The following is a 72,089-nucleotide window of genomic DNA, read 5'->3' on the forward strand; positions in this document are numbered from 1 at the left end:
CCCAGAATGAAGCCCCCCCCCACCTGCCAAAAATGCCTTTCAGAGTGATTCAATCAAAAATTGTCATCTAGAGAATGTTCTTCTATTGTCTTGAGGAGTCCACATGCCAAATTTCAGAACGTTCTGACTGCCTGATTCTGAGAACTTGCCAAAACGGACAGTTTTTCCTTATAAACTGTATTTAGTTTTCTGAACGCCGGGGCCTCTACCCCGAGCTCCATGATTTCGATGTGATGAGTTGCACGGCCACTAAAAATTCTATTAATGACTTTGCCACGATTCCTTAAAAACTGTTTGCCTTAAATTTGAACCTTATTTCGACGTTTCTGCATTGGTTAAGGAAGAAGTTCCTGACAAATCAGAGAAGACTGAGCTTGTCTACCCCGTGAATGCAATCTCCTTCCACAAAGGGTTCGGCACTTTCGCTACAGGGGGCAGTGATGGCTATGTGAATATTTGGGACGGAGGAAACAAGAAGAGATTAGTGCAGTATCACCGCTTCGCAACTGGAGTCACCTCTCTATCATTCAAGTTAGTATGACGAATCTCTGATTCGCCGAATCCTAAATATCCTCTGATGCTTATAAAATTCATAATTGATATGTATTTAATTTGATATAAAGCAGTATAATTATTAGCCAATCAGAATGCTGTAAAATTATATCTAAAGTGCTGGAAAAAGAAAATAAATAATATAGGAGAGAGACTAGAAACTGGATAATAATATAGTTGCGTTCCAAGAATCTGTTTCCCTAGTCGATTAGATTTGGGGATTTGTTGGCTAGAACCGTATCCGCTGGCTGAAACAAAAAACTCGGTCTACCGACATTATAGTTAGTTTCCTTATCTGGGTAATTTGAGGACCCGAATGAGGTTTACTATTCCGTGTATGGAACATTCATCTTATATATGGAAGAGTCTATTGTAGGGGCTGCCCTTTTCACGAAGACATGCTGGATAATTTCTGTGACTTAATTAACTTTACGATTGATCAAAATTGGAAGAACTTAATCAATTTATTCAAATTTGGTCTTCCAAAATTTTAACATATTATACATAGTTAGCTATTTGCAATAGTACTATTTCTGGTGCTATTGTATTTAGTAGACTTTGACTATCGATTTTCACACAGTTAGCAGTAAAAATACCTGCTCTAGGTTTGTTCACAGGCTTAGGAGTTTTTGTTTGAAAGGTGACGGTTCCGTCGCGGAGGGTGATATGTGGCATGATGATATTAATATTAAATTTCTTCTGGATTTAATTCCATATCATTTTCCATCTATTAAATCAGAGGCTTTATCGGCAAAAAATTTCCAGTTGGAAAATATCCTAGAACAGTTCGAAGAATTATAAAATGAATGAGCAACAGGAGAAACTTCGTAATAGATTTTTTAAAGGCTAGAAAAGCGTAGCTTGATTACTTTAACAAAAGACGAAATCTTTGTGACGCTCGGAATTTTCTGAGAATTAACTTTCAGATAAAGCTCAAGAATGTTGAATATATGGTAATATTATTACTCCAGTTGTTATCACATGGTTTAATAATCTAGTTATTAGTTGTTACATAGTTTAATAGTCTAGTTATTAGTTATGACATAGTTTGATAGTCTAGTTATCAGTGTTTTGTTTCTCGTTTCAGTGAGGACGGATCTGCCCTAGCCATAGCCTGTTCGTACATGAACGAGAGCGGAGACATTGAGAACCCGCCCGAGAACTCAGTCTACATTCGGAATGTTGCAGAGAATGAAGTTAAACCCAAGTGAACAGCTGAATACTTGTTAGTGATGCAAAAACATCGTTGTCGTTGTTTTGCTGTCATGACAGAAACGCCACGTTATGCAGAAGAATCGATGTGGAAATTATGTTTTGATTGCATCTTGGCGCATTTTAATCATGATTCAATCGGACGTTTTTTAAAAATGAAACAGTGTTTTTTGTTGATGAATATTTTATATGATATTGTTTCGATATTATCATTGTGCTTATCTTTTTTGAGTTTTAGTTTTGCTGTTAATGTTTGTTTTTTACCTGAGCTCTTCAACTTTGATAGACATGAAAACGGTGTTAGGTTATTTCAGCCTGTTCGTTTATCCACCTATATTGCACATCCGATTGTTTAACATCTGTTTGATTTAACCCTGTAATAATTTAACTCGTACATTGTTTCAAACCGATTTTCAAAATCCCTATAATTGAGGATAATTAGATCTGAATCAAATCTAATGAGTCCCATTAATGGAGACTAAAATCAGGGTCAAATGAGTTAAGTTACAAATCTGGCGGGATTTTACGTTTTTGCACTTCGTTTTTGTAACTATATCCGCTACTTTCTAACCGGTGGTTGCTTTGCAATTTCAGTTAGACTATTTGCTAATCTTAGTTTTTTTCATTATCGATTTGGACTGGATTTACTGCAGATCAAAAAATTTGAGATGGATACCAGTTCACTCCGATATCTGAACAAATCGAAGACGAAGATTTATGTCTAAGACCTGTTTTGCAAAATTTTAAACTTTAGTTGAGCTTAGTGTTTTGCACTCACAAGTAAAAATACCAGTTGTAGCAACAGATAAACTTCACTTCAAGGGAACTGTAGATACTGGACACAGTAACAATATACTGCTCAATAATTGTCCTTCATTACGCACTGTATGTCAATTTAAACGGCAAAATTATTGAGTTTCGACTGTTTTTTGGTAGGTTTTTCAAATTCTATTTATGCGACTATCCCGCGGTGCATGTCATTTCTCAACCATTCATTAGTTGAAGATGACGAAAGAAAACCGGCTGGTTTTTCAATTCAAAATTGACATCAGGATTTATTGTTTAACTTGTTGAATGTCCACCGAATATTCCAAATCCATGTCAGGAATTCAGTGTAGAATTGTAATAAAGTTTTTAAATGTATTGCCTATGACAACATATTTCTAATTTAGAGCTGTATTTGTTTGCATAATAAATTTGGAAATTTTAATTAAGCTCGACCCTGACAGCTGGCGTCCGAAGCCAATTTGATACGTACATATCCGCGTTCAAAATAGAACTTATACAGTCAATGTATTAACCTGTGGACCGCATTTCGATATACCAAAAGTTTTTAATTTTTGAGAGTTGGAAAGATTACTTGGAGCGTATCTTAGTTTTTGTTGATTCATATTTGAGATCAGTTCTAAAATTTTCCCCATATTCTGAACATTTAAGTTTATATTAAAAAACTGCTATCAAAGTACCATTCACATATATATTCTAGTTATTGCTCCTCGTTTTCTTTGTTCTATCCTTCCAAACGAAACAGAAAAAAACGTACGGCCGATTAATGATTCTTCGGGAAATTTTTCCAAATTGTAAGCCTTCAGATTGTTTTCCAAATTGTAAGCCATCAGATTCCGCTTGGTTCTGAACTTGCATCTTAATGGTTTGCATAAACACCATCCAGAATCAATTTTATCTGGTTGCTATTTCTACGTGACCCTAATTCTTTACGGAAAGTTGGAGAAATATGTTTGAAACTCCTTTAATGCTATTGCCAATGGGTCGTAGTTTTGTATTTGACTTTCAATTTTGTGTTACTTTTAATTTCAAATCCCTCTTAATGGTGTTCAGGCGGCGAGCTCTTGTGACCTCAGGGAATTAAGTCGAAGTATCATATCGTGATTGGGGAAATAGTTCTCAGGCGGTATCCCTGTGATGGGATGAGTAATGGGGCACACAGTTTTGCAGCATTCAGAAGTGAAATTTCCACAGCATAGCTATTAGCAATTTCAGTACGAATTTCTTTGCATTTCCGTATCAAAATAAAACTTGTCATTGTTGGTCGGTTTCAATTAACTCAATCTGTTTAATGCCGCACTCTTGAAGTTCAGTAGTTTTGTATTATTTAAGTGCGCTGAACCTTAGGTTTGCTAATTGATCATGTGGACGTCGATGTCCATAAAGAGGTCTCTGCCTTGAACGGTTTTACTTCTGCCTTGAACGGTTTTACTTAAGTATACAGCTTACTGATATTGGTATTACCCTTTTTGTTTCTCCAATTAAGATGTTCAGATGACCATATTAATCAAATATAATAAAACTGCAGGCAGAATAGAGCACTTTCAGACGCTTGGAAATTAGTTTGTTGTCATTTTTTCCATTGTTTTTTATTTCAATCCCAACGTCGTTCATTGGCCAATTTAGGCTCTTTTGGACAGTCTGCTTTTTGTTTAAGTTTTTTCATCGCATTCGATGGATAAATATACTTGTTAATTGCTGTCGAACCATTGTTGAAGCAATTATTGTAAACCTGTTTCATTTTTTATGCCAAACGTTTGCTTGATTGTTTTTGCGCTTTTGTTCCTGAACTTCTTCGCTTTCGAGTATTTTTTACACCCGACTTTTCTTGATTTTGCGCAGTCTCATCTGCTCTAATTCAAAAATAAGGTCTTATGCTATTTCTATTGTAAGCGGCGGAGTGTTGAAGCCGTTATAGATTGGTTAATATGAGGTTCTACTGCCAGGGTTTCTATGTATCCTTATATACTTCATCCTAAATCAAATTTTCTCCCCCGACAATTTTTTGAGGGCAATTCATCCAACGTTGGTGCGTTTATGTGATGTTTGGTCATCAAGAGGCGAATTTCAAATGTTTTTTTAGCCAATGGATGTTGTTTTTTGCCCACTGGCTTGCAACAGTGTTTAGTGTGTCGTCTTATAGCAGCAAATTGGGCAAACAGAAACTGCTCTCTAAATTCTTCGAAAAACATTTAATGTTTCATTGCAGCTTCAACAATTTTTTAATTAATGTTGACGGATTTCGAATTTTTGGTCATCCCTTCTCTTAATTTTTTGTTTGCATACCATTTTTGACGTTAGAGAAACCGTATCCTAAGTCATTTAAAAATTAAATGTATTAGAGTAGAAGCTTTAGAGTCGAATCAGACATGTGGTTTTTCTGTCGTTAATTTTATTCTTTTTCAATTATTTTCCTATCAAATCGATAACATTGCGCTGTTTGCCAGAGATGTTGAGTGGTTAGTTGTCATTTAGCGTTTCTTCTCGTCTTCAACTTACTGTGATTTTGACGCACTTTGTTAATTTCAGTCGAACATTTTTGTATCCAAACTGACCTAAATGGTAAGAACAATTCATTATGTTGCTTTTAAATAGAGTGAATTATGTTTGTCTGGGACTGTCCCACGATTAGCAACAGTTTGAGAAACAATTTTTTAAAAATAAATTTCAAAATCCTTAGTTATCTTAGATTTCTGATCATATATTGTTTCATGTTCAGTTTTCGAGTGCTTATTTGCTGACAACTTTTTAGCTAAAATAAGCTTGGTTTGGAAGCTGACTAATATTTGTGATAGCCTTTTAAAGAACTTTCAGGATAGCGTTGTTTGCTATCGTTTTTCTAGTTTTTAAAATGTTTTTAGCTGCGGGAGAACTGATGACAGTTTTATTCTCTACCCTTTGTGATTGGTCAGATTTTTAATCTTTTGGTAAAACTATATATAATAGACATCAGATTTGGATGGAGCGACTGCTATTGCTGAATTAAGAGTTTTTGCTGTTATTTTTTAAGGTCTCATTTTGATCCCTCTATGCAGAGATAGCTCAGATTTGTCTTATTATCTAGGCTATAAAGGCATTCTTAAATCGAGATTCTGCAATCAAGTTTGTTTTACGATATTTTTGTTCCTCTATTCAGTATCTGATTCAGAGGCTTTTGCGGACAGACGGAAAAAGGCCTCCTAATCAATTGTAGTTAATGTTGCAGGGCAGCGCATTTTTGTTGGAAAAATTGTTTAGTTTTAAGTTTTTGTTGAATCTATTTCTATTTCGTAGTTCTTTGGCGCTGGATAGTTGATGTTGTTCTTTTTGACTAACGTCACAATGGTCGAATATAGATTTTTTTTCGCTTTCCGAAGTTTGTTTTAAGTGTTATTGTCTACGATTATTCGCGAAAACCAGAATTTCTGTTGGTATGATGTAAAATATTAATACAATAGGGAAAAGATACTAAAAATCAGTTGCACCAAGACTTGCCTTTGATACGTTCTACTGGAGAGATATATAATCAGGATATAATTTAAATCAAATTCAAATAAAAAATTAAGATTTTTTTCGGAAAATCTTCCTATTTTTTAATCGTTTGAAGAGAAATTAGGTTAGATTACTTTTTATATGCCGTTGATGAGTTGAATTTAATGACATCAGTTACTCTTGTCAACCTGAATTCGACTCGTATGCGGATTTTCCTGTTTTGTTATTAAGATTTTGATGGTTTTTGAAGTTAAAATATTGTGAAGTCAAATTTTGATCCAGCCGAAACAGGAAAAGGAGCAAAAAAAAACAATAGCAGTATCAAATTTCACCACTGAATGTTTTAAGTAGAGCTACACAAAACGTTGATTGACTCAAAATTTGTTTGGTCGATCTTGAATTTTGAGTCGCTTTTACCGTTTTTCTGAGATTTTGAGCAATTTTTTTTAATATTTCCAAAGTCTTCGAAGAACATTTGATGATACATTGCAACTTCAGCAATTTTTTATTTAATGTCGACAGATGAGTTTTTGGTCCTCCCTTCTCAGTTTTGTGTTATTGTTTTGTTATCATGTTTCTTTTAGCAATTTTTGCCGTTAGAGAAACTGTATCGTACGTCATGTAGAAAACAAATGATTTAGAGTGGAAAATTTTGAGTCAAAAGAGGCATGTGGTCTTTCTATCGTTAATTTACTTTCCTTTTTCAATTATTTTCCAAATTGTTTCAGGATTATTTCGTTTTTCTAGTTTAATTTTTTGCTGCGGGAGAACTGAGGACAGGTTTTTTCTCTACCATTTGTGATTGGTCAGATTTTTAATCTTTTGGCAAAAGTAGATCTAATAGACATCAGATTTGCATGGAACCTATTGCTGACTGAAGAGTTTTCTGTTATTTGTCAATAACTGATTTTGTTCCCCCTGTGGAGAGATGGCTAAAATTTGTCTTGGTATCTAGGCTATAAAGGCATTCTTAAATCGAGATTCTGCAATCAAGTTTGTTTTACGATATTTTTGTTCCTTTATTCAGTATCTGATTCAGAGGCTTTTGCGGACAGACGGAAAAAGGCCTCCTAATCAATTGTAGTTAATGTTGCAGGGCAGCGCATTTTTGTTGGAAAAATTGTTTAGTTTTAAGTTTTTGTTGAATCTATTTCTATTTCGTAGTTCTTTGGCGCTGGATAGTTGATGTTGTTCTTTTTGATTAACGTCACAATGGTCAAATATAGGTTTTTTTGCTTTCCGAATATTTGTTAAAGTGTTGTTGTCTACGATTATTTTGGTCCTCCCTTCTCAGTTTTTTGTTAATGCTTTGTTATCATGTTTCTTTGAACAATTTTATCGTTGGAGAAACCGCATCGTACGTCATGTTGAAAATAAATGATTTGGAGTGGAAAATTTTGAGTAAAAAGAGGCATGTGGTCTTTCTATCGTTAATTTACTTTCCTTTTTCAATTATTTTCCAAATTGATAACATTGGACTGCACTTTAAGTTCTAATGGTTTTTGCTAGAGATGTTGAGCGGTTAGTAGTCATTTAGCGTTCCTCGTTTTCAACTTACTAAGATTTTGACGCGTATTGATGATTTCAGTCGATCATTTTTGTATCCAATCTGAAGAGGTAAGAACGATTCATTTTGATGCATATAGACAGGGTGAATTATGTTTGTCTCGTCCTGTCCCACGATTAGAAAAATTTTGAGAAACAATTTTTTAAATAGTTTTCAAAATCCATTCCTTGTCTTTCAAGGTCGTGTGTAGGTTTGAAAAGTGAAATTTTTCAAAACTCTAATTCAGAGCTTGTCTTGCTACGTAATTTTGTTACGTTTTCTCACTCTTTTCTTGTGTTTCATTTTTTGCGTTTCTAAGAGCATTTTGACATTTTAATGCCGCTCTTTACTTGTTGTATGCGAATCTCGTTTACAAATTTTAAGTTAATTTTATAGTTATTGATCGTAAATTATTTACGTGACTTTCAAAATGATTTAACAATAATATAAAGGTAATTTGTCTATACCCTTTCAAGGTCAATGAATGAGAATTATATAATGAATGCTTTTTAATATTGCATTGGGAGCAAAAGAGAATAAACAATTTAAACTTTCGCAATTTTTTTTTCGAAGCATCTGTGTTTTTAAAAAGTCAGAGTACATTATCAACTGTTCTTTTTTTTATCTTTTGCTATCTTTGTTCTACAGCATTCAGTCTTTCACTGCTATTTCGGCAATTTGCATGTTATGTCAATTTTATAGAGCTTTTTATATCCCTCCCTCTCCTCGTGATCAAAAGTTTTGTTTTTGGCACCATGTTTGCACAATGTTTTGATTTTTCGATCCTAATTACTGAGTGGGACCATCCATGAAAATATACATTATTATGAAGAAGTTCACATCAAACATGAGAGATAGTAATCTACCGGGGAGGAGAGTCACTTCCATTTTTTTGTATAGGTTTTGTAGGTCGACAAAAAAAGTGAAAGATGAGAAAGAGTGAAAAATGGCATTTCTATGTCTTTTTTGTCATAGAATCTAATAAGGTATAATAATTTTTGCTAACTTATCTTTGACTGTTGATTGCAGGCTGTACTGTCATCAGCTGCACGTGTTACATGATGGGATCGGAGTACACATGTTCCTCCCCCGAGAGGGACGTGCCCACATCATAGAAGTCTATATAAATAATTGTTGTTGCAAAATCTTCGTGATTTGTTCATACAGTCGTATGAATAAAGAAAATTTGTCCATGAGCAGTTCCTCGTACTCACAAAGTGCAGAAACGTATCTTAATATCTAAACATGAGCTAACTGAAGTCCTCGATCTATAACTGAATTCGGATTTTCAATTGTACACAGTTACAGAGCACTTGTCATTACATTATAGTTTCGACCCCACTTGTGGTGTGAGGAACTATATACTCAAATTGTTGTTCAGACAATTTTGGCCCATCGATATATTCATCCTAGAGAAATGTAAGCGGTATCATTAAAAAGCTTGTCCAGTGTAGAATTCAAAATAAAAGTTTTTTTTTCGAATTTCGTTTTTGTTTCGAGGAGCTATCGATGTTTAAAATTTTGTGTGAACATTTGATATTTGGCATGATTTTGTTCACTTTTAGGGGAAATTTCGTTCAAATTAAGTTTTTTTCTTTAAAACTAGTAATTCAAAATTACATTTCACGCCACAAAATGAATCTATTTTGTGTTCCTAATAGACGAAAGGCGATAAAAAGACTAGTTCTGGTCTCATAGGGAAGTTTACTGTAAAAAAATCGAATTCTAATTGAGAGCTCCTTTTTTAGAAAACGTATCATATTTTGTTTTTTAAGTCACCTAGAGACTAGTCACTTTTCATATCGAGGTTCCCTCATTGACAAACCTCATTTACAGACAAATGGTTTTCAAGGAATCGCTCATGGAAATTTTGACTTTTTTAGGTTTTACAAAATTTTTGGAGTCCTATGACATAGACTGGTTGACTAAAAGTGCAATAAGTTTCGTAATGAGCATTAGGTGAACCTATCTAGAACTTCAAATGGACAGCTAATGGCTGTTCAGACTTTGAAAATAAATTTTGGGAATTTTGTTTTAATATTAACCGATCCTAAATTTATTTTCGTGAACTGTAAGTCAATCTCCGTAATTACAGGACCACTTTCTGTCCTACCTCAACCAAAAATAATCTGGTTAGCAGTTTTATCTTTTAACTATTGGTCATTTGACTTCAATGCCACAAGATTTCGAAAAAAATTTCAAAATTTTAGATTTTTTTGTATTATTGGTTCCCTTTGAAATCTTATCTTAATAACTATAGAGCCCATTGGCTTAGAGAAGACGTTCAATGGATCATAGTTTTCAGAACAAAACGTATGGTTTAAATGGCTTCGACACTTTCTTCGCGCACTTTTCCAATGAATTTTCGGTTTTTGGCTCTATTTTTTGTGGTTTTCATAGCCATAAGACTTATTAAGATGTCTTATTGAATACCTTGACAAACATGCTAAATATGACAAACACCTAAATATGCTTGACAAACATCCTTGTCCTACCTTTAAGACAAAACTGAGCGTTTTTATTGAAGTCTCTGGAAAGCTATTGAATTTAATAGCTGTCAAGACTTTAGAAATATTTTTTCGTAATTTTTGTTTGAAGATTAACCGATCGTAAGCTTATTTTCAGGAGCTTTCCCTTTTTACTTCAACCAACATTTATCCAGTTAGCGGTTTTATCTTCTAACTATTGGGTTTATGACTTCGATGTACGAAATTTCATAATTTTTCAAATTTTGGGTATTTTTTCGTAGTTTTGGTTCCTTTTGAAATCTTATCACATCCTAATATTGATAGTTCCCATTGGCTTAGAGAAGACGTTCAATTGTTCGCATATAACGTTTCCAGAGAAAATCTTATGGCTTAATTGGTCTCGACACTTTCTTCTCGCATTTTTCCACTGACTTTTTGGATATTGCCTGTATTTGTTGTTGTTTTCATAGTCAGTAAATTGTTTTAAAGTATTATTAATGACTAATGCATGCGAAAAATCATTGTTGCCCCCATTGGGGCATAATTAAGCGTTTTTATTGGATTCCGTTGAAATCTATTGAATTTAATGGAGTTGATACAACGGGTTTTCTCAAAAATTTCGTGGTTTTAATGTTTTTGTTCCTATTTGTTGATTTTTTTGAAGTCATATTGTTAAAAACGAAGAATCCCTTGCTGTTAACCAAATTGAAAATAGAAAAGTTTTTACTGAAGTTTTTGTTTTTTAATGGCTTTTCGCTCGACACTTTTCGCTCATTTTTTTGAATTTGCTGTTTTTGCCTTTTTTTATTCTTTATGCAGCCGTAAAATGCTGAACGGTCACATAAGCTTGTAATTAAATATTGAATGAATGATGTTACCAGAAGCATTCAGTTTATAGCAAACGGTCAAAGTTGATGATATTATACATTTTCAAAGATTTTTCAAACTTTTCAGTTTTCGTTGTTCTTTTCGTCAACTTGTAACTTTTTCTCATCTTTGAGAGGTCCCATCCAATCCCTTGTAATACGAAAACTAACTTGTCTATTGTATATATATTGTAACTGATGTTATGTCTGACAGTATGCGTTTTCATAAAGATTTGTGAGTGGTCAATATTTGTGTTTCTCCTTCTTATTTTAGCACATTCGGGTAATAACAGATCCCAATGATTTTCAAGAGACCCAAATGATCTTATTTATTTTTCAGCAGTTTAAGCTGAATTAGTATAAATGCGAACTGAAATAAAACTACATATCATTCAGATAATAGCTAAAGATTTTAATGGGTCCAATAATTTGTGTTTTCGCAAACTGTTTGTAATTTCTTTATCGTTAGTCCGTTCACATGGCTTAGTCTAACCAAAGACAGGTCCCATTTGTTTCATAATAATTTTTTTACTAAATTCATCAAGAATTATTTCGTTATAAGCTAATGATTTTTAAGACTTTTGAACTAATTTGGTTTAAAACGGTTGATTGATTTTTGAATTTCGCCTCCTTATTTCTTCTCTTTGTCGACTTGTTACCTAGTCTCATTAAGGAAAATTTCCATCTGCTGTATAGTTAGGAAAAATTAAGTTTGTGTACTTAAGGTTTTATCTGATTGCATTTTGACGTTGCTACTAGGTGCTTTTAAATTTAGATATTGAGTTTTTGCCTTGAAATTTTTTGTGTTTGCTTTTTTGTTTGTTCTTTTTCTCGTAGTCTTTTTAATGGCCGAACTTGTGAGTGTTGTAATGAGGCGTGGCATTATGTAATTCAATTGGTTATTAGGTTTTGTAACGTGTTTTTTAAACTCAAACATCTATTTTTGTTATCTCTTCATTTGGTTGACAATTAAGTCAAAAATGTTCATGAGCTCGGGTCGGAGCATCATGCGCAAACGCACATTAACGAGCCTCCTTGGTATGTAAAAATTTAAAGCACATGCTGTTCGGCGGTGCAACTAATACGCACCCATTAAGCTGTGGGCGGAGGGGAGGGGGCAGAATCGGAAAATATCCCTGGATTCCTATGACATCATGTGACGTCATAGTGATCCGGTCGCATTTGTGTTCTTTCATAGCTGGAACTGAAGCCGCAGCAAATAACAATTAAATGTGGAAGCTATGTCGCCATTTAAGCAAACGCATTGTTTTTACCTTCTATACACATGCATATGCATACAAACAGTACTAGTTGTTTTATATTCATATCGCATAATTCTGGCTTGAATTGATTTGATAGAGCTTACATACAGAGAATCCTCCATTAACGAGAATTTTGCGACTTTGCTTTTAATATATTGAATATATAAACTAGTTACTGGCAATTATTTGCTGTTGAATCTAACTTGCATTAATACACCTGCTGATAATTTTAGTTGACGAAAAAAGGTTAGTCAATAACAGTTTTGATGTAATCTGGTCACAGTTGATCTATAATGATTTCATTTTCTCCTTTCAACTTATTTTTTTTTTAAATTTTGAGCCATTCTGAAAATTATACCCATTTTTTCACTGGCTTTAGTTCAAACAGCGGCGTTTCAAAGTCCGAAAAGGAGTAATTGTAATCCGAAGCAGTTTTTTTAACTTTGTTCCAGAATATCGTTAATTTTATCAAAGGATCAATTCGAAAGATTCTGAGAAGTTGAATTGGGAACCATATTTTGTTAATTAATTTAATGATTCAATCGGACTCTTAATAAAATATAGGACCCCCATTCTAGCGAATTTTTGCTCTTGTACATTTTATGTATAGGTTACGTGATTCTGCTTGAAGTTACTGAGAACTTCTGGCTTTTATCGAGAATCGGGTAGCGATTTGAGATAATAAGCTGGAACATCGAAATTACTTCTGCAGAGTCACTTGAGCATGTTTAAAACGCCGCATTTTGATGCTTTTAAAATTCTTGTAGTCAATGGTTAGTCAACTTCCAGCTTTGTTCGCAGTAACTTCCGGCACTGCATAATTTTGCCATTTTTCGAACTGCAAATGTTGCTTCCTAAAACTGGTCGCTGATTCAACTGTGACAATGTCGGGGGTGGGGGGGGGGGGGGGCGTTTTCCACGCGCCTTTTTGTTCTTTGGTTTTATTGTTCCGACCCCCACTTTAGTGGGGAGGGGGAACTATATACTCAACTGGGTTTTTTTTTGTTCGGTCAATTTTGGCCGACCGATATATTTATTCATCGTAGAGAATTGTGAGTGGTGTCATTAAAAAGCCCGTCCAGCGTAGAATACGGAATTAAAAAGATTTTTTCAATTTTCGTGTTTTTCAGGGAGTAATCGAGGTTTAAATTTTTGAACATTCGACTGTTTTTGTTCACATTTTCAGTAGTTTTTGCTAAAATTTGGCACAATTTCGCTAATATAATTCAAAATAAGTTAAAATTTTTAACGGCAGAGTGTTGTTGTCACCGTTAGAGATAGAAGAGCGTTGCCGAATTGTTTGATTGAAGTTTTTTGGGCTAAAATTTTTGATAAAATTTTCAAAAAATTCAAACTTTTTTCATCAAAAATGGCACAAAATATGCTTTTTGGTCCACTTTGTTAAAGTTTGCCAGACTTAGTGACCTAGAGACCTTAACACAGACTCCTCATCTCAAAAAGAGCGCTAGTTGCAATTAGGCGCTCTATAAAAGCCTTCTGGAATTGTAACTTTACCGCTTTTTGCAGATTTAACTCGATATTTATACAAAATGCATTTTTTTTCAATATTTGAAGAATTCCACTCAAAAATTGGTCTAAATCGCAGAAACTTGGAACACTTGGTCGGTTTGCTGGGCGTTCCACAAAATCAGGGAGAGGTTAGATAATATCATGGACTCTTAGAATCAGAGACTTTTTAGTTTTTATTTTGATAATGCCTTTTTTCAAAATATTTTGCTTTTGTTCTTTTAATGTTAATTACTGACAATATTTTTTATCCACGGCTCCGTTGATGACAGCTTCAATTTATGTAATTTTGAGGCCGAATGTAGATACAGTTTGTTTTCAGAGAACCAAAGGGTTTTTATGGCTTTGATGAAGAATTTTAGTAAAATTTAACTGAACTCTTGTCCTTTGCCTTCAATTGTTCTTCTTTTGGCAGTCTGACTTTTAAGGTCTTGGCGAACCTTTCCTTTTCGCTCGGTTGTTATCAAGAGGTGCGGGCGAACCTTTCCTTTTCATTCGGTTGTTACCTAATGTCTCTTATGTTATTGAATTTATTTGTTTTACGGAAATTTCTGTGATTTTTTGAACTTGTCAATTTTTTATACTATTTTAGTCAACATTTTGCTTATTCTCAGTAAGTACAGATCAACCTTTCCTCATTATAGAATAAAAACTAATTTTGTGCCCGATTGTTTTAACAGGGGGATTTCTTCCTTTTGGTACTACGAGTTTTTATACAAAATTTTCTGATTTTTGTGCATAATTGCCCATTTTTGCTGTTGTTTTTGTTTCTTTTGTAAATTGTCACATTATTTAACAGTCTAACTGACAAAAACTCAACAACATTATTTGAAACTGAACATAATTTTTGTTTTTATAACATATGGTTTGAAGGGCTGCGACACTGTTCTCTTTCAGAAATTGGTAGTTTTTTATTTCTGCCCTTTATTTGTTGTTAACTTTTGTTGTCGTATGCCAAATATTGTGTAATTAAAGTTCTCAGAGGCCAACTACAGATAAACAATTGAACTTAATTAACTGATATTGGCAAATAACTAATGGCTGTTTTGACTTTCGAATTAAGTTTCTAAAAAAATGAGTTAGTGTTCTTCAACTTATCCCTTTTTGTTCTGGTTTGCGTTTTTTCGTATTTTACAATGTTTTATCATTTTCGTAAATTAGCCTCATTATTTAGAGCTCTTCTTAGTGTATTGTTGAATCAAACAATAGATTTTCTGTTGTTTAAACTTTTTAAATGTCTTCAGGGCTTAGACAATTTGTTTCAGAAGATTTTTGTGAAGTTTAGGTACTTTTCAGTTTTTGCGGTTCTTTGTTGTCATTTTGTGGTAGTCGTTTTACAAAAAGACGTTATGATGATCAAAGGAGACGAAAATGAAGATGTTATGTTCTCGCGGTTAATATCTTATAAGTTTAATGGCTTCAAAACTGTGGTTTCGTAAAGTTGATTTTGAAACTTATTAGTTCAGCTTGTATTTAATGTTAACTTATGGTCTTATGATTTAGTCTCATTAATAACAGTCGCAATTAGTTTTCTGAGTAGTTGCAAGACAAACTGTCTACTCTTTTAGTCGAAAGCTTTTGTTGGCTATGAATATTGAAAATATTTGTTTTTAATAAAAAAAAGAGATAGATTTTTGAGTTCTTCCAATTTTATTTCTGTTAAATTGTAGCTAAGCATCTCTATGTACAATTTACATCATTTATCTTTTTAAATACACTTTGCTCTTCATAACGGTTTTATTGTCGTCAAATGGTTTTTCCTCTTGGAACAACCAGTTTTCATAAAAACATTTTTCGTGATTTTGGCAAATTTGCCCCTTTTTTGTAGGTTTTTGTTTTCTTTTCACAGTATCACAATAATGCGCGTCATTTGACTTACAAATGTTGTTACCTGCAAAAAATATAAACGAAGATTTTTATTGTTTTTTTTTTGATCAACTTGATATTTAATATATTGGGGGACATAGTTTTCGTGCATAATTTTTCGTGCAAGTTTTGCCTGTATTTGTCCTTTTTGTAGTCGTTTGACATATCCTGGATAATGAAAGGCCTCAATCGCTTTCTATTGAGGTATGAAAGACTCTCTCAATGATTTCATTTGATGAGTAATGTTTCTAATCAGTTCCAATTTAATACTTTTTTTTTTTTAAAAAAAAGCAATGTTTTAATAAACTTTTGCCGCTTTTGCTCATTTCTACTCGACTTGTTGCCAAGTCGCATTGAGGAAAAGTCCCATATTTTGTTCCAAAAGGTACCGGTTAATCCTCTTAGTATAAATTTTATCTGATGCCCTTTTGATTTGGTTATTAGTGGTTTTCAAAAAATGGACAAGGAGTTTTAGTCGTAATTAATATTTGTAGCTATTTGATTTTTATTGTCGTCTTTTCTGGTAGTCATATTATGGTAGCCACAGGTCTCATAGGCCCTCTAGAGTAGATTGTTTTATTTTTTTAGTAATTTGTCGAACGATATGTTGATATCTTAATTTTTTTAATCTCTTCCTCATTTGGTAGATAATTAAGTGAAAAATGTAGATGAGCGGGGTCGGAACTTAATGTGCGAACGCACATTACCGAGCCTCCTTGTTGTATTAAGAATCAATAATTGCGTCAATTTTAGAGGCAAATAAGTTTATTAAGAGTTATCGATCTCGATAACAAATTGTCTTTTTGCTTTCAAGGTTTATTGATGCGCTAAAATGCCTCTGCTGGGAAGAATTGAAGTTGGCGACATGGTCAAGTTTGAACGCGGTAGTTACTCTCACTGGGGTGTGTGTACTGACGACGATGAAATGGTGCATTTGGGTCCAGAGGGAAACGACCAAGAACTCAATTCCATAAGTCTCGCTTTCCAAGGAGAGAAGAAAGCAATCTTCAAAAAAGATAGAATCAGTTGGATTGCGAGAGATTGCAATTATTACGCTCATAATTACCTGGACGACAAATACAAGGTAAGTTTTGAAACATTCGTTGCATTGGGGGAGATGTGGCTCTGATGGGAAAGAACCCAAATTTGTCCCATTCACACAGGTGGAATTGAGCAAGCAATTGACTCTCTAAGAGAGGCTTTTTAAGACAGAGAAAATTAAGCTCATCTAATGGATCCAACAAACACCTCGAGTCATGGTCTAGGAGAATGTTAAAACAGTTTGTCCATATCTCTTCGGTCACTTTAAATATCTACTATATTTAAGGTCACTTAAAATGGATCTGTTCTGTTTCGACAAAAATGAACCCCCATTTTAAATTTGAATTTTGGCTGTGATAATTTGCTCGGTTGTGATAGTTTCATATCAAGTCCCATGGGCCGCTAAGGCATAGTCATGGCCCAACGCGCTAAATACACAGCTTTTTAATAGTCAAGTTGGGTTTTGATTCCGTGAATTTTTTGATAAATTGAAGTGGGTGTATTTTTTCGCTGGGTTTTTAGAAACAGGTCGTTTTTAATCTTAAAATTGTTGTTTCTTTCAACGTCGTTTTTCCTCTTCTTTTTTTGTTGCAGCCTCAGCCAGCTTCGGATATCCGGAATTTTGCATTGAAGCACTTCAAACGAGCAATAGAATGGAAATACCACCTGATATGGGACAACTGCGAGAAATTTGCAATACTATGTAGATACAGAGTCGATTACATGGGTAGTCAAGCGGAGTCGGGTCTCATAGCCGGAGCAATGGGAGCTGGATTGTTGGGATTGGGTCTGGCTGCTCTGGCTGGCTACGCGGCGAGCAGAGACACCAGTGAAGAAGAAAAGAGAAAAGAAGACCGTGTAAAGCATATCAAATATTAGATTCCGATAGACTTTAAATTATTTTTAGTTTTAAAGAAAATATATGTAAATTTGACACAAATTTGAAATTAGTGTTTTGATTGAAATTTAATTTGCTTCACGACAGTGTAAAAAATTTTCAGGCAGAGATTTGAATCAGATGAGCGAGTAGAGCAAATAGCTCTTATCAGTTTATTGCTGTTGGAAACAGTCAATTCGCAATCAAACATAATTAGTTCCAAAGAACAATTGAGTTTAATCAAAGTGTTCTCAGATCATTGTAGAGTTTTGACGTTGATTGAATCTAGTTTTATTTAGCCTGCTTTTCAAAAAGCTAACTAATGAGTGTCCTTTCTGAAGACGAAAGTTGGAGTGATTTCTCAAAATTTAAAGCCGTGCAAAATCGACTATTAAAAACTTGATGTTTTTCAGAGTTTTGAACAATCTTAACGTAAAGTAACTTTCTTGGGAACAGTTAACCGTTAATTTATAACTTTCACAGGGATCTTGATGTTATAGGAAATTCGAGGCTAGCTGAAGTTAAATAGGTAGTATTTTGAAGCTTCTGTTGGATGTGCCGAAAGGAAGCTTCTGTTGTCTTTTCTCTGATTGACGAAACATTTTCCTCGACGGACGGTTTGGTGCTCAAGTATGTACCGAGAAACATTGGCTGAGAATAAGAGTACTTCAAGTAAGATAACAACAGTTGCATAACCTCAATCAACTCACGCTGCGATAAAAATTGTTGCATAACTTACCGGTAAAATAACATGTTAACGCCCAATTAAAAACACGAAATCTGATTCGTCTTTAGACTACGTTACTATAAATTCACCCGTGATAAAAGCACCAAACCGTCCGTCAAGGAAAATTTCGTCAATCAGAGAAAAGACAACAGAAGCTTCCTTTCGGCACATCCAACAGAAGCTTCAAAATACTACCTATTTAACTTCAGCTAGCCTCGAATTTCCTATAACATCAAGATCCCTGTGAAAGTTATAAATTAACGGTTAACTGTTCCCAAGAAAGTTACTTTACGTTAAGATTGTTCAAAACTCTGAAAAACATCAAGTTTTTAATAGTCGATTTTGCACGGCTTTAAATTTTGAGAAATCACTCCAACTTTCGTCTTCAGAAAGGACACTCATTAGTTAGCTTTTTGAAAAGCAGGCTAAATAAAACTAGATTCAATCAACGTCAAAACTCTACAATGATCTGAGAACACTTTGATTAAACTCAATTGTTCTTTGGAACTAGTATTAGTCTAATTCGTAGTCTAATTCGTAGTCAAACTCGTAGTCTAATTCTGGCAAAAGTGTGATAAAGTTATGCAACTGTTGTAATCGCAACGAGAATTGATTAAAATATTACCAATCGGCTGATATCGCCCTCTCAAAGCTTCGCCTCGGAGTTTGATAACTTCGCGATGACGATAACAACCAAATGGTAGTATCAATAACTATCTGCGGCTTCTCAGCCGGCTATTATTGCGCTCCTATTATTTTTTTACAATCTAAGAACTGGATTCTATTAGTGCGCTGTCTTTTTTAACGGGTTTTCCAATCCATTCATAGTCAATTCGAGGTCTAGTTTTTGTTTTGTCAATGAAAATTCTTTGAATTGTTGGCCAGGAATTGTCCTGCTATGTTTTCACACGTTTTTCAATTACTCGGATCTTTCAAATCGGGATAAACAGGCAAGGCCCAGAGGGCATTAAGTTCCGTTAGAGACCCAAAGCTGGTTTTAGTAGCCTTTCAAATGCTTTGAGTGGTGCAGCTGCTAGGACGGTCTTAACATCAAATTTAAAAAGTCATTTTTAGGCGTTTTTGAGATCTAGTGGTGCAATTTTTCACGTTTTTCGAGTTTTTTGTTGATTAGTTTCTAATTGACGTATATGAAAGTTGATAAAGGTCTTTTGAAGATAATATTACTTTTTATAACCATTTTATGAGCTATATGTTTTGGTACTGCAAATATAAACTCAAAAAATGGTACTAATTTTTGCAATTTTGCACGGTTTTGCCTGGCCAACAGATCAATTGAAAAATGGCAGCCAAAAAGAAAAACAATCTCAAATGTTGAGAAACTTTTGAAAAGAACCATATAAAAATGTAATTATTGCTGAAATTCTAGCAATAATTATATTTTTGTTTAGTTTATTTGACTATTTAAGTTATTGCTCAATTTATCTTCTGGCCAGGCACCGTAGTTTTAAGTTTTTCATTAAATTCGTTAGTTTAATTTTAGGACTTGTCCTGCTTTGTTTTTTACTTCGTCGAATACTTCGTCTGGGAGAAAGTTTGAAGCAAATGCTTTTTTTTGCAAAATTTTTGCTTGAAGACGGTTGTAGATTTTTATGCCCTTGACTAATTTGTTTTGCGACACTGAAATTCCTCTCATTCACACGTGTCAGAAGCTGAACCCAAGTGGCGGTAGTTCAATACCAAAAGTCAAATGAACAGTGCGCCGAAATATCTATTTTTTTAAAACTGTTAATGCTTTCAATGATCTCTAACAACGTTATTTGAGGCCCGTCCCCCACTAAAGCAGGGTACAATAAATTTGATCTCCCCTATTCGTTTGAGAGCAACTCCTTCGACGCTAGTTGTTTATATTGTGAGTTAATCGCGAGACTATGAGTTTTTTGCACTTTTATTGCCACTGTTTTTGGTAACAGTGGTGACAAAAGAGTGCGAAAAACTCTTAGTCTAATGACAGAGCAGATTTTGTAGTGTTAATGGGCCCTAACGTGATAGCTCACCGGCAAATTATAAAACTGTAGTAATTGCAACGTGGAATGATGAAAAACGTTACCGTAAGGTTGTTATCGCCCTCTTAAAGTTTGCCTCAAAAAATTTTGGTTTGGCCTCGGAGTTTGATAACTTCACGATGGCGATGATAATGTTGTTGTATTGTTGCTTATCTCGGTTGCTGTGGTTAGACTACGAGTTTACAGTCGGATAGATAGCGACAACCTTGTAGTATGATAATACAGCCCATTTCGTTGAGTTAATTGGTTCTTAACGCGTTATTTTACCGGTAATCGCAAGGAAAGTTGATTAAAAAGTTTACCACGGTATTTATTGCCATCCTTATGTTATTCAATTACTCGATTCTGCCTCTGACTTTAATATCTTCCCCATGGTGCTACCAACCGTAAGTTTTGTTTTTTAAAATATATCACTGATGCCAGGATTAGACTATAAGTTTAAGGCACTCTTTTATCACCACTGTTTAATTGCTGGAAAAGTAGTTTGTAGCAATTATATTAGTCCTGCGGTCTTGTTTATGCAACTTTCGCTCCACCGACTTTTTTGTCACCTATTTCATTTTTCTTCCTAAACAACGGCTTAAACAGTTAGCGCCCCGAGTGCATTAAATTCTCTTAGAGCACTTACGCTCGCCGGTTTGTCTAGAGCATTGTCCGACGTTAGTCGGTTATGTTTATATAGTAACGGTTATGATAAAAGAAGACGATGAACTCGTATTCTGATAACGAAGGATATTTCGCAGTGTTCATAAAGTTTTAACGTAGTATTAATGCTTTGACAGGTAAATTAAGGAACTGTTCTAATCGCAGCGAGACGTGAGTAAAAAAAATCACGGTGTGTATCGCTCTCTCGAAGGTATTCAACTACTTCGCTTCGACTCGGATTTTGATAAGTTAGCGACTGCGACAGCAACCGTGTGAAAATGTACATGATCTCACTGTTGCCGTGATTAGACTAAGAGTTAGTCACACTTTACTGCCACTGTGTGTATAAAATGGTGCTAAAAGAGGGCGATAAAATCGTAGCCTGATATAGTCTAGTGACAATAACAACCGTTGGGTAGTTCTATATTTTTAGTCTGTCAGGAACAAAAAAGAGTGAAGTGCAATTGTTCAGTAGTGATCGATTGGACAAGAAGCGCCAATTTTTTAAGAGCAATGCAAAACAATTTAAAAATAATTGTTGATATTTACTGGTTTTGAATTGTTTAATTCTCCAATGCATTTTCTCAAAATTGGGAACATGTTTGTGATAAGTAAGCAAGATATTGCGAGAGGAAAATAATACTGTAGCATTTTTTAGCCGCACCTAGGACAAAGGAAGTTGTTTAAAATATAAGAAACTCTTATCATATTGAAGAATTGTCAACCTGTGGTGAGTTAACCTACTTGAGAGATAGAGATACGACAGCAACCATTTTACGATTTGTCAACAACAGGTTCGTTCTGGTAGTCATTAGCCGGTGTCATGTGAAGTTGCGCTGTTTTTCCAGTAAGAAACCCTAACTTAAGAACAAACCGTAGATATGTTTCTCGAAGTTAACTGCTTGTTTAATTGCCCCTAAACGAGCGATTCCCATTCACTAAAGCCCAATCAGTTACGACTCCCCTCTAATGCACATGCTTTACTTTCCTTTAAACCCCAGCTAGCTACTGACGAAACCAACCGCTTGAAAGTTGTCTGAAATCAATTCGCCTGATGTTAGTCTTTAATATTTTGAATTCCAGAGCCCAACAATGAGTTTGGAAAATGGGAAAAGCTCGCTGTCCACAAACATTCAATTAACTTATCAATTCCTGTTAACGAAGTTTGAAGCAATTATTGTAAATGTGCGTGTGTCGGCCTGACCGTTTTGCGCTTTTGTTCATGAACGTTGACTTCTTGAGTGACTTTTTCAAACTTAAATTTTTTTACCAGTTGCTCTCGTTGTGAAATAGAATTCTTTGCTAAAAGCGATTGTGAGCGATCGTATATCAAAGCCATTGTAGCTGAGTGATTAAAAATTCAGACTAAAGGTTTTGGGTCAGAGCCGTTGTGGGGTTGTTTTTTGCATCCATGAAACAGTTCTAAGCTACCCCTTTTTTGTTTTAGGTTCGCAATTGCACTCACGCCAAATTAGCAGAATTTTTATTAGTCCTTTGACCTCTCATGCAATTTTTTGCTTGACCGATTTTTCGTCTGACCTTTAGAGCCCTTTAGGGATGTACGAGTAACGCCCGGAGGGCATTGAGTTCTCTTAGAGCCTTGCGGCGTACTAGTGTCTAAGTATGCGATTTACCGAAACCGTTTTTCATTCAAGGTGTAAAGGGCGGTTCTTATAATTCGACCCCTTACATCAACACCCTCACCCCACCCCACATCACGCCCCCTCCAGCCCCCCAATCCCCACCCCTCCACCCCCGGGAAAACCTGCTCTGGCATAGATTTGAATTCGCATTGTTGAATATTGTTTTGAACTACTATTCAAGCTATTCCTGCCAAAATTCAAAACATCAATTCCACATTTTTATTGTTTCCGCATTTCAATTTTGAATAGCGAAAACAATAGAAAGCGACCTTCAAAGTAACTAAACAAGACGGCCTTATAGCTTGTGCGTTCCAACATAGTCCATTAAAAAAGGAAATAATTAAATTGAACCATTGCTGAAAAAATTTAGTTAGTATGGAGTTAGCAAAACTAAAAAAAACATCGTTAGTATGAATTTTCGCATGTCGTTTGCATAAACAAATCGTTTGCATAAACAAATCGTTTGCATAAACAATATCGTTTGCGAGCTACATGGCTACACATTAATTTTTTCAAAACAACTATATCTTAACCATATATCCATACAGGACGTGTCCGACAAGTTCAAGAAATAGGTGCAAAATTTATTTCAAAAAATGTAACCTGTTGGGCTCCAAAAGTTTGCATAATTTGAATAAAATGAATAATCAAATTAATTTGATTTGGGTAAAATTATCTGGAACTGATCAAATTGAACAAACAAAACCTCGAGCAAACGTTACCTTTAAAACTTCAAAATAGATTCCAACTGTTTTTTTAATTGGGACTATTGGAGGTTAAATGAGTCTTTTTAGTTGAAGTTGATCGGTCTTTTGTTGTTCAATTTGATCATTTCTCCATGTTTTTACGGGATTTTTAAATTACTTATTAAAAATTTTAGTTGATTAGAGCTATTTTTTGGCGCCAATTGTAAAATATAAATTTCGCTTTTTCGTTCTTTTGTCCTATGTTTTAAGTATGCTTTTTATGTAGATGTGCTTTTTAAATTGTGTATCTCACATTAGGAAACTATTATACTCTTTTAAAAACCGGATTTTTAGCTTCCATAACTGGAAAATTCCATAAATTTACTGTTCTTCTGGGTTTGTTTCCATAGTTTGTCCTTCTTCACGACAGAGCTCCTACAGCTATAATTAGAGAGAACTCGATTCCAACGAATTCCATTACTTAGCTGCAACTGATTTAGTCAATGATAAACGATTAGTCATTTGTCGATCTCTGCGATGTTGAAAGTAGACATCCAAGTTCTTATTGATGCCAGGTGCTTTTATTGTTGTTTATTATTGGTAATCAAACTAATTATTAGATTTTATAAACAAGCTGTATAAACGGATATACCGATTAATGCAACAAAACATTTAATCTCAAAAATTTAGTTTGGTTCTTTGAAGGTATTTTGTTTCAGCTGATTGCCTATAATTTTATAGTATATATCACTCAACAGGAAACTATTTTACTCTTTAAAAACCGGATTTCTAGGAAGGAAGTTTTAGTTTGAAAGCGCGCCAATTATTTCAAGTCAAGGTATGTTCGCATTCAGTCTTTCAAATTAAGAAAATTCCCGTTCTTTTTATTAAGTTTCCATAGTTTGTCTTTCTTCACGACAGAGCTCCTACAGCTATGTTTAGAAAAGAATCGATAGTTTTAAAACTGATTATTTGCCGTGTGAGATCTAGCGTTGGACTATTTAGTTATAGGCTTATGATCTACTTATAGAAGTATTATTGCTATAATAATATCTAAGATTTAATACGTTTTAACCCTTAAACTTCAGTAAATAATAGACAACACCGATTCGTGGCCCGGGTCAATTTTTTCCGCCCATAAAAATATAAGACTGGTGCTGCCAGGGGAGGATTTTTAAGGAAAAAGCAGCTCAAAACTCGTACATTTTTTTGGGCTGCCAATGTGGGTAAAATGATGTAAGAGTCAGGGGTTAATTTCTCCATTACCCTCAAAGTCCTTGATCATTTTAGCCCCCTTTGACAGACCGAATAGATGTAAGCATAGTGGTTATTTGATCTTTTACCCCCTAACTCTGACATCGTTTTAACACTAAAATCGACTTTTTAACAGCTCAAATTCTTGTTGGCTTCTATGTATCTAAGCTTAGTTAATCAACTGAAATATTACAAAATTGATGTCATAAGATTGCCCCAAAATAATTTCCAAGATAAAGCAGATTCAGCAGCTGTATAAAACAGATTGGGCAGCTGATCAATTTTAGCCTGAAACAAAAAAAGATCGGTCAAAAACATTTTTTGACCTGCTAATTCTATTTATATAATTTTTGTTTATGTTAAATATAATTAACATATATATAATTTATTGTAAATATAGATATAATTTATATTTATACATTTTTTAAATTGAAATACTCATTTCTAAACGAGTTTATGAAAAACATAAAATACATTTAATGTGTAATTGTGATCGCGAAATTAGGGAATCAGTCAGAATTATTTGAAAATTTTTTACAGACAGCTCTTCGAACGGCTCTTCAAATTCAAGTGAATTTTGAAAAAGATTTTTTTTCTTGAAATTAAAGTCTGACTAAAACCGTTGGTTTTCGAGAAAACGCAGAGAACCAATAGTTAAGCTTTGAATCGAGAGTTACTAAGTTGATGCGATTGTCGGTTTTTGTTTCTTCGTCTAAAGCTGATTTTTTTGTTTCAATTTTCCACGTAAATAAACCGCGTGATAACAGATCTTTTCTTTTTCATGCTTTTGTGCCCAGGTTGAGGCGCCAGACCGAAATTCGATATGTGCAGACCGAAATGACCGCGCCAATTGCTTGTGCATAAAGTCATTTGTTTCACTTATTTAGCAAAACTCAACCGCTATCCGGGTCATTTAATGATTTCTGTAAAAACTAATTTGGCAATTAAATTGATAAGTTTTGAGATTTTCAGAAGTATAACGGTTTCTCAAATTAGTTTTCTGACTCTTGACATCTTTAATTTAAACTTGGCAGGACTATATCCCAGCACTATGGAGGTCCACCTGTTACTTCTTTACGTATGTTACAAATAAGTTCAATATTACAAAATCTAATTTTAATTTTTGCAATTATTAGTTTGAATTTAAAATCAGACAAGTAAAAAAGGCCTTAAAAGTTTTCAATTGGGAAACAAGGTTTTGTTGGTTGATTTCAGCACAAAATTGATGGAGCCATTGTTGTTGGAAAGTAAGAACATAATTTAATATGAATTTAAAATTAAGATTTTTCAGCATGGCTCTTTGAAATGGCTCTTTCTACAAAAGAACATAAAGATTGTTGAATAACTGAAATGAACATTGAATTGTTCCCTTAAAACACTATCAAGGTAAAGGAAAATTGTGTCCTGATTGATTTGCCGTTGATTAAAGAAAATTTTTAGTTATGACATTTTAGTGGCTTTTTTATAACATTTTAGTTTACCTTATGAGCTATTTCAGATAGTTCATAATCTCTTGGTGTTATTTTATCAATCATTGCAAGTAGTATATTATCAAGTCTATTACCAAAACCATCATTAAAAGTTTCATTATCATCATTTGCTTTCATAATGATATCATCTACATTGGTTTCAGCCTGATCTTCTTCTAATGCATATCAAAACTTATAATTCCTTTCAGTTACATTAAAATCAGAAATATAAGCCGATAATCTATTTAAACTTAACTTAAAAGAGTTTGATATAGGTTCATTGAAATTAAATTTTTCTTTTGGTCTTATCATTCTATAATTTACAGTATGTTCTTCTTTTATTTGAGATAAATTTTCTCTTATATTTTGTAGTTCCCATGAAACTATCTTTTTGGTCAATTTTTACCATTAAAAGTTTTATACCTTTCAAAATGGAATTTGTGCCAAGTACAACTTTTGTAACGATTATAATAATGATAAACACAAAACAAAGACTCTAAAACATAAATCAAAATCCGACAACGATTAATCTTATCAATACCTCTTTTAATGTTATTCTCAATTGAGACGAAAACCATCTGAATATATATGATTCATATCTTGAAAAAGAAATCGTTGTCTCAGACGCTGCTGATGGTATTTACGCAAATGATGGAAACGTTCGAAGTTTAAAATATGGTTAACTTGCATTTTTCAGTTAGGTTAAACTTACACGAGTGGTGGAAGGACAACAGATTTTTTTAATCACTCTCATTCCAATCTCTTAATGTGCAAATTACTTACATGTGCAGAGGATGAATATGAGTCTGATTTTGTCAGAGACAAACGTAAAAGAAATAATCAATTTAAAGGTGATTGTGCTGATGCAACACTTGGTCTTATGAATTTGATGATTGAGATGAGTGACTTATTTGGTTTCATTAGTGATTTTCAAAGATTGTTTTTTGTAAATGATGTTAATATAGAAATGAATGTGCATGAATCTTTTTGTAAAATGTGGAAATTGTTTTGTTTCCGAACATAGCATGAATGAGAATCATAGAACAAAAATTGTAAAGATGTTTTCAAAAAGATTATACATTTCAGTAAAGATTATAATGTGTTGCTGCATAACATGAAACAATATAAATTGTAGAGCTTTTAAAATTAGGTACAGAATATATATCTTCGCTGCTACATATCAGAGTTATCATATTGATCTACAACCTTTAAAATGATTTTAGTTGTAAACTAAATTATTTGTCGATCGTTCCTTTAATTTGTTTTAAGTGGAGAGAATTTCAGTGTTAGAAGTAATGGTAGTAAGGTGGTTGATATTGTGTCCTAAAAACTAATAGATGAGGTTTTATCAACAATGTTGCAGCAAATGAACGGTATTTTGATTTGTTCATCCAGGTACTGCTTTTTGTAAATTTAAATTTTTAGTTAAAGGAGCAATTAGTTCTTCTATGGTACCCATTTCTTTAACCTTTAAAATAAGTTGACAATTTTTGTAGTTGTTTGTTTTAATTTGATCTAACTGGAGAGAATTTCAGTGTTAGAAGTAATGGTAGTAAGATGGTTGATATTTTGTTGTCCTCAATACTAATACCCGAGGGCTTATCAACAATGTTGCAGCAAATAAACTGTATATTCATTTTGTTCATCCAGGTACTGGTTTTGTAAAATTAAAGTTTTTAGTTAAAGGAACAATTAGTTCTTCTAGGTTACCATAATTTTCTGTCTGAATATATATTTATTCTTTTTTTTCTATTCTCTGTTTCTAGTTTGTTTAATTCTATTTGTCTTTCTTGTTTATTCTTTTTTTGTTACCTCGTGATTTAGATTATCCTTACAGTCAATTTTTTGTGGTACTTTTGCAATTTGTTTTCTCGTCATGTTGTTGCAACGGGAGTTTTCAATTCAGATTTTCCACTAATTCCAGTGTCTTTTTTTTAAAAAAAGAAGAGATTGTTTTCTGGCTTGTAAACACCATCATAGCTTTGCGAAAAAGTGAAGTCCTCTGAAAGAGTTGCAGCAATAAAAAGAATTTTCCACTCTTATATACACTTTCAGTTGCATACCACGCGATAATGATTTGTTAATTAAAACACAAAACAAATAGAATAAATGTGTGCAAAAGTTTCACTTATCTGAGTTAGTAACGGCTTCGCCCACCCACGTAGCAGTTCCACTGATCAACAAAGTTGCAGCAAATAAATTGTACCTGGCTTTCAATTTTATTTTTTGTTTTAGAAAAAGTGTCATCCTATGAGTGATCACAAAAAAGTCCAAACTGACACTTTTTGTTCCGACCCACTTTTTGTAGGGGAGGAATTATATACCCAAATGGGATTTTTGTTCAGTCAATTTTGGCCGATCGATAAAATCATTGTAGAGAGTTTTGAGTGGTATCATTAGAAAGCTCAGCTCGTCCAGCGCAGAATACTGAATTAAAGCGTTTTTTTGAAGTTTGGTTTTTCACAAGAAGTTATCGAGATTTTAACCTTTGTGAACACTCGGCCGAATTACGCTGCTTTCGTTCAAATTTTCCATTATATTTGTCCCATTTTTGTTAATTTTGCTAAAATATATGAAAAAAATTGTTCACGATAGTGTTGCTCGTTTTATCCTTAAAGATAGAGGTGGTTTGCTGAGTTGTTCAAACCGAGTTTGTTGGCAAGAATTTATGCTAAACTTTTTAAATTTGAGACATTCGTCTATAATGCGACCAAATATGATTTTCAGCACACTTTCTTTAACTTTGCTGGAATTAGAAACCTAAAACTTGCAAACCTGATCTTAGTAAGCCCAAAAAACGGCTAATTTTAATCCCATGGGCTTAAGGAGTCTTCTCGAATTGAAATTTTGCAGTTTTTGGCAAATTTCAACTCGATAATTATACAAAATGCTTTAGTTAATTTTGATTAATTGAAAAATTGATAAACGTTCAAAAATTGATCAATTTCTTAACTATTCGAAGAATCAATAGCTTTCTTAGATGTACAGCAAGGTCAGGGTTGATCTTGATCTCATCATGCATCCTTAAAATAGAACATTTTTTGGAATTTTTAGAAAATTTTTTGCGGCGCCGCCTTTTTTTTTCAAAATGTTTCCGCTTTTATAGTTTTTATGTTAATTACTGACCAAAATTAACTCAGGTCTCAATTATAGACAAATATTGTTTGCAAGGAACCTAGGCCCAACTAACATACAACATGGCTCCAACATGCAATATTCTAACATATAATACACATATAATATTCAGATAACATATAATATTCAGATAATATTCAGATATAATATTCAGATAACAAATAACAGATCATAATAGACAACTAACATTTAATATTCAGAAATAAGCTCATACTTATTATGGTTTTGACCAATTTTTTTGTAAAATTTTTTGGACTACATATGTTTTGCTTTCGTTTGGTATAGTTTTTGTAGTCCAATGACGCAGACTCTCAAAGATCCAATTGGCTTCCTTAGGAGGTTTTTGTGATTCAAAAAAATGCTTCATGTTGTCGTCTGATTCTCTTAAGACTTTACACCTAAATTATTTTAAGAAAATGTCGATTAGATTTTGAACTTTGCCGCTAATTTATCTTCTTATTCTCAATTTCGGGTGTAGTCTCTAGAAATACGGACAAAACCTCATTTCCTGAGAGCTATAAATTAAAATATGTATCGTGTTTTTTTTCAACTTTTGTTTTCTGTTGTTTGAAACTACGAGTTGTGAGAAAAATTGATTTTTGAGCCTAATTGCACATTTTTGGGTTCATTCTGTTTCCTTGTCAAACGATCAAACCACCGACAGGTCCAATTGAAGGAATGCATAGTTGAAAATTTGCAATGGATTGAAAAAAGCGCAACGGGTATTTTATGGGCGGAGACCCAGTTCTTTCACTAAACTTGTTAAAATTTTTTTTATTATTTCTGCCGGTATTGTTGTACCACAGATACCTAATAAAAATAGGTCTAAACTGCTTTCCCAAGTCGCATAACTGAAGACTTCAATAAAGACTTCTTAATAAGGACTTCAATTTATAGCTAAGGGTTTTTTATGACTTTGAAATAAAATTTTTTGAAAAAAAAACTTTTGCAACTGTTTTAGTTTTGCCCTTGTTTTTGTCATCATGTAACTCAATCTCATTACTTAGAAGTCTCAATTACTGTTGTTGATTCAAACGTTAATATCTATGTTGGTCACATGGTTTTTGACTGATGGCTTCGACCATTTATTTTCATAAGAAATTTTCGAACTTTTGGTGCTGTTTATTTTTTGGGCTTCTTTTTTGTTGACATTTCTAGGTAGTCGTTGTATAAGGAAAAATTGTTTTCAGAAACATTTAGAAAATCGAACTTCGCCATTTTTAAAATCATTTTTGGTCAATTAGTAGCATAGCAAAAGAAAAGTCCCAAACAGTTTCTTTTGAGTAAAAATTTAATCTTTATAACGGTTTTAGTGTCAACCATTTGTTTCTAGGATTTGTTACAAAGAGATTTTATGGAATGTTTGTGATATTTATATATTTGTACACTTTGTTTTATATATTTGTAAACAAAGATTTTTGTTTTCTTTATAACTTCTAACGAAATTGGTAGGTCCCATTGCCTTTCCAAATTTGCGCAGTTGCATATTTTTAATTTTCTTGGTGACAAATTTAAGGTTTTAACTGCTTCACCGCATTTTCGCTCAAAGTATAATCGAACTTTTTAATTTATCAGCTATTTGTTTTCCTTTTTGTAGTGATATGATGATCACTGGTTAATGACAGGTCTGAATTGCTTCCCAAGAAGACATAAATGAACATTTTTAGTGATTTCATTTAATAATTAATGATTTTAGTTACTTTGAAAACAATTGTTTTCAAAAACAGATTTTCCGTTTTCAATTTTTGCTTTTTTGTCGACCGGTTACTCAGTAGCATTGAAGTTAGGTCCGATGCTTTTCTAGGGAAGTTTAAGTAGTTTAATTTGTTTAGGTTTTACCTGATGAGAGTTTGAATTTCTGGTTTTTCAATAAAGACCTTGAATTTTTGCCGTAATTAACCTTTGTTATTTGATTTTTATTATTGTTTTTTTAGTAGCCATATTAACAACAATTTTCATCGGCGCTCTAACGTGGAATTATTTTTTCCATTAATGGTGTGGTCATTGATATGTATGTTTTTGAACGTTTTCTGATTTTTGGTAGCCAGTTAGGTCTAAAATGTGAATGAGCGGGGTTGGAACTTTAATTAAATATTTGTTTAAATATTAGCTCCTCCCGTTAGTTTAAATATTAGCTCCTCCCGTTAGTTTAAATATTAGCAGGTAAAACATCTGGTAATGAAGGTTTTTGTTGATTTGTTGGATAAGCATAATCTTTTGCATGATTATGAACGAGTAATGGATAAAAAGTGCTAGTCGGGCGCCATCTTTAGTTTTAAAAGGGGACGACTGAATATCACTATTTATCCAGTACTTACAGGTAATACATTATGTTTGTTTCAGAACTTTTGCTGAACAATTTACGCCAACTTTTATTGAATTTTTTAAAGCAATTTTTAGAAAAATAATAATTTCTTTCTATTTGTAATGTGCTTTACTTTTTGTAATCTGTCATTGTTGAGTTTTATAAAAACTTTCTGCCCTTCCTGGCCTAATGTCCGGTGATTTTTAGTACTGAGCAAATATAATTCCAACTACAATTTCAGTGCTAATTCACAGCTATGATTATGTCATTTTTTTCACCTGTCAGTTTTCGGAGCGTCTTTAGCCAAAACGTAAAATCTCAGATCCAAAATGGAACGTTTAAATCCAAGACTTGGCAAACTCAAGAAACTGCCAGAATAGTTCAAGAGAACGCCGAAATTGCCAAAAATTAGCCCAACATAGGTCCGGAAAACGCCAAAAAAAACCCGGGAATACGACAGAAATTGGTCTGGAAATCATGAAAAGATTGGTTTTGGCGTGGGTTCTCAACTTGCAAGTGTCAAACAAGTCTTCGAGAAAACGTGGAAGAGAGTTATGAAATTTTCAAGAAAGGGTTAATGCAGTTTGGCCACAAAAAATTTGTCACAATTTTTTATCTTTTGAATGTAAATTTTGCTGAGCTACCTTTTAACAAGTTGGTTTGTTTTTATTAGATCAGGGACTTTTCATTCTGAGATTGTGCCCCCCCCCCAAGGAATCTCTGGAAGGGTTGATTTCAGGAATGCGAAAACTAAAAGTTCAACTCTATATATAAGGAGGAGGCTCCGTAATAAGCGTTTGCACATAATGTCCCGACCCCTCTCAAACTTATTTTTGAGTGAATTGTCTCCCATGTAAGAAAGAGGTAGAAATCGTTTAAAAATCATATATTGTTAGATAATAGTTTTTAACTCTATTTTAAAAAATAACTCTGAATTCGTAACAACTTCTAATAAAAGATTTCGCATTGTAAAATCGACGGTAACTGGCATTAACAAGACTAACAGAGTAAAGACAAACAGCAAAATTAGATAAACAACAACAAGTTTTATCTACGACCAAAACTTAACCTCTGTATTCTGTATTAAAAACAAGGTCAAAGTTGCGTCAAATAAAACTTAAACTGGACAAATTTACTTTGTTTCCACAGAATACATAATGGGCCTGTTCTTATTGAGAATAATTTAGAAGTAGAAAAAAACTAAAGGGCAAAGTTAAGGAATACTTTTATACAATTTGAAAACATTTAGTTTCAATGTCATGAAAACCATCAGATAACTGCAATCGTTAAATGGCTTCATTTATATCTTCAAATGAAACTAATGGACCTTTCATTATCGAAAATGTCTCAACAAAAAGAACTAATACAGAAATAATTGGAGGTCAATTAGTTTTTCGAGAAAAATTTGTCTAAGCCTTTGAAATCACACCCTATGCGCCGAAAAGTAATAGAATAACTGCGTCTTCAGTCGATGCCATTAATTTGATATGTAGTTTGCCATCAAAGATTGTTCATTTTTTATAGTAGGACCAGACAGTAAAGAAGAACATCAAAATGATGGAATTTACAATAATGCACAAACATTTTATGAAAACCTGTAGTATCAAATCGAAACAACTAATTCAAAAAAAAACCTTGAAGACTGCTGTCTTGCTCTGCTTAAATTACGCTACAATTTGGTAGGTATAAAAAGAGAGCAATCAGATGTATAGTGACAGAGCTCAAAGAGCCATTTGTTTTTTTGAAAACGAATTTGGTAAAAAAATTCATAACAACCACAAATTTTCAATTGAAACACAAATTGCTTTCATTATAATTGCTTTTTGCTTTGGAGGTCGATTGATCCTGTCATCATAAATACTAAGTCAAACATATACAAAACAGAAACAAATACTGGCAAAACTCAAAATTTCACGATCAGTTTAACGCCCAACTTATTGTTGAACACTGTAAAACCGGAGACTGAAAAATCGAAAGCCTTAACGACAAAATTTTTTCAGCCAAAACAAAAAATAGCTTCACATGCAAATTCTTAGGAGGACAATTATGCCTGTCGTTCTTGAGACTAAGTCAGAAGTATACAAGTCAAAAACCAATTGGAGGCAGAACGCAATATTTCAGTGTCAATTAACCCAATTTTCTTGTTGGAGTCTGCAAAACCGATTTTTTTTCGCTAAATTGGTAATAAAGTTTTTTGCCTTCATTTGCAAAGATATCTAATCTTTAAGTAACTGATTTTCTATTTGTTATCGCTCAGGACTGTAATTAACTTAATTGACACAACAAATAAAAAAAAACTATTTAAACCAATCGCCCCATTAAAATTGTGGATTACAATTGTAAATTTTCTCGAATACACCCAAACTGTTCTTGCAGTTGCTAATATACCACTAAAATGATTTATGGATACAACTGATAGGGAATATCTAGTTCTGCAAAAAATATCTCAAAAACAACTGATAAATTTCAGAGAATTACAGAGTTATATTGACAAAAAACCCTTTGTTATCAATTGTAACCCTTAGATAGTTCAATTAAAAGCTCCATAGATGGCAAAACAATCCTTTTAATAATAATTGTCAGTCATAAGACTATGAAATGAACAACAGAAGCAGGCAACATTCAAGTTAAAAATTTACGAAAACACTTTTTTGGAGCCAAAAAAAATCAAGAGCTTTCCTCATAAAAAACAATATTTAATCATTGGGTGTCATTTGAATTTTAATGGTACCTTTCCAAAATTGAGTCTTAATGAAAATAAACTGGTCTGTATTTGGGATGAAAAGAAGGCAGCCAAAAAGCAATCCGAAACCTTTTTCCTTGCAAAAATTGACATTGAGACGAAAACTTGCCTTCTCATTATTGCTCGAAATTAAAATACATAACTGTTCCATACAAATTTTAATCGTTATTTTGGCAAACAATATATTAAGATACCGAAAAGAATTGGTGCATTTTTGTAGAATAACTATTAAAATTAAGGAAAAGCGGAAAAATACTTTTTTTTAAACCGGAGTTGAAAAGAGCCTTCAACTGAGTAAACTAAGGTTGTTTCAGTAGTTTTTTTATTTTGCATTCACCGTCAAACCTGACAGAGTGGTCTAAAGTGTTTCCATTTGTCAGGGAAATAACAGAATTTTTTTAAAATTTTCAAAAATTTAGCCAGATTATCAGCCAAAAAAGGAGTTTCAAACAATTCAAAGACTCAAAACGTAAAAATTAAATCTTTAAAATTATAACGATAAAGAACATCAAAAATCTCATATTAAGCAAAATTAGTCGTCATTAACCTTTGTTATTTGCATTTTCTGATTCTCTTTTATAGTAGCCATATTAACAACAATTTTCATCGGCTCTCTAACGTGGAATTATTTTTCCAATAATGGTTTGTTCATTGATATGTATGTTTTTGAACGTTTTCTTTCTCTTGCTCATTTGGTAGCCAATTAAGTCTACAATGTGGATGAGCGGGGTGGGAAAAACTTAATGTGCGAGCGCATATTACGGAGCTTCCTCCCGTTAGTTTAAATGTTAGTTTGTAAAACATCCGGTATGGAGTTTTTTTTGAATTGTTGAACAAGTGTAATCTTTTGCATGATTATAAAAGAGTAATGGATAAATAGTGCTAGTAGGGCGCCATCTTTAGTTTTAAAAGGTGACGACTGAATATCACTATTTATCCAGTACATACAGGTAATACATTATGTTTGTTTCAGAGCTTTTGCTGAAAAATTTACGCCGACTTTTATTGAATTTTTTGTAGTAATTTTTAGAAAATTTATAATTTCCTTCTGTTTGTAATGTGCTTTACTTTTTGTTATCTGTCATTGTTGAGTTTTATAAAAACTTTCTGCCCTTCCTGGCCTAATGTCCAGGGATTTTTAGTATTGAGCAAATATAATTCCAACTACAATTTCAGTGCTAATTCACAGCTATGATTATCTCATTTTTTTCACCTGTCAGTTTTCGGAGCGTCTTTAGCCAAAACGTAAAATCTCAGTTCCAAAATGGAACGTTTTAATCCAAGACTTGGCAAACTCAAGAAACTGCCAGAATAGTTCAAGAAAACGCCGAAAATTGCCAACAATTCGCCCAAAATAGGTCCGGAAAGCGCTAAAATACCCGGGAATACGACGGAAATTGGTCTGGAAACCATGAAAAAATTGGTTTTCACTTGGGCTCTCAACTTGCAAGTGTTTCCCAAGTCTTGGCCAGGACTGGTAAGATTTGTAATTAGACTTGCCCGGTACCACAAAACGAAATACGACTTGCTTTCAGCCTTGTCTAGTACTGATATAGATTTGGAGTTCGGCATGGGTAGCGTTTTGTCCACCATTTTAATAACTGATTTTCTAGCAAAGAGTCTCAAAGTCTTTTTCCTGTTAGTTCTTTAATATGCAAAACCTGGACATTTACCGGAAGTTAGTATCTCTCAAAACTAGAAGGACGCAATTGCGAATGCAGTTTGGCCACACAATAAATTTCACATTTTTTTAATTTTTATTAAGTAAATTTTGTTGAGCTACCTTTTAACAAGTTGGCTTGTTTTTATTAGTACATTCTTAGAACTGAGCCTTATAATTAAATTGATCGAAATCAGTAAGCTCTAGTTGCGTTGAAATGTATCGATAATCGTTGTACAAAAATTGCATAACAATGACAACTGAACAGAGCTTGTCTAAATTAGCTGGCTATGACCAGAGGGTGCTTCGATAATCTATTTAACTGCAAGATTTCAACTTTGAACTTATTACTTTGCGTTAGATCAAGGACTTTTCTTTCTGATATTGTGGACCGCATGAATCTCTGGCGGGGCTGATTTTAGGCATGCCAAAATTAAAAGTACAACTCCAACGAGGAGGCTCGGTAATGTGCGTTTGCATATACTGTTCGAACTCCTCCCAAACTTATTTTTGACGGAGCTGTCTCCCATATAAGAAAGTGATAAAAGATCTTTTTAAAAATCATTTTTTGTTAGATAATATTTGGTTAATTCATTGACAAATATCACTCTGAAATCATAAAAACTCATAATAAAAACTCCTCGTTGCAAAATCGACGGTTACTACAATTATCAACACTAACATCGTACAGACAAAATCAAATAAAAACAAACAAGCTTTTGTCTACGACCAAAACTTAAACTCTATGTATTTTTTTTCAAAAAGAAATAAAACAAAGTCAAAGTTGAGTGCGTTGCACAGAAAAGATATGTGACTTGTTCTTATTTAGAATAATTAAGAATAGACAAAAACTAAAAGGCAAATTTAAGGAATACTCTTAAACGTTTCGAAAACAATTAGTGTCAATGTCATGGAAACTATAAGCTGTTAACTGATATCGTTAAATGGCTTCATTTATATCTCCAAAGAAAACTAATGGACCTGTCATTATCCAAAATATCACTACAAAAGAACAAATACAGAAATAATAGAAAAGTCTAATAAATTGTTCGATAGAAATGTGTCTAAGCCTTTGAAATCATACCCTATAGGCTGAAAAAATAATAAAAAACTGCGCCTTCTTTCAACGCCATTAATTTGATATGTAACATGTCATCAAAGATTGTTCATTAATATTATAGTTGGACAAGACAGCAAAGAAGAACATCAAAACGGAAGAAATGTACAATAATGCACAAAAAGTTTATGAAAATCTGTAGTATCAAATCGATACAACTAATTGAAAAAAGGAAAGCAACGTTGATGACTAAAATCTTGCTCTGCTTAGACTACGCTACAATTTAATAAGTATATGAAATAAGAACTCAGATATTTAGTGACAGAGCTAAAAAAACCAGTTATTTTTGAAAACAATTTTTTGCATTTTTGAAAACAATAACACCAAATTTGCAATTAAAAGACAAATATGTTTCATTATAAATGGTTAGTAGGTCAATTGTACCTGTCATCAGTGACACTAAGTCAACAATATGCAAAACAGAAACGAATACAGGCAAAACTCAAAATTTCACGATCATTTTTACGCCCAACTTTGTACTGAAGACTGTAAAACCGGAGACTGAAAAACCGAGAGCCATAGCAACCCTAAAATTTCACCAAGAAAAACAAATAGTTTCACATGCAACTGCTTATGAGGCCAATTAGACCTGTCATTCTTGAGACTAAATCAGACAATATACAAAATAAAAGCGAATAAGGGCAGAATGCAATAGTTCACGGTCAATTTATGCAAATTTATTAGCGACTGAAAAACCAGTTTTTTTTCGTTAAATTGGTAATAAAGTTTTTTGCCCTCATTTGCTCAAAATTGTAATCTGTTAGTTAGTAATTGAGTTTTCATTTGATATCATTCTGGACAGTAATTAACATAACATGAAACATTAGATAAAAAAAATATATAAACAGAAATCGCCCCATTTGTTCTAGCAGTCGCTGATCTATCATTAAAATGAATAATGGTTACAATTGATAGAGGAACATTTAATTGGGCAAAAAATATGTCAAAAATAATTGATGAATTTCGGAGAATTACAGAGATATAGTGACAAAAAATCATTAGTTATAAATTGTAAGCCTTAGATAGTTCAATTAAAAGCTTCATAGATGGCAAACTAATCCTCTTAGTTAAAATTTTCAGTCATAAAACTACAAAAAGAACAACAGATTCTGGCACAAATCAAGAGTTAGTTTTAAAATTTACTAAAAGTATTTTTGAAGCCAAAGAAACCATAAAACGCAATGTTTCGTTGGGCTTCTTTGAATTTTAATGAGACCTCTCCAAAATTGAACCTTTAATGAAAACAAACTTTCCTGCATATAGGATGCAAGTAATGAAGCCAAAAAGCAATCCGAATTCTGTTTCATCGCAAAAATCAAAGTTGAGTCGAAAAGTGGCCTTCCTATTGTTGCTCGGATTTAAAATACATAATGGTTCCAAATAATTTTTTCGCGTTATTTTGCCAAACAATAGATTAAAATATTGAAAAAACTTTGTGCATTTTTGTGAATAACGATTCAAAATAACAAAAGGACGCCATATTTTAATTTCAGAATACTTTTTTGAAACCGGAGTTGAAAAGAGTCCTTAACTGAGTAAACTAAGATTGTTTTAGTAGTAGTTTTTATTTAAATTTGCATTCTGGGTCAAACCGGACAAATTGGTCTAAAGTGTTTCCATTTTTCAGGAAAGGAAAAAAAAAACATTTCTTAATTTTAGAAAAAAATCTAGCCAGAATTTCAGCCGGAAAAGTGGTTTCAAACAATTCAAACACTTTTAACTTAAAATTTAAATCATTAAACTTAAAACGAAAAAGACTTTCAAAAATCTTATTTTAAGCAAAATTAGTCAATACTTCAGCAAAAATTACGATAAATTTGACAAAACTTTGAACCTTCAAAACTCTCGTGAAAAACTCTCGAAATTGAAAAAAAATATTTTAATTTGATATTGTAAGTTCAAAAAGCTTTCTAGTGATAACACTCACAAATCTGTACGATGAAAATATCAATCGGTCAAAAACGATTGAACAAAAAGCCCAGTTGAGCATATAGTTCCTCTCCCATCATCCCTTGTCGAAATTTTCGAAGAAAACAGTTTATGTAATTGTCATAATTTTGTTTGTAGTCTCCGGCCTCAATGGATGACATGAACAATTTCGACACTACCCTTAAGTTTCCCAAGCAACTTACTTTGGCTATGGGGTCTATTTTCGCTTTGGTTGGTCTTGCTGTTCTCCTACTCAATTTATTAATTGCCGTAATATTTCTTAAGAAAAGCAGAAAATCACCTTCGGACCGCCTAATTATTATCGGCTTGATTGGTGATGCTGTATACGGTTTGTTTATGTTTACGTTTCCTTTCGCCTATGCAATTACTGAAGTTCTCATGAGGTTGAAGAAAATAAACAATTGCAAAAATTATGCAAGATTGTTTTATACAAACATTGATTGTGTTTTGGTTTTATATTCACTTTTTATTATTTTCTTCATGTCGATTAACCGATATTTTGCCATTTTGAAACCAGTCAAATACAGAAGATACTTCAACAAAATAAGCGTTATATTAATAGCGGTTTTTGTGATTTCTACATGCGTAATTCTGTTTGCTGTCGGAACTGTTATCCTTCTTATAGCTATTATTCGTGACAATTATTGTTTAGATGAAGATACGGAAATGCTTCCCACAAATTCCAAAATCATCAGATACATTCCTTTTATTTGGCCCCCACTTCAGCTCTTTATGGTTTTAATAGACTCATTATTAATGATTTTTGTATATACTTCTATCGCGCAGGCATATAAATTGGGCTGCTCAAAAATTTTTTGCCTAAAGAAACCAGGTGACTTTAGGTTGAAAGATTTCAGCTTGACTAAAGGTGAAAACACAAAAAAATCATGTTCTCAACAAAAAATTGGGGGTTTGCTATTAACTTTAGCGGTTTGAAATTTGAATTTTCACTCGAAGATTTTACCAGCAATTTATAAAACATTTACCGGAAATTTTTTAATTGTGTAGCACAAATCAGTACCTTATACCGGAATGCTTTTTATCACAGAGTACATTCACACCAACCTGCGAGGAGTCGAAGTTAAGAAGTTGTGCGTGTGTGTGATTATGGAATTTGGCAGGTAAGATCAAAGGGTTTTTGTACTAAATAAAAAATAGAAGAAGAATAGGTTTCAAATAAAGCCCGTATTTATACACAATATCAACAAGAAAAATCAACATAGGCATCTAATCATAGCATTATAATTTATGGGGGTCAAAAAACTGATAAAAAATTTGCACATTCGAAAATTTTAAAAGTAATTCTATTCCCGGAATTAAATCTATTGACGATTAGAAGATTCATTATAGAGCCCTATCTTGGTTAGGAAGGCTTTACAAATATTTTAAACGATATAAGAGTTTAGTTTTAGGGTCCTTTTCTAACGCCCACGTCTGCTCATATTAAAACTGATCTAAAGGATTCCACCGTCAAGGACTTCGCATTGATATGCTATCACTGAGAAAATGGCAAGGGCAGCGCCTTTTCGTCAGTGATAGCATAGTATTGGTAGATTTTGCAAAGTTTTTTTTAATTGCTCCAACTGAATTCAACTTTTTCTTGCTGAGTTTGCGTCTTTTTTTCATGACCGAGTCTTGGCTAAGCAGGATACAATTGTCTCACCAAAGCAGCTTCCTTTCGAATTGATATTGAGTAATTTAATTAAAACCAAATTCTTCTAGATGTTCTCTCAGCCGTAGTGCCACCTGAGCTGCTGCCACGATGCCCTGGTAGTCTTATTCTAGTGAAGGTGGAGCAATGGTGCCTGTTTCTTGACACAACAGCTAAGTGCTGCGTCAAGTGCTTTGAGCATGATGTAAAAGCCCGTCCTTGATGTTCTGTCGATTACATCTCCATACCAGTCTGCGTTACTTTCCGCACTAAATTCCCCCTCAGCTGTTTCGATCATGAAGATAACGCAGAACTCAACAATGCCAGTGCTGATTTCTGGATGCATTCATGTGTCTAGACGAAATATTGAGGGCGCTTAGGACGTTCAGCTTTGTCTGTTTTGCCAGACAAAATTATTATTCAACGAAGTTCAGAAGTAGTAAGAAATGAGGGGGTCTGTTGCACAGAAATCGCATCATTTAACGAGGGGGTATGTCGCACAGAAATCGCATCATTTAACGTGGGGGTCTGTCGCACAGAAATCGCATCATTTAACGTGGGGGTCTGTCGCACAGAAATCGCATCATTTAACGGGGGGGGGGGGGGGGGGGGTCTGTCGCACAGAAATCGCGTCATTTAACGAGGGGGTCTGTCGCACAGAAATCGCACCATTTAACGAGGGGTCTGTCGCACAGAAATTGCATCAATTAACGAGATTGACTGTCGAACAGAAATTGCTGTTAAAAACAACATTGAATATTTAACTCTTCACTAATTTATCAAGAGCCAGGACTGTTTCTCTTCGCGTGAAAATTTCCATCCACAGTAACAAAGGCCCGGGTTAAAATCTCACGAGAAGCGCAACTGTCTTTGCACTTGTACGGAAAATTTCTTAAACTTATTTTTTTAAATCAAAATCCTGAAATAACTTTTGCTCCATATAACCTACATTTAAACATAGAATTGGTTGGTCTTGAGCGTATTAAAATTTCAATCACTCATTTTTCGTTTTTGGTCAGTAATTTTGGGTAAAGACCGTCGTGATCCTCGTGAGACACCACTTGATGGCCGAAGCGTCTCATAGGGCAGCCGTGATAGTTACGAATTTAGCTCACGCACTTTACGAATTGAATAAAAAAGCTTGAAAATAGAGCTTCGGAAAATTTTTCCTCTGTTTTTAGTTTGCTATTGAGCAAAAAATCAGTTCTGAATGCAATATCTTAGCAGAAAGATTAGCAGGGAGTAAAATATAAGCTGGAATCAACAATACTTCTCCTTTTTTTCCGAGAGTTTCAAGCAACCAGTGCGCTGGTTAATTCAATGCTTTTTAGTGACTTGTAGAATTAATGGGATAAACTGTTTTTCCGATACGCAATTTCTAGAGCAAAATAGAGATAAAAATATGTTAAAAGTAGTCGACAGAAGTGATGGAAAGAATTTCCGAAAGATAATTGACATGCCAATTTCTAAATGTAAAAATGTCTAAAGTTTAAAAAATGTAGAAATTACTAAATGTAAAAAATTTTGAATGGTCAACGATCTTACAAGTGACCTTACGAGGTACACTTTAGATACTAACATTTTCTTTTCAAAATTATTAATCTATTTCATGTTATCCGTCTAATTTTTTGTTCTTTTTCGCGTCATTGCTGGTCTTAACAGCCTGAAACAGGTAGCAAATCCTCATTTTGATCAATTATCAGAAACAAAAGTTGATGACGTCACTGAAACGAACACACAGAAAAAAGTTGCAAGTGAATCTGAATCAATTCCTGAGCAAACACAGCGTGAAAAATCCACAAGCGATACAATAATTTCAATAAATTCTATTTCTTACGAGTTAAAAAGTGGCGCGGGTACAGAAAACGACAATTTGAAACAACTCAAATCACACCGACGGGTTACGATAACATTTTTTCTGGTCGGTATTATTTTTATGGCAATTGCGTTGCCGATATCGATTATTTCTACTATTTATGGACTGCCGCAACTTTACGATGGGGTTTTTCAGTCAATTTCATTCAAAGATTCGGTTCTGGTTACGCTCCAGCTTAGATTCCCGTATGTGTTCATAGCCTTTATTGACCCTATTCTGTATACGTTCTCAAACAAGAGGGTCAAAGGAAAACTGAAGCAATTTTGTAAAAGAATGTGCTGTTGCTGTTAACATGAAACCGAGTACGGATGAAAGAAAACAGTGTTCAGAGACCTAAATATTTGAAAGACAATTTCAGCTTGAAATTCTAGCTTTAATCGGTGCTACATTTGTGTAAATCTTAGTATCACTTTCCGTTTTCCACCCCCACCCACCCCCCCCCCCCCCCCCCGCCAGCTTAGTCGTGGATGCGTTTTATTTACAGCTCCCAAGCGTACGTACCATATTTTTACAAATGATTTACTATATAATGTCACATGCTCTATTACGCGCGAGGGGGGGGGGGAGAGGATAAAGCACTGGGGTAGTGGTGTCCGTGAAAGGAAAAGATCCTAGAATTTAAATTAGTTGAAAAACTGCATAATTCACATGTTGTACAATAATTAACATTAGCATCTTGCTTTTGGACTTTACTATCTTAACCCCCTATGCCTTAACCACGAACAATACATGATTTATTTCATTTTACCCCGAAACGAGGTTGAAAGTTACAAACCAGGTAGATTGATCAGAACTTAGTACCAAAATGCAGTACAATATGTTACAAATAGTACATTTTGTGTCTATGAGATGAGGATGAGACTTTTTGGGTCTCTCGTGGACAAGAGTGACAACAACTCGACATATATTTTTACTGTGCGCCACTGCATGTTTTCCGCGTTGAAAAATCTAGGCGAACAACACTGATTAAATGAACATAAATTTTGTCACTCGTTTTTGCGGATTCGGTAACTAATGTCTATTTTATTTAATTTTCCACAGAACGCTAAAATTGGCCTAACTATTTGTTACTCGGATTTAATAAGTGATTACTTGAGACCCAATTCAGTCCCAAGTCTTGACTGCTCTTTTGAGCCGCGATATAGGAGTTGGAATACTGCTAGTTGTCTTTTTAATCCGTCATTACTATTGCAAGGGACTTTTCTGAAATTAGTAACCAAGTACGCGTTTTTCACTCCAGTCTATTTGGCTCGTCGTTAGCCATCTTAGAAAAGTTCTACTTTTTTCACCCAGATTGATTTAACACCGCATATCTTAACTCCACATCATTCAACCCCTCTATCATTTCATCCCACAAATTAGCAATCGACATTAAAGGCATGTTTTTGTCATAATTAAGCTGATAAATTAATTCCATGTTCGGTTGTGATAGTTTCATATCAAGTCATGCTCATGGCATGGCTGCAAATCATGGTCCATTGATCATTTTAATAATTTATTTGTCCTAATTTTATTAAAGATTAAAATCGGAGTGAAATGGTAAAGGAGTTAAATGATAGTGGAGCTGAGTGACAGAGAGGTGAATAAATGAGGGTTAAATGATAGGGGTTAAATAAATGGGGGTGAAAAGTGGGACACCCTTGGAAAATAGATACCTGATTTTTGGTTTGTTTCGAACTTTAGTGTGACAAAATGTCGACCGTGCTTGCATGAATAGCATGCTAAGAAGAAACCGCCTATGAAAAAGAAGCATTAAAACCGTATATTCAATTATTTGTCACATTACATCTGCCGCTCTTGAACGGTTAGACATCAGCTTAGCAAATGAGAAACGGTTAATGTTCGTAGCTTCCTACCAGAAAAAAAAATTTTGAAGCCTTTTTTGGTTTGTGAAATAAACGTGATGATAACTTTGCAAATATTATAACTATATCTGAATGGTACTTGATGAAAACGACAACAAAGTTGATATATAAATTTAAATAGCTAGTACTGCTATGTGAATAACTTATTTCCAATGGCACAAATTTTCTGCAGCTGATGTCTGTGATAATATTGAGCTGCCACATATACTCTCTTTTCCAAATAAGTTTATTCATGTGATGGCTCGTAAATAAAGTTGAAGATATTAGAACGCCTTTTACCTTGGCAGACGCTTTCTTCTATAATAAGCGGCATACTATCCATAATCTAGAGCTTTATATAATTATTTTCAATCGAGCTTACCGAGATAAAAATGGACTTAGTATTGATAGAATTGAAAATTGCACGAACTTCACAACATTTTGAACTTTGCAGTAAGACGATGCCGTGACTTGTGTTTCTCTAATGAGAATAGAGAGACAGAAATTGTTTTTCTAAAGACTTTTCAAATTTTTTTGTTTCATGTCCTAACAAAAAATTCTCTGTTTGAAAATTTTTTGGTAACCTCAAAGTCTTTTTTTACCTTTTCTGCTGGAGAAACAAAATTTCCAACTATTTGTTCCTAGCTAAAGGGCACTGCAAGTAACCAACGTGTTAATGTTCAAAGTTCTATGCTTGGAACTAACTTTGGTGTTTTTCCAATCGATATCGTTTTTAAACTAAATTTTTTTCCGAAAGAATTATCAAACACCAATTGAGTTCCTGTAAATCCCGAAAGATTCTCGCATGTTTTGAGTTCCTGAAGCAGAGGAACCATTACGTGATGTTTCCAGGGTTGAGTCGGCATGTTAAAGGCGAGTAACTTATAGTGATTAGTTAGCAAAATTAGTTTTACGGTCTTGATATATGTGATAAAGTGTTTCAAATTAGAGTTTTCAAAATTTTTTTCGCCTACTTTAAGAACTTACAGAAATAAGGAAAACAAATGTTGATCCTTTTTAGTGCGTTTTTACTAAAAATCTGAACGATATCTGAGAGCTATCTTTTAAGATCTTGAAGGACAAATGTTTATGTTGTGAGACTGCAAGAAATAGCAAGATGAAAGTTCTATCTTGAAAGATCTTTCAAGATTGAAGGCTACCTCTTATGATATTGCGAGACGGAATGTTATCTTGCAGGATCTTTGTGAGTTCATTCCAGTCAAATTCGTTTCTCATTGGCTTAGTTTTTGAGTTTGCTTACATTTAATGCAGAAAGCCTTCGGGATAGTGTTATTCACTTAAAGCACACAATTTGAACTCGAATGATGCACCAAAAACATGAAAAAGTTGCTTCAATTCAACAACCTTAGAAATATTGGTTAGAAAAAGCTGCAATTTTATTTTGCTTCAGTATTTATATGCACTATCGCAAGGTTTTTCCGAGCTACACTTTTGCTATAACTTCCAAAAAAGTGTAACCTTAAAAAAATTCACTTTCTTTTCTTGATCAAGTGAGCATAATTTGAATGAGGCTGCGGCTTTATACATTTTAGGTGCTTGTAAATTATAGTTTTTTCATAGCCTAACCAGTTTTTCATATAACTTCAATTTCGTTTTGTGAATAGGTTCAAAATGCAAAATTATTCTTTTAGCGATAACAAAAAATCAAATAAGGATTGCAAATGCGATACAATAATGTAATATGTCCTCTGACTACATAGTACAAGATTTTGTGGCACAAGTCAATGTTTTGTGTGTCATATATGACCTTGAATGATTTCCAAGAGTTTGTTTCAACTTCGATAGAAAGTGAAAATTATACAGTTTTTAGTCATTTTTCTGTATGATCCCTGCATGATTTCTAAGAAATAATATATGATCCTTGCATGACTACAAAGAGTTCATACAAATCATATATAACCTAGTATGTTTACTAAAAATCATATATGACCATGTATGACTACTAAAAATTTTGTATGATGAGCAACCCAGGATTACTCACAATTTTCTCTGTCCAATTTCTGTTCAGTTGAATCATTTTCGTGCCATTAGAGCTTATTATATAAATCTCACACTGATTGTGTGAACAAGCGTCCCTTTTTGAACTAGAGTTTGTATATTTGGAAGAAAAGTTCATCTTGCTTTAAGAACATTTTAACCGGCAAGATTTTAGTGGAAGCTATTTTGTAAGATCTTGCAAGCTTTTCGCAGAAGCTTGCAAGATCTGACAATATAACTTTAATTTCTCAGCTAGGTATAAGGCAAATAAAAGGCAAGTGAGAGCCATTTTGTTCACGTTTGTCCCTGGTAACGCTACATTTGACTTCAGCGAATCAATCTCAAAACAAAGAGAGATTAGTTTATGATTCTTATTAATATTTTGAGATTCAACAATGCAGCTCTCTTTTCAGGACTTTTGTTGTAAATGCAAATGTTGCTCAGAGGAAATAGACGATTCTCTAAACTCTAGCTTAGATATTTTGGTATTGAGAATTGTTAGTCAATGCAAACAGTATATCTCTTAAGTCAAATAAGTTTGTTCTTTGTTATAGACACTAAACTAATTGCCTATAAAATTGAATTGCAGCTCGCAGATCTTTCTAAAGCTTATATATTTTAACCAGAAGACTACATTAAAAGCGATTCATTTAATATTGTCCCATTATAAGTTTGTTAGGATTATTGTAAGTTTGGTAAGAATTTTAACTAGTATTGATTTTATACTGCTCTTTTAGATGCATGCGCTTAAGTCTCCTATCGACGAGGGCGTCCACCTATTAGGGAAAAGACTGAAAATGTTGAATTACTTTTAGTTTTTCCAGTTTTTTGTTAGATCTCCAAGTCACTGTCAAACTTCAAGAATGTTGCTCTTTGTCATCACAGAAAGGTGGAAAAAAATCGATTTTAGTTTTAAGTGTTGGAGTTCAAATTTGTTGAGGGTTTTTTGGCTGGAAAACTTTTTGCTTTTGATTTTTTTTTCATCTCTCAACTTTCGTACTAAAAATGACTGCTCAAAAATCTACTGTTTTTTTACTCAACTTTCTTTGATCTTAGTTTTCGCTGCAACCAAAACATCAAAGGACACGTGATCATTTTTATCCGTCGAATACAATAGATTTAGATCCATAGGTGGTATGAAAAAGTCCTTAAGATTTTTAAATTGCTGGTAAGTATAAAAATAACGGGAATTTCGAAATTAATTTGGCAATTTGCTAATCTTTTTGGATGCTTTGTACACTTATCAGGAGCTGAGACGTGGATTAAGACATGCACGTCTTGACCAAGACCTGCACAAGACTGACAACTGTAAAAAGTCACTATGTTATCGTTCCGAACCAGTAGTGATAACAGTCATGCAGCTAGACTTGCTGAGAACCTAACTTGAATTTGCGATGTGTCCTAGTGGTAAGTAGTCCACAACAAAGTTGAGATTTATCATTTTGTTGACATATCTTTAGTACTAAATTTAAGAAACTTCACACTGACAGATTTTCCGATAAACTGTTCATCACTATCGTTTGTATTTAACATCAAAATATTACCTTGTGAGTCTTGGACCTATTGGTTAGGGTTTTGGAGACGTTATATCGAATTTTGTTTATTTTTTTCACTAAATTTCCTCCGTTTTTCAGTCTACTTCTGGCGTCCACTTATCGCCGTTAAGTCTCTTATCGGCGATGGCGTCCACTACTTAAGGAAAAGACTGAAAATTTTGAATTACTTTTAGTTTTTCCAGTTTTTTTCGTGAGATCTCCAGGTCACTGTCAAACTTCAAGAATGTTGCTCTATTTCATCACAGAAATTCGGAAAAAAAATCAACTCTAGTTTTAAGTGCTGGAGTTCAAATTTGTTGAGGACTTTTTTGGCTGGATAATATTTTGCTTTGGATTTTTTTCATCTCTCAACTTTCGTACTACAAAAGCCTGCTGAACGCTCAAAAATCTACTGTTTTTTACTCAGTTTTCCTTGATGTTAGTTTTCGTTGCAACAAGTTCATCACAGGACACATGTTCACATTTACCCGTCGAATATAGTTGAATTAGATATATATTTGGTATGAAAAAATCCGTAAGTTTTTTAAATTGCTTGTAAGTATATAAATAACCGTAGTTTCGGACTTAATTTGGCAGTTTGCTGATCATTTTGGGAGCTTTGTACACTTATCAGGAGATGAGACCTTGATTAAGACTTGCAAGACTTGGTCAATACGTGCACAAGACTGACAAGTGTAGAACGTGACATTGTTATCGTTCCGAATTAGTAGTGATAATAGTCATGCGGTTAGACTTGCTCAGAACTTAACTTGAATTTGCGATGTGTCCTAGAGGTAAGTAGTTCACAACAAAGTTGAGATACATAATATTGTTGACCTACCTTAAGTACTAAAGTCAAGAACTTCACATTGACAAATTTTTCTGTAAACCGTTTATCATTATCTCTTGTATTTAACAACAAATTGTTACCTTGTGAGTCTTGGACCTTCTGGTTAAATTTCTGGAGACTTTTTAATGAGTTTTATTTTTTTCCACTAAATTTTCTTCGTTTTTCAGTCAAAATGCTGACAGCTTTTAATTAGCACAATTTCTATTCTTTGGCCTAACAACTTTATAAAAATATTAAAACCCAACTATCCAACGCTATCTGAGATAAAAAGCAGTCGTAAACAAAAACGAAAAAATACCAAAGCTCCAGATCGTGATCGCAAATAATCTACCACATAAAGCTACCCTAAACTTACTAAAAAAATATGCAAATCAAAAATTAACTTCACTCCACATCATTATGCGTTTATCAAATCTAAAAATATTTGATGTTTCGTCAATTTGTTCGATACCCTGTAGAATATGTCTGATCATTGGACTAATTTATCTTCGAACTAATTTACACGCGTGTACTTTTGCAATTGATATAACGCATTCTGGTGTACATTTATTTGTCACGAAAAAAAATACAAACTGTGCTTTAAATTTGAAAAACTCTCCTATCGATGATAAAATAAAAGAAACTTTGCTAAAGTTGATTTTTTTTCTTCGCAGCTGTAGCTTTGCAAGTCTATTTTTAAGTCAATAATTGTTTATTCCATTCATATTTCGTTTTTTTTTAGATGAGGTTTTAAAGAGAGTGTTATATTGAAGAATTAGAAACTGTAAACAATTTTTAATGTCTACGAAGCGTATTCGTTATCTATTTGCCAATTATACGGGCAAGTTGAATCAGATTTACCCTGATATTTTCCAGGCATTTTTTTTTATTTTAAGCGTTTGGTTGCGAATACAAGCAACTTTTTTAAAATTGAATCAAAGAAATCAACATGCACAGTTAAAGATGTAATATTATGCAAGTTTGTGTATGATGTAATATTACTTGTAATCATCAATATTATACAGTTTTATATTTTTGGTTGACAATTTTGAATCTGCGAAAAATTTGCATCGTAATCAAACGGGTTTGCATATCTTATAAGATCTGATCAGACTCAGATATAATCTAATGAGTTAATTCCTGAAACTTGTAGGAGGTTTTGAAACTTTATAAAAACAATGTAAACTGTTAAGGTCATATTAGAGTTGTGATATTTTTTCAGATCTTTAATAAACTTTTAGAGATGCTTTTGAGTTATATGTCGTTTTTATTAAAATTTTGGAAAATGTGATTTGAAGGAAAATTTTCCTGACTTTCTAATACAAATTTTAGTTGCAGCTATCTCTTAAGATACGCTCCGCCTTACAACAATTTACATAAAACTTAAACTTTAGGTAAAAATTGATTGAGATTCTCAAAGATTTATACCATTAAATGAATGTCAATTTTAGCATACCTTGGCCGCTATGAACAACACGGACAGTTTCGACACCACGCTTGATTTTTCACAACAACTGACCCTGGGCGTTGGGTCAATATTCGCTCTGATCGGACTGGCTGTTTTCCTTTTCAATCTACTAATTGCCGCGATATTCCTGAAAAAAGATAAAAAATCACCTTCGGATCGCCTTATTATTATTGGTTTGATTGGAGACTCGACATACGGCTTGCTAATGTTTACATTTCCATTTGGCTATGCTTTTATTGAAGTTTACATGCGTTTGAAGAAAATAAATCACTGTGGAAATTACGCGAGATTGTTTTATACAAATTTAGATTGTATTTTAGTTATGTATTCACTTTTTATAATATTTTTTATGACACTCAATCGATATTTCGCCATAGTAAAACCAGTCAAATATAAACGATATTTCAGCCGAAAAAACGTAATGTCGATTGCGGTTTTCGTTATTTGTACTTGCGTAATTTTGTTTGCGGTTGGAACTGTTATTCTTCTTATAGCTATTATTCGTGAAGATTACTGTTTAGAAGAGGATACGGAAATTCTTCCCACAATTTCAAAAATTATAAGATACGTTCCATTTGTTTGGCCACCACTGCAGTTCGCCCTAGTTGTAATCGATTCGTCTTTAATGATATTTGTGTACACCTCTATTGCACGAGTATATAAATTGAGATGTTTAAGAATTTGTTGCCTCAAGAAACATCAATCGGTGATAGAATTGACAGATTACAGTTCAAGAAAAGAGAGCAGAACGCACTCTTCTTGTTCTCAAAAAGGTTTGCTATCAATTTCTTCAGAAATGAAGAGTACTTTTGTGGTTAGTATTAACTTCAACTTCTATCGATTCTTATTGCAAAGTCTTGCCATTCGTAGTCTTTCAAAGTTTGGGGAAATCGATTGCGAACAGACAATTATGAAAAAGACACTTAAATTATTTTAATAGCCGTTCTACGTTCAAATGTTTTTTTTTCACGGCGATGTGGCCATTTTCTTCAACTTTTTGTAATTATCACTGCAATGAGGCTCATCAATTGTTTGCTCAGGAGACATCACTCGAAGGACTAAATGTCTGCATGATACTCTCCCAAAAGGTTTTAAATTTTTGCTAAGTATATACTTTGACTGTACTTTCAGACTTTTGAAAAATTTATTATTATTATTATGTTTAGATGTCCAAGTATTTTAATCCAATTAAACTTTGAAAGAAATTTTCTTAACGTTTTTTTTTCTGGGACGTTTTTGGCTGATCGATATTCTTCGAGCACAGAAAACTTAGTAGCATCCATGAAGATCTCGACGAAAAGTTAATTGAGCTACATATATTTTGTAACTAATTTCCACTTTTCCTAGCAAAATTAAAAACATACCTCATTTTTGTTTTACATATAAATATATATATATATATATATATATATATATATATAATAATATATATATATATATATATATATATATATATATATATATATATATATCTATATTAATTAAATAAATAAATATATATATATATATATATATATATAAATTAATATATATATATATATATATATATATATTATTGTTTTTATTATCAAATATATCCAAAACCAACAGTTTGTGAACAAATTTCAATTCAGTTTTTGCTTTGATACTGAAAACTTGAAGTTTCTTTTCTGTTGTCATAATCCATCAGTAAATATTTGTCATCTCAAAAAATTTTTTAGTTGACCCCTGTTTTTGGATCATAAATTTGTTTTACTTTGATTTAAAAGTGTGAAATGTTTTATAGAAAATGAGAAAAATTGGATATATCTGATATGTTCAGCAGAAAGATGTGACACTTCCAAACAGTCAGTCATAGGAGACAATGCAATTTCTACTCAAAACATAACTGATAGACCATGCTTTGATTTCAATTTGTCTCAAGTCTACCCCTTCTCTAATCAACTAATACCTTTTTTCATCTCAAAAAATTAATTCATTTTTCTCTGTCTCTGTAAGCAATAACAATCGGCTATATTCTAGCTCATAAAAGTTTCATACTGAAATTGTTCTTTTTTCTCACTGAAATTCAGGCAAAAACAGTTGGCTGCTTCATTTTAGACTCCATCTTTTCATAAACTATGTTTCTTGCTGCCCTAAATTTTTTTTGCTGCCTTCAATTTTGATACACCGATGAAAACTCTTTTTTAACAAGGAAACGTTGGCTTAATTATACATAACAATTAGGATGCCCCGCTTTTCCACCTCTATTTACTTAACCCCATATCAATTAACCCCGTTCTATTCACCCCTCTATCATTTAACTCCTCTTTCATTTAACCCCTCTGTCATTTCACGCCGATTTTAATCTTTTGTAAAATAGGTCCTATTAAATTCGCAATAAAATCATTTGGCCAAGCCTCGCGGACCATGGCCATGCCTTAGCGGCCCATGGGACTTGATATGAAACTATCCCAACCGAACATGAGACCAATTAACCCAATTAAGTACTTCTCTTGGCAATCAACAAACAATTTAGAGAAATTAAGGCAAATTTTTGCTTTCGGCTCTCTTTAAATCAAGTCAGGTTTCGACGCCGTCTAACTTCGGCTCTCCAATCGGGGTCAAATGATAGGGGGTTAAAAAATAGGGGTGAAAAAGCGGGACACCCTGATTGTTATGTATAGTTAAGCCAACATTTCCTGTTTTTCATCAGTATATCAAATGGTACTTTGGTTCAAAAATTGTGGCAACATGTTAACTTCACTATTACTGCTTAATGGGATAGTTTAAGAGTAAATTATATTACGTTTATCTTAATGTGCGACTCAACAGTAGCAAAAATATTAGGGCCCATTTCTCACAATGGAAGAGAAGTCCGTTCAACTGTAGAGATTTAATGAATAAAAGCAGAGAAATAATAGTTATGAAAATGGTCGTTTTAAAAACTTATGTTTAACTGCAAAATCATATATTTTATATAACTCGAACTAACATTCAAAACAGTTTGCTGTAGTTGTGAGAAAACTTTACAATTCGCACAAAATCAATTTGTTGACAAGATCATATGTCAAGGGCGTCTCGAAAAGAGTGAAAGTTGACTGTGATTTCAATAAATTTGCGGACGATACTAATCAATTATGTCAGTATTGTCAGTATTTTCCGCCTAATTCTAATTTCAGCACTTCTTCACATGTTGGTTAAGTTTGATGTAAGATTTCAGTTATAACTATCTAAGATTCTTCCAATGTACAGTGATTAAAAAGTTTACAGTTCCAAATACTGAGCCGCCCAGAAAAATATTTTTGACATGGTTGAAAATTTTTTTGACTTAAACATGTATTTTCTTGCAGAAAACCAGTTAACTAAAAATGTTAATAAGAGAGAACTGCTTTCTTTTACAAGTAAAAACGGGCGACTTGCTCATAATAGAGGCAAAGAAAACAATATAAGGTATCTTCAAAACTGCTATTATCTAGAAATTTATCTTGATTCCATCTTGACTTTCCCCGGACCATAGTCGCAGTGTAAATCAGCGCTGAATCAGATACTTCCATTCTTCAATTTTAGTATGACATGTTTCTGATCAGGTCAATTTTTACCATGATCAGAGTAAAACTCAGAGTTAAAAAACTGAAAACTGAAAACATTCTGTACAGCATGAAAATCAGAGTCTGATTTTTCTCGGGCAGTGCTTTTAACATTCTGTCAGAACTATGGAAAGCAAAAAAAAACAGAGGAAAAAGGCGGGAAAAAGCGTAAAAAACAGAGGAAGAAGATGAAAAGACTTGTTTAAAAATAGAAAACAATCAAAGGAAAAAATTGATTTGAAATTGAAAAATAGAGGAACAGTCGACAATTATTAATAAAAATGTATGTCTTTTACACTGTTGTGCTGTTTCTCTAGTTGTTTTACAGTTCTTTGAATAATCCTGTTCAAAGTATCTTCCTTGTTCTGCCATTGAACTATCCTCCATCACGATTGTCCTCATTCTTCTTTTTTCCATGATTGGCAGGTCTCTGGGGATGAGGAAAAGGTTGTAGTAGAAGACACAGCTATAACTTCTGACCGTTCCACAGGGAATCAGACAAGAAAAACGGCTGATAGAAGACATGGGATGAAAACTTTCGTATTCAACTGTCCCAAGACGCTGAGAGCAAACGAAAAACGCCGAAACAAGAGCAAAATGTTCTTTTTAACCAGAAAGTTGACAAGGAGTATAAAAATAATTCGAAATCAATTCAATCAAACTGAAATTATGTTCGGTTGTCAGGAATGCTAAATATCATGCGATCATCACTAACAATAATTAATCCAGGCTGAGTTCCCAGACGAAAAGTCAATATGTCCAGACGGCCCCAGGTGGAAGTGGCATATGTATATACATAAAAGTGCATATGTCCAGAACAAATTTTCGTACCCTCCTGTCTCCTTATGTCCACACCATTTGTGAGTTGATGTCCGGACATTCGCGCGATCATGTAATCAATGAATCAGGACTAATTTTCTCCGACAGTAGGGTCCGGGTTGAGTTTAAATCTCGTAAAAATTTTCATTTTGGTCATGGCAATTTGCTTTGAATACATTGCTATTGCGTAAAACTTTTCTGTCGAGATTTTTGGTCAAAGCTAACAATTTGCCAGCTGAGTGGACCGCTATCAGGAGGAAAAAGCGGTGACGAAAATTAACCTATCAGTATCACAAATTTTTCCAAAACTCGCGGCTAAATTCACCGCAAATCTTACAAAAAATCACCGCTTTCACTGCATTCTTCGACAACAAATGCAGCGTTTTGCAGTGTATTTTTTTCACCGCTATTCACCGGAAATCTTGTACTTTTTATTCGACAAAACCTCGACCCGGTAAGTATGTAGCAAACCTTTATATTGACAAATTGTTAGGAGCAAAGATGGCTGGCTCTCCTGAAAATGGACAGCAAACTGAGGAAAAAACACTCGAATCATTTTCGGGGGAAAGTCAACGTAAACGGATGTCGTCCGTCACGAGCGCACGAAAGTCCCGAAGATCTACCCTCCGCGGATCAGAACGAATATCGGGTTTGAAAAACGCCGAATCGAAACGACTCAATGCGAACCGACGGGTTACATTAACATTCTTTATCGTTGGCGTTATTTTTATGGCAATTGCTTTTCCGATATCAATTATTGCTACCATTTATGGACTACCGCAATTATACAACGGGGTTTTACAATCAATTTCATTTGATGATTCGCTTATTGTGACGCTACAGCTTCGATTCCCGTTTGTGTTTATAGCCTTTATTGACCCGATTTTGTACGCCTTTTCAAACGAAATGGTTAAAGAGAAACTGAAACAATATTTCAAGCGATTTTGTTGCTGTTGCAGAAACGAAATCGCGAACAGATGAACGCAGAACATTTGAAAAACGGTTCAAACATGAAGCGGTGCGAAAATAACGTTTTTCTAGATAAAGTAAGACTTTGTTCTCTGTTGAAAAGTAAGACTTTGTCTCATATTTTAATTTTCTTTCTAAAATTTTGCAACAAAATCTGATTTTATAGATTGCTTATGTGCACAAAATTTTTGATCACGTTAAAAATATGCGATTTGCGAAATTTAAAGTTTGCTTTTAGATTTATTTCTATAATTTAAGCATTTTTGATATTGTTTTTTATATAATCGTCCAAAGTTTAAAGATATCTCGGATTTGGGTCGTCAATCGATGATTTCTATCATTGGTATCCATCGATAGATCAGTCTGAATCTCTAGAAGTCCTCAGATTCAACTTCTGACTGTCAATAGGTCGTAGTAAGTATATAGAAAAAATGGTCTTCACGTGGCACATATCCAATCGCAATAGATAGTAGAAGAAAAGTGTCCGACATAGGTAACATCCTCTTCAACAATAGATCATGGGGGGGGGCAGGCATTGAGCCGAAGATTATATAATTAAAATTTAAACTCAGTCTCTTTTATTCAAATGAATTCATTCATAGAAAATTCATAGCATGATAAAGTGAAATTCATAATTGTTTCTAAAAAATTTCGGATCAATTCTCGTTTGGACCCATAGCTTAGTGGGCATAGAACTTTTGCCCGCCCCCCATTATGTTGTAAAAAAAAAACAAAATGCTGATGAAAACAGAAGTTTCCACATGAACAACTTGCTCCCGAGATCAAACGGTATTTTAGAAAATATTATTTTTTCGCTTAATTGCTTCAACATATTTGTATTTTTTGAAAGTATAATGTAAATTGCTTAATATATGAAAAGTTACAAGTACCTCAATCCACGTGCTGATTTACATCTTGGTTATTTGTAAAATCAGTGAATGTAACAAGAAGCTAACACGTGCAATTTATACCAACTTGTCCCCAAATTTTGTCATGTGTGATCTATTGACTCTTGATCTTTTAAAGATGTGAACTATTGGAGTATAATGCTATTAAAGATCGGATGGCCAAGATCGCATGTCCAAGAATAACCAAGTTCACATCTTTTAAAGAAGTGATCTATCCGAGTAAAATGCTGTTAATGAACGGATGTCATGAGAAGTCAAGGAAGTTGTAAACTAAGGGTGATCATCATGAATTTAAAAGTGCGGTAATTTTGTGTAATAAATAAGGCCTGAATTTTGTTCTAATCGCCTGCGTAGTTGTCAACCATCAATTCTTATCTAAATATTTAACTACAAGAGATGTCTCTACGTTCTCATTTGCCGAAAGGTTATGGGCTCAGAGTTTTTCTAAGTTAATTAATGAACCCCCCTCGTAAATAAACCCTTGTTGACGTTGTGCCTCATTGCTAAAAATAGGGTCACTGAAATCTCTGGGGGAGGAAGGCAAAGAGGACAAGGAGAGGCCAAACTTGTAGCCAAGAAGCGGCCAATTGAGAAGAGATCGCAGCACGTGAAGGGGTGAAAATTGGAAGTTTGTGTAGCGGGTTGGGGGAGTTCAGTTGTTGAGTTTGAAGGTTGTGTAGCTATTTGGGAGACTTAATTTGGAGTGATAAGCGTGTGCATCTGGTTCAGCGACCCAATCTATGGAGCCAAAAACTCGTGTACGTGATAAAATTCAACAACGAAAATGCGAAGGCGAAAAATGCGAAAAAATCGTATTCCTCGATAAGGAACGGAAATGTTTTAACTGCCAGAAAAATGGATATGTTATGGGGGATCAGAGCAGTCGAGGAATCAGGATTGCTCAGTAAAGATGAGAACAGCTCAACCTAAACAACTGTTTCTGTTCCAATTATTCGTGCTGTGCTTCAGTAGGGTTTAAATTTGGTCGAGAGCCCTATAAGTTGGTGGTAAAACCTGTCTTATATAGAATCAAGATTAGGGTTCGAGTTTATTACCCTCGGATGGTGTTGGTATTATCATCGTGCTTAATCGCGGCAGAAAAATTCCGACTTTGCTTTCGATTTTTTCAATATTCTATAGTATTCGAACAGAACAACAACTTCATCTGGACTAATCTAGTCGACCACCTTGTTTTTGCCTCTTGTTTTTTTTCTAACAGTGCTACCATATACAACAATTGCTAATCTGGTACTATAAAACATTTTCTAATACACAAACAAAACGACACACGGCTTCGTCACCCTGTGAACAGACACCAACCGGCAACAGACTCAAAAACGCTGTAGATAGGAAAAAATTTTTGATCTAAGTCCGAAGAGGAGTTTTTCCATCCTGGCCCTTTTTTTACAAAAGAATTTTTACCAAGAGCAATTCTAGCTGAGAAAACAAAGTAAAAAGTAGTTGGGGCAGTCAAAACAATGAAGCATACATTTTTAGTTCAAAAAGAATTATTTGGTGTTCTGAGTGTTTTTTTAAATCGGAGTTTCCCAAATGGAAATTAAAAAAAACACGGCTGTTCTTACAATGGATTCAAAAAGAGAAAGATTAGTATCCATCGGGTGTAAGGATTTCTTGTCTTTTGGTGAACAGTTGGACGCTCGTATGCACTCCATAAAACTTGGCAAAGTTTTGAGTGGTGATGACACCTATCTAGGCTATATGCAACCTGTTAGAAATAATTATTCAAAAAGCAACGCTGGCAAGATATCAAAAAGAGCGGGATTATTTAAAAGAGAAGAAAAAAGTCCTTGTGATATGATTTAGTACAGGCTTTAGAGAAAATATCAGTTTTGTTTCTGAGACCACATAAGAGTGAAGTCACCAGGGCTTGGGATGTACTGTGTAAATTTTTCAAATGTGTGAAGAGACCTCAGCTACAAGAACTGATAGCACAATTAACGAGCCTCAAAAGGAATTCAAGTAGGAGTATTGTAGATTATCTCACCAGAGGAGATGACGTGCAAACCAACTTAACATTAGTGAAAGAAGGAATCAATGAAGAAAACTAGAAGAAATTAAACGAGTCCTGGTTGATTTGATAATGAAAAACGGAAAAGGGGAAAACGAGAGCGTATTCTTCAGTAAGGAACGGAAATGTCTCAACTGCCAGAAAGTGTGACATATCACAAAGGACCGTAGGCTTGAATAAAGATTTCACGAACAAACCAAAGCTTCCCCAATAAAAGTTTTTAAGTGCGATGAGCACGGACATATAGCCAAGTTTTGCAGAAAGCAACATAAAGCTGTCAGAAGCTTGTAAGCCAGAGCAAGAAAATCAATCAGAGGTGCTCGCAAATTTTAGCGGAGGAGCACAATTTAGACAAAAGAATATTTTTCTCTTTTCAAAACCTCTGGAACCAACCTTAAAAATGAGCATTTTATGGAATCACTTGCTAACAGACATATAAATAAATTTGAAGGTTAATTCATATACACAAGGAGTTTTCTGGTACCATCACTAATGCAAACAGGAGTAAAAGTTTAATTAGTACAAAAGGAACAGTTGAAATTGGAATTTGCATTTCATAGGTTCAGAGCAAAAGTTAAGAATAGGTAATGCAATGCGTTGCTTCTGACCAGCATTACAATGAATCTGGTATGAGTGTCAAAACATAGAGCAAAAGAAAATGAACTTGTTTTTGGTAAGACTTAAGAAATACAAATCGAAAACGAAATAATTTTTCCTTTTGAAAAAAAAGATAATTTGTTTATTGGGAACAGCATTGACTACGGAGAAACGTCAATGAATAGAGATAGTAGTGCAATTTAGCTAGTAGAGATCCCCATAATTGGTGATAAAGGTGATGGGGCCACAAAAATGTTGAGGTTATTTACAGAGTAAAAGATCGCGGATTAGAACTAAAACTATTCAACAAAATTGGTGAACGTTGCAACATGTCAGCTAAGAAAATCAAAGAAACGCCCAGTACCAAAAGACTCAGGAGCAAGAGAAAGTGAAGTCCTAGAAATTGTCAATATCAGCAGCTTATGGCAAACACCTGGAAGCGGTCGTTGACCATATTATGCAACAGTGTTCGTAGAAAAATTTAGCAGGTACCAAAATTTTTGTTTTTGAGGTCAAGGGATGAGGTCATTGAAAATGGTGAACAGTTCTTTGCTGATATAGACCATCAGGAACCCTAATTTGAGATAGAGTAGTGGAATATGTCTCAAATGTCATAAAATATGAAATAAATGAAAAAATGTTATAATAGAATTCCTTGCTCCGTATACACCACTTGAAAATGGCAAGACTGAGGTGAACTGGAAAACAATAACTCTAACGGAGAGATGGCTTTAAAGCAGTCAGCACTAGAAAAAACGTATTAGTCATATGCGCTCAATAATTCAATTGAATGAAAAAACGTCGTTTCCATTCAGGTTTTAAGAAGACACCTTTTGAGGCAATTTACATTAAGAAATCTAACTTAGACTCTGTCAATTTATTGGCTTCAGCTTTTGTTCATATTAAAATAGTTTGTCGAGCCAAAATTGATTAACAAGGTTAACACAAAACCCAAAATTTTGGGATCTTCAGGCAATAGTAAGACTTATCTCGTACTTATTCTAAAAGACAAAGAGATCATTAAAGTTATCAAATTTCGGAATGTAATCTTCAAAAAAAATTTTATGGATGTTGCAGGAATAAAGGAGGAGATATTCAACACACATCAGTCTGATGGAGATAGAGATTTAAATCCGGTAGGTTTTCTTGGAAAAATAGTGAATAAAAGAATTACAACCTAAGTCCGCTGATGAAGCTATTAGGGATAACAATTAGTATGAAGCAATGAAACTGGAACACAACTCAGTAATCAGTAGCTGGACTTAATATCTGGAAACTGGTGGAAAGCAGATGGATTAAACCTGTTGATACACTCTGGTATTTCGGCTTTAAGTGTGGGCCCAGAGGGGAGATATCAAGATTTAAGGCAAGATTCGTACTGAGGGGGATAAGCCCAGTAACAGGTCGGGATTATAAAATAACATACTCACCTTAGTAGTAATAGGGTGAGCAAGTCACCCCGGGGGGGGGTGTAGACCCCATGTATTAAGATAGGGTATAGGAGTAATTTTTGAGAGAGGGTCTACACTAATGTATTAAGATAGGGTATAGGCGGCGTACATGTTTTAAGATTAGTAATAGCGGCCGCCACGTATTAAGATTAGCGGCCGCCACGTATTAAGATTAGCGGCCGCCACGTATTAAGATTAGTAATAGCGGCCGCCACGTATTAAGATTAGGAATATCCTCCGCAATGTATTAAGATTGGGGATAAATCTAGGGGTGTTCCAGGGGGTGAGTAGTAAGGTGGGAGCAGATCAGGGTGATTTTTCGGAGCCACTTGTCACGTGATTTTAGAGGTCATTTAGGGATTAGCAGTGAATTATACATGCAGCGCGCAGGGAATTGCACAGTCAGCGCGTTCGTACAGGCGGGGAATTATACATGCAGCGCGCAGGGAATTGTACAGTCAGCGCGTACGTACAGGCGGGGAATTGTACAGGCAGCGCGCATTAACGGATAATTTCCCTCGCAGTAAACTTCAACATTTTTTGGTTTAACCACAGCAATGTATTAAGATTAGGTATAGCCGCCGCAATGTATTAAGATTAGGTATAGCCGCCGCAATGTATTAAGATTAGGTATAGCCGCCGCAATGTATTAAGATTAGGTATAGCCGCCGCAATGTATTAAGATTAGGTATAGCCGCCGCAATGTATTAAGATTAGGTATAGCCGCCGCAATGTATTAAGGTCAGTTATATCCACTAAAAATGAGAAAATTGAAAATTTTTAAAAGAATGAATTATGCAGGTACAAAAAGACAGACACAGTATTAATCAAGTACATTATAAGTAATTTTAAACACAACAGAGAGCGCTCACAATACAAAAATTGATTCAATAAATTACAAGTTCAGGGGTACAGTATGAATTCCATCAGATAACACTTTTCGTTTAGGATAAAAATATGAGAGTCCTTTCTTTGTTTGTTCATAGGTAGCGACGCAGTGGTTGATTGTCCGAAATCCTCTATTTGTAGATGTTAAATTGATGATTTCTTCCATCACTCGCCGATATTTTTCCAATGGTCCATCTCCGGTCTCTTCCAATGTTCGTTTGTTCAGTCCTTTGCTGCTGAATTTGTACTTATCCGATTTGGCATCGTAGCAACAATATGTTTTGCTACAGAGACAAATCATTTCAGTACATCTAAATTCTTCCTTGAACAGACCTGGTTCACGCTTATCGTACTTTTTATGTTTATCACAACAAGTTCTAGGGAAGAAATTTTGTACAGCATCAGCTTTGAAAGAATCATCACAATCGTGTTCCCTCAGAGTTTCCCAATCTGCTTTTTTAGATGGACGAATGCAATCGTACAAATTATCGTGCGCTAGAGCTAAGTATAAGGAGTCAGTGTCCATTTCTAACTCTTCGAACGTGTCGACATCGCAAAATTTATCAGAAAAATTGTAATAAAGCTCCAACATACGTAATTTTGCGTACTGAAGTATAAAAAAGCCGACTATCATCGGTTCACGGTGCTCAATTTTTGATTTTACAAGTTCAACTTCGTATAGTTCTTTTGACACACTGTTAAGTCTCTTAAACAATTTCCCGTTGATAGCTTTGTGTGTCTTTTCATCGTTCAAGTATTTTGTCTCTGTATGTCTGCTTCTGTCCATGATTTGGTAACCATAGGAACTATTCCCTAACAATTTCATTGCTTCTGCTACAACGCTTGATTCAGGATTTTCATCTCCAACTCTTCTAGCATCAACAACCGATTGGACAAAATTGTGAAGCATTTTTTGGGTGTGTACTGAACGAAGCGATAAATTTTGGTGCATTTTAGCCCAAGACTAAGGTAAAAATTGAGTAATGGTGTTATGACTGTTCCATTCTCCAACTTGAAGCTTGAAATTAACATGCGTTGCGGTTGCTTGAGTAAATCGTTATCAATTGCATAATCCCTCATATAATCACCAATATCTGCTCGACTAACATTATAGTTTTTAAAGATTGGTGGAAAGTTCGAGAATTTGTATTTCAACCCATCTGGAACTTCGAGATCACACTGAACGTAACCAAATAGTTTATCTTCTCTTATCTTTGTAAGTAGAGATTCTTGAGTCAGAGGTAGCTTGAATGGGAAATTGTTTCTCACGTGAATTTTTACAGATTCATCACCTTTGACAGTTTCCCACCAGTTACATTCCCATATCTCAACAACTTTATATCCTTTGTTTCGCAAATAGTCTCGTCTTAGTTCATCGTATTCCCGTTTCTTTAATCCTTTCTGAGTCTCTTCCTCTGACATGCTTGCTCTTGCTTCCTGATATGCACAAAAGTGAAAGTAACAACCCATTGCTTCAAAAATAGTTTTACAGTGAGCACAAAATCCGTCTACATTAAAACAATCGATCTTTTTCTGAGTTCCAGTTGTGTAGTAGCTTTCAATAGTGCAGTTAGGACGTTGAGATTGTAGGTACGACATAACCATGTTCTCAAATTTCCTCGATTTATTTTGTCTAGCTTTAAACTTCTGAGAGTCTGAATCAAACTCCCATCTAGTGTAAAGCCCAGTGGGCATTTCTTGACACATTGAGAAGGGGTAAAGTTGACTGGCGTCTATACCCACAATTGATTTGCAAATGTTTTCTGTGTTTCGAATGTAGGTTTGATCCACAATTGCTTTTCTAGTAAACACAATAGAGGGACCACCGGTCATATCTTAGCGTATTTTATCATGTAAATCTTTGTCTGCTTCAACGAAAGGATAGAATTTACTATTAGTTGATTTGTGTAGACAAATATTTGCTAAATTAGGTAGTGTGCAACCCAGTTTTAACATATCAATCCCTTTGTTATGATAGAATTCCATCATTTTCTGCATCGCTTCTAGTGTCGGGACAACATCTTTGTTATTATACCACCTGACAAAGTCTTGAAAAGTTGTCATTTGTTCGTGCTCCCACACACTTTCCAGGTAATTGTAGTTGTCGAATCCCGAGGGGGGCACTACCTTCAACCTAAGTTTTTTCAGAGCTTCCTGTTGGGAAAGTCCACTATTCAACAATTTTGTGAAATCCGTAAATTCTTTTTCCAAGGGATTGTGATCTCTCAACTTACTAAAGAAACATTCGTAAGGGGGTAGGAAAGTTACATCCAATTTTTTTGGTGAGTCGAACCATTCATAAGGGAAAAACCCTTTGGTCTCATTTGTCTTGTAAGCTTTGAGGAACGAATCTAGTGATGTTGCTCCACCAAGAAAGTTTAGAATATCGAGAAACTGAACATCGCCAAATTTAAAGGATACAAAATGATTAGCTTTTTTTATAACCGTTGGTTGAATATCGCGCTCGTGAATGAGGTAGGGTAGTAAATAAGACTTGATAAGATTCAGATCATATTTCCCGCTGTTGAATCCAAATACAGGTAAAATGCTGACATAACGTTCAAAATGTTGTTGTAGTTCGAGAAGTTGATTTTTCTGAATTTGGAGGAATTGAGTCGACATATCAATTTCTTCTTCTTCGATATATTGAAATTCAAACATTGGAGTACTCTCATCTTTCCTTCCATTTAGCTTCTCGAAAATAGAACTTACTCTGTTTTTAATTGCATTTTCAATTGAGGAAAATTTTTGCAACATTTCTGCTTTACTTCTGCTAGCTAATTCTGCTAGCTGATAGCTTCTTCTAATGCTTCAACAAAAGATACAATCAGTGTCTTGGGGTCTCTGTTGCAAAGGAAAATAGGTTCTTGTAATAAATTAGAGGAAATTGACACAGATATTGGTTCATGTTTTCCTATCCAAGTAGTTGTATTGGTATCTTTTAGTTCATTAGATGGAACGCAGATTGATTCGAAGTCAAATACAGCCAAGTTTTTGAACAGTTTTTGTTCTTCCTCATATCCAATTCCAAAACCGTCAAGTTTATCGAACAAAGTTTCTCTCAAAGTGTAAACACTCTTCGGATAAATGTGCTGTATCCTATCTTTACAAGATTTCACGTGACGGTGGAAATTACCAGCACGCTTAATAAAGGTATCACAATTAGGACAGCGGAATCGTTTGAAAAACGTGTTGATATCATCAACATAGCAAATGTGGTTGTTGTAGCGCAGTAGATTAATGTTGTTCTCGTACATCTCAATACTTCTTCTGGCAAGTTCACCTACAAAATCCCCGTCCTCAATGTCAATGTCATAAATGAAAATGTTGTGTTTTATAGCATTTTCAACAAACACAAGGTGATCCATTGACACTCCTCAAAAGTTAATTGCGTCATGACCAGACTCGTGGAGAAAGTCACTGAACAACTTAGCTGCGTTTGTTTCCAGCTCAGCTGATCCATACAAGTGAACAGCCACAGCTCTAAACAAGCAAAGGTAGTCCTTGTAGGTTTCTCCGTATCCATTCGTAACAAGACAATTTACATCGTTTCTCTTCAACAACTGTTCAGGTATAACAGCATCTAAACATCCCATTGGGATATTGTTGAGAAGAGCACAGAAAACTGTTACATTCGTAGTTAGTGCATACCGCCATTTTGTGTTTGCCCTTTCTTGAGCACAAGTCTCAATCAAATCCAATTTCTCTACTCTATCCTGAAGTGAGACTAAGTCTCCCTTAGAACAAAGTAAATGAGACTTCTCAAAGAAGGTGTTGTTCTCATGAGCATAAAAGTATCGGTATTCGTCTGTGTCAACATTTCGTAAAATAAATCCCAGGGATAAATTTATTTTTGCAGCACAGTTAAGCTTTTCAAACACTTCCTTCAGTTTTTCATTAATTTCGCTGGGATCAAGTCTCGACAATTTAAAATTGAATACTCTATGTCTCCCATTCTCCATCTCAGTATTGTCAAAGAAGTGTTGACAGGCACTAAGTTCCTGCTGTAACTGTTCGTTGTTCCTATCCAATTCTTCCGATTCTAGTACTTCTTTCAAGTTTTCGCTGGATTTGGTTCCAACTTTGGTCGATGTTCCGTGTTTCCGTCTCTTATGTTGTTGAAGAGAATAAAAACTTGGAAATTCCTCCAAGCATATAGTGCACACTGCACTAAGCTTCTTTTCTTGAGGAGCGTGATGCTTAGCAAGGTGGTAGTTCAAGTCCTCTTTCCTCTTTGTGTAGAAATGTGGACACTTTGGACATTTTAAAGTCCCACTATCGCACGATTTTTTGTGTCGAGCCATTTGCTGCTTGACAACCATTTTCTCGCACTTTGAGCATTTGACAGGTAGATTTCTATCAAGAGAAGGCATTGTATTGTTGTGATCTAAAATAAATTGAATAAATTTTAAGTAAATTGCCGAGCAACTGTATCTGATAACAAAGTGAGAATGAATACAATTTTTGGTTTTTTAGTTACAATAACTTTTATGACTAATTATTTCCATATAAGGAAATGACGTAATTTCTATTTTTAGTAACATTACGCAATACAAAAGTTCAAGAACTTCCTACGAAGCAGTCTCAGTGTTACATTATACATTGTATTTAAATCCAGAAAACATCAAAAATGTGTAACCTTATTCCTTGGAGGAAAATCGGAAATCTTAAGTTATATTTATTTGTCATATTGCTGATTTGTGTTACTTTTTTACAAAACAATACTATTCATCCCAAAACAGACTTCTTAACAAAATCTATCTGTCAGATGCTTGCTCACTTAGAGAATACAAATATTATTGTAAACAAACTAATTTTGTAATTTCATCGATAAAACACTAAATGTGTTTTTACAATAATATTAAAACATTAGAGAAGAAAACTCCTACTTCAATTGAAGATAACTTATATACAATTGACGTTAACGTGATTATATTACAAACTACAAACCAATCAAATTTTAGTATTAAGGAACTTGTTGTAAAAGTTAATGATATCGTTTTGCTTATCTCATTCTCTCTTTTAACATTTTTTTTATTTTAATAGAATAATACGTGAAATTTTACTCATTTGTGAAACATGTTGATCAAAAACCACCTACAAATATTGGAGAAGATTTACAAGAGAAAAGAAGGTATACCTGATTCATACAAAATTGACGAAATTGATGTAGATTCATACTTTTTTTACAATTTTTTGGACATTTTCACAAAATCCAACAGAATAATCCGATTTAGTAAAGGACTTGAATATGCAACGTTCTCTATTAAAAAAATTGAATATGAGGAGTTTATTGCGAAACAGTCTTTCGATTTATCCTCAGAATTGCATGTAAGCAAATACGAATTGTTGTTCATTTTGAACTCCGTCCCCGATATATTGGAACAGTACAGAAATATTTCACAAACAAACTTTGTTCCTCTCCCAGAACCAATAACAATAACTTCTTCACTACAGAGTGCTTTGTACTTCCATTATTACAACGACTACAATGCAGTGGGAGTACTGATCAGGTTCGGAATTCGTTTACCTAACGTATATATACAGAAATTTGATTCCAAAAATGGAACATTTTCCGAGATTGATCTGAAATTTGACGAATTGGAAAAAATTTATCAAAGCTTGACTTTTTTGTTAAATTATGTCACTTCATTTCAACTTAAATAGACCATTTTAGGTAAAAGCATAGTCGGAAACCTGTATGTATCCTTCACTTCCTACCTTGTTAGAAAATTTTACCCAAATTTGGATTTGAATTTCAGTTCGTCCAGAAATTTCAAGCTAAACGTCACTTTTTCTCATAAAATCTTCCATCTTTGGTTACTGTTGTCTGATTGGACAGAGCACACTATATATAGAGGTTGTTGATTTTGACATTATCATTTCATCCAACTTCTCTGAAAACATCATCACTACTTTCTCACATTATACTAACTACTCCTCAACATTTTATCCTGCTATCGAGCTCCAACATTCACTTTCTTTTTGTTTAAAAATACTTACTTTAGTTCTAACTTTTGTTTAAATCTAATTTATATATCCTGTTCCCTTCCTAAAAAGGAAATTTGCTGCTTTATAACTTTCTCTCCACTGATTGCTTTTATCACGTTCTCGACAAGAATCTTTTCATCTATTCTCATCACTTTCTAACAAAAACCTCTTCTATCATTTATTCCAAAATGGAGTTCACCGTTCAAAATAATAACCTTCTGTACTCATTTTCTTTTACTGAGGATATTGCTCGGATAGGAGTTCGAGATTTATCAAACGGACTGTATGAGTCTCTGATCACTTTACCCATTACTGTGTGGCACATTATTGAGCACCAGCGACAACAGTTTGATACATATCATCAGGGACAGGTCCCAATCACAGAGAATCAACTCGGAACTCACGCGATGGGACACGAAGTTGCTGTTGTCAGTGGACACCACTATCCTCACGTTAATGGATCTGATTTTCCTGCCATCTACGTAGCTGGAAATATTCAGTACGCATTTCCTTGGGAGGAAGGGCAAATTCCAAACAGTTGGTTCACTACACCGGATGTAGGTGAGGTATCAGGCCCGGAGGTGGAAAATAATCTTCTCCAAATAGCTTCAAGAGCTCATAGAAGAGAACATAGCGAGTTGAGTATTGATACTAGTACCACCACGTCATTTAACGATCTGGAAAACTTTGATCCAGCGCAGTACTATGGATCTACTGACATGTCAACTACACCCTCGATGACAACCCCATCGATTGAGGAAGGAACAGCTCACAACCCTATCTTTTTGAGTGATGTACCTAATACCCCAGTCACTGTTCAACCAACTCAACTACCTGGTAGAATTGAGCGACAAAGAGGTTTCGGTAATGAAATTCAGAACTTACCAGAATATGTTATTGAAACTCTTTTTGAATGATTTCTATGTTCAATTTTGTAAACTATTTTGTATTTGTTCGTAAAAATAATAAAGTTTCTGAATACCTTTTGGGTGTTTCGTATTAAATTTAAATTTTCAATTTTATAATTTTTTTTATAGTTTTCCAGAATAAAAGATTAACACGAAAGGTTACTTGATATTTTAGGTACTTGGTTATTATTGAAAATTTGTTTTTCGACGATTAAGAAAAATACCGAATTTAATTTTGATATTTAAGAAAATTGTCGAATTTATTTTCGATATTTAACAAAAAATGTCGAGAAAAAATTCAATTTTTAAGAAAAAATTACTGTTACAAATCCGATTTTTAAGCTGCAAGAACAGATTCAAAACTTGTCATTTTAAAAATTATTAAAATTTATGTTTTTTGCTTAAAATCATACCGTGAAACTAAGAAAATTGAGAAAAAAGTGCACATTTTGCACGCACAGTTTGGTAACATTTTTGATTTTTAATGAAAAATCTGAGGTTCTATTTTTGACTTTTAACAAAAAATGTTGTGTGAAAATTCGACATTTAACAAACAAATCGACTTAAAATTTCGACTTTTAGAATATACATTAATAATAAAACTTTTTAGTACAAACACTTTATTACTTTCTAACTTCAAAGTACAACATGGGGTTATCAATTATTCCATGACCATCTAGTAAACAATCAACAATTTTTATTAATTCACTCTCATACTTTGAGTTCTTAAGAGACTGAATTCGGTCGAAGAAGGATGATCTCAATGTTTGTGTGCTTGCATTTCTTTGCTCAGCTCTCAGTAGATGTCTCTTGAACTTTTTTCTACTCAATCTCTTCTTAGACACGCTGGGTAGTTTTTCAACAAATTTGTTTTCCGAATTATGTTGTACCGCTCTCTTCAATTGGGTGAAAACAAGTCCTGCTTCTTCGTTTGTGTGACCAAAAAACTGATGTTTATATAAGATGTATAAGCAGTCCATTGTCTGATATTGAAAAGATAAATCATCCAATTTTTGGAGTAATTCATTAATGGAAGATGAAATGAGAATTATGTGATAAGAACAATTTTTCAGAGGACAAAAAGTGTAATTGTGAGACGCAACAGAGTATTCACTAGTAAGCAAGTAAGGTTTATAATCCTTAACTGATACGCAAATGAACAAGGATTTCTCACAAAATTTTTTATAAAAGTCAGGTAAAACTTGACACATAACTGCTGCCATTCTGTAACCAAAGTGATTTTGGAGTGATTCTTTTAAACTACCGTATAAGGAAATAACGCAATTCAGTTCAAAGGCAGCGAAAATTTCATTTGAAAAATGACACAGTTCAAGAGACAGCAACTCAGAAAAATCCGTTGTTTTACTTGTTCTAAATATTTCAAACACTATTACTCGCTAATGCAACACAGACGTGCTAAACATCAAGATAAATATGCTGCTCTAGTTCAAATGTTTGCTCAACTTAAAATTTCTGACTAAGTTTCCTTATAAGGAATTTTTGCAAAATGACGCAATTGAACTTTCCATATTTGGAAATGAAAGAAAGATAATGACATCATTACCAAATAAAGGTGATCGGAAACAATAGAGGAAGTAAAATTGCAAGTCAAATCATTCAATTAATTTCTCTCTGTCACATTAAGTTGATAAAATGTCTCTCTCTCAAGTCTCTCCGTTTTACTCGAGTGCTCCGTCTATGTTTACCGATTCTCAACCTAAAACTGGAACTGATTCGGTTCCATTTTATATAGACTTTGGTTCTAACCCAAAAAGATTTGGGAGATTTACTGTGTCCCAGATTTTTAAAAACGGACAAAATTATTCCGAACCAACTTTCCAAGTCTTCAAAAAAGATAATTCTGCAACATTTGAGAAGTACCAACAACTTCGAATAGGAGATTACGAATTCAAGAAATTCTGTTTCCTCAAGAACAATATCCTGGATGGGGAGTTGGAACTGAGTGAGCACCCGACTCAATTTGATAAGAACCCATGTATGGAGGATGTGCTGCAACGATGTCACAAAGTCAGAGAGGTCAGCATAGGACGAAATCGACGAATATATGTGACTTTCATTCAATACGTTCAGGAGAATCCAGCCTCCATTTATGTGCAGATTCGGCTCTTTTGTCGCAAAGAAAACAATGAGTTCAAGCAGGTGACTTATGTCAGCTACACTTTGGACGAGTTCAAGGAACTGATTCAAAATTTGAATGACTTTTCTAACATTGAACAATGTACATTTCAATAATAATTGTTGTGTGATTTTGTAATATGTCTTTGTCTTCTCTACAATAAATTTTTCATTTTAAAAATCTTTGATCTGAGAATGAGTTGGGATATTGGCTGCTCAAGAAACATTTTTTTGAGTCTCAGAGACAAGTCAAAGGTTTTTCACGTTAGACTTCATTACGAACTTAAAAGATATTCCTATACTGTTCTTGAAGCTCAAAATTTTCCCAAATTAGAAAATTTGGACATAGAGTCCCAAATTTCAGAATTTAAGTGGGTTATTCACAACGGATTACGCAGAACAAGTCTTATATATCGTTCAGATAAACAACAAGTTACCATTTCACAACATCGTTGGAACGGATATCAGTGGAGTTTTCTGACAAATATTGAATTAAAAAAAGAAGAGTACGAGAACTTACTAGAGCATCTCCCTACACTTTTATCTTATATTGAAAAGTTTAAGAAAACTTGCATTGACATGGATGAAGGAACGCAAAGTTGATGGATATTGTCATTCTTGTCAACATATTCAATTGCTACGGAAGCATCCTTTCAATGTTTCCCGAAAATGAAAAACGCAAAAACTGTTTTTTAGCGGCCTGTAAAATTTGGGACGAGAATATAAATTTGGAGGAAATTAACCAAAAATTTCCTCATGGAGGACTTATTGGTTATGGAAATTCCTTTTTAGATTTTTTCTTTGCTAGATTGAAAGTTTTTCGATTACATGCTATACTACAAGATTCTGCTGGAGCGGTTAAAGCAACTACAAACAAGGGACCAGGATACTGTTACATGTTACCAAATTTTCCAAGCTCATGTTTCTTGGGACATTTAACTGGGTTAATCTTTTGTGTCTTTATTAAATTTTATCATCCTCAAATTTTCAAAATGCTAGACTGCTAATCATTTTTGTAATAATTCAACCTAGAAAAAAGAATGTCTCTCGTTGTGTTTGATATTGAGTGCTTGGAAGGGAAAATTGTCAAGGAGTTGGGTGTTTTCAAGGATGGAATTGTATTGGGATACAGTTTCCTCCCACCCAAAGACTATAAACCTACTTTTCAAGCAAAATGGAACACTAAAAATTTACATGGGATTAATTGGAACAATGGAAAACTGGAATACACTGAGTTGTCATCAATCATTCACCAACATTGTTCACCTACAACAGAATACTTTGCAAAAGGGTTAGAGAAGTGTAATCTTCTCTCAAATTACTTGTGTAAAGATGTGGAGAATCTAGATGATCTTGGTTGTCCAAAAGTTTCCAAACTTCTCAATAACTCGGATCCTGACTGGGATTGTAGCAATTATCCGTATCGACACAAAAAGACATTTCACTGTGCAGAGAAGAAAGCTTATGCTTACGGAACTTGGACTCTGGATTTTTTTGATAACGTATAATATTTGTAATTTCTATTTGTAATTTCTATTTGTATTTGTGATCGTTTTGTAATTTATTATTTTTATTTTACTACTTTTGAAATCAGAGAGAAGTTGCATTCCCAGTTCAAAAAATTGATTTTCCCTTAAAAATAAGGTATAAATGACCGAGCATACAGATAACGGTTTAAATTTAGGTAATTTTGTCTTTGATGATAATAACCAGGAACGACAATCGTGGAAATGTTTTGGACAGACTTGTAATAGATCTCTGGTGGTTTTTTTGTCCCAATTTTTTGTTATTCTGTTAATATTAGCGTGCTGT

The 72,089-nt window shown here is 33.9% G+C and overlaps 2 protein-coding genes and 2 long non-coding RNA genes across 7 annotated transcripts in view; all 4 read left to right on the plus strand.

Moving 5' to 3' along the window:
• LOC142353417 (mitotic checkpoint protein BUB3-like) overlaps positions 1-2,014 on the plus strand; it is a 405,546-nt gene extending 403,532 nt beyond the window's left edge. Inside the window, exons 6-7 of the mRNA XM_075405651.1 lie at positions 341-531; positions 1,640-2,014. Coding sequence (XP_075261766.1) covers positions 341-531; positions 1,640-1,763 — 315 coding nt within the window. The 3' untranslated portion in view covers positions 1,764-2,014. The remainder of the gene's footprint in view (positions 1-340; positions 532-1,639) is intronic.
• A 10,199-nt stretch (positions 2,015-12,213) lies between these two features.
• LOC142353039 (phospholipase A and acyltransferase 2-like) lies at positions 12,214-17,579 on the plus strand. Its single transcript, XM_075405228.1, has 3 exons — positions 12,214-12,409; positions 16,371-16,640; positions 17,192-17,579. Exons 2-3 carry the CDS (start codon positions 16,389-16,391, stop codon positions 17,474-17,476), a joined length of 537 nt encoding a protein of 178 aa, XP_075261343.1. The 5' UTR covers positions 12,214-12,409; positions 16,371-16,388; the 3' UTR covers positions 17,477-17,579.
• A 6,241-nt stretch (positions 17,580-23,820) lies between these two features.
• On the plus strand, positions 23,821-42,775 carry LOC142352832 (uncharacterized). The gene is made up of 3 exons (XR_012761011.1): positions 23,821-24,037; positions 38,950-39,742; positions 42,187-42,775. It is a non-coding gene; the product is annotated as an uncharacterized LOC142352832 (long non-coding RNA).
• Positions 42,776-46,730: 3,955 nt separating this feature from the next.
• LOC142352809 (uncharacterized) lies at positions 46,731-55,648 on the plus strand. 4 transcript variants are annotated; one of them, XR_012761007.1, is made up of 4 exons: positions 46,734-46,896; positions 47,449-47,608; positions 50,017-50,806; positions 54,894-55,648. It is a non-coding gene; the product is annotated as an uncharacterized LOC142352809 (long non-coding RNA). The 4 variants fall into 4 exon arrangements; XR_012761008.1 differs by having other exon boundaries at positions 46,734-46,887; XR_012761010.1 differs by lacking the exon at positions 47,449-47,608 and having other exon boundaries at positions 46,731-46,887.
• The last annotated feature ends 16,441 nt before the right edge of the window (positions 55,649-72,089 follow it).

This window comes from Convolutriloba macropyga, chromosome 14, assembly GCF_964194025.1.
Source record: "Convolutriloba macropyga chromosome 14, txConMacr16.3, whole genome shotgun sequence".
NCBI lineage: Eukaryota > Metazoa > Xenacoelomorpha > Acoela > Convolutidae > Convolutriloba > Convolutriloba macropyga.

Excerpts from the sequence above, each read along its gene's own strand:
- LOC142353039 (XM_075405228.1), top strand. The coding sequence starts at position 16,389 with ATGCCTCTGCTGGGAAGAATTGAAGTTGGCGACATGGTCAAGTTTGAA. Across the intron at positions 16,641-17,191 it reads ACCTGGACGACAAATACAAG|CCTCAGCCAGCTTCGGATAT; the intron begins GTAAGTTTTGAA and ends TTTTTGTTGCAG.